The sequence below is a fragment of the Nicotiana tabacum genome, chromosome 9 (assembly GCF_000715075.1).
Source record: "Nicotiana tabacum cultivar K326 chromosome 9, ASM71507v2, whole genome shotgun sequence".
Classification (NCBI taxonomy): domain Eukaryota; kingdom Viridiplantae; phylum Streptophyta; class Magnoliopsida; order Solanales; family Solanaceae; genus Nicotiana; species Nicotiana tabacum.
The window spans coordinates 111438851-111510939 of NC_134088.1; the positions used below are offsets into that span (position 1 = coordinate 111438851).

Genomic DNA, 72089 nt, shown 5'->3' on the forward strand with positions numbered 1-72089 from the left:
ATTTATGTTTTATGGGGGCTAACAGAAGTAGTATAAGAGAAGGACGGTTATCAGGATCCGGCTGGGGTTAAGGTAACCCAAAATATTGGATGGATTGTTTGCGTTAGTTGACATTTCTGAAAGATATTGTAAATGTGCTAATATATCTGCTTGTGAGACACCCAGATAGTGGACTCTAGAATAGTACATCTAGATATGAGTACTACAAAGATAGGCATTGGAAGCCTTGATGTCACGACCCAATTTTACCTATAGGTCGTGATGGCGCCCAACACTATAGCTAGGCAAGCCAACTAATAAATTAAACTTATATCGATAAAATTTAATCCAAGTAAATTATAAACACCGAATTCTACCAATGTGTGTACCAAGACCTGGTATCACAAGTGTATGAGCATCTAGTAGATTATATAAAACCTCTAATACTATTTGAAATAAAAATAGACAGAATGAAAAATACAAGGAGAGACACTAGTAGCTGCAGAACGGCTAAGAAAGGCAGCTCACCACTATGCCCCTGGATGACATGGGTGTAAGACGATAGGTCCCCCACTAGTACTTGCCTCAGGTCCTGCACAAAAAGTACAGCAAGTGTAGTATGAGTACGTAAATAACATGTACCCAGTAAGTATTAAGCCTAATCTCGAAGTGGTAGAGACGGGATGGCTGATTTTGACACTCACTATGGGTCAATAATAATAATTGAAATACAAGTAGAATATCTAAATCAGTATGACACTCACTATGAGTCAATAATAATAATTGAAATACAAGTAGAATATCTAATTTGTTTAACCAACAGAAATAATCAAATTCCTTCAAATGCAACAATTCTCAATATATTAATTAAATTCTTTCAATTCAATAAATTTTCCAATTTATCAATTAATCTCATTTACAGGAGTAACAATTAATTCCTTAACAAGCAGGAATAATAATTCATTAAATTCCAAGGATTCTCCAATTTATCAATTAACTTCGCAAGCTGAAATAAACAATTAAGGCATCGTGTAATTATCATTATTAAGGACGATTTCTGCCGAGGACGTACGGCCCGATCCAGAGTGTCGTGTACACTGTCGAGGGACGTGCGGCACGATCCATAGATGCATCTATCATGCCGAGGCGTTCGTCCCGTTCCACAAGAAAGGAGGACATTCTTCTTATGTACCTCCGAGAATGAGAGTATGTTTATTAGAAGATAAATTTTAAGAGGATGAACAATTTATTTTAAAAGTTTATTTAATCTAAACAAAAATTAAGCATATGAAAATTTCTATCTTTTACTACCTTTCATAACAATTCACAATATACACATCAAATAATGTAATTAATAAATACTATAATTTATACAAGTAATTCATGCTTTGAGTCCTAAACTACCCGAACTTTAGTATTAATAGTAGCTACGCACGGACTCTCGTCACCTCATGCGTACGTAGCCCCCATAATTAGGAACAATTATTTAATTTAATCCCTATGGAGTAATTTTCCCCTCACAAGATTAGACAAGAGACTTACCTTGTCTCAAAGTTCACTTTCCGATTACTGCATCGCGTAAAATTCTCGATTCGACGCCAAAAAATCCGAAACTATCCAAATATTATACAAAATAATTAATATATGCTCAATAATTCGAAATTCATCTATTAACTAAATTATCCTATCCAAAATGGTAAAAATTCTAAAATTTCCCGAGCCCACGTGCCCGGATTCCAAAAATATTTGGATGGAAACGTTACCCATAATCTCAAGAACTCAAATATATAATTTCTATCCAATTCCATAACCATTTTCGTGGTTAAAATCTCATTTTTTATAAAAATCTAGATTTTTCATCTAAACCCTTGATTTCTAAGATTTACTAGTTATAATATACCCATAATCTATGTATTTAACTCAAAGGGTGTAGAATTAACTTACCTCCAAGTAGTTAGTTGAAAACTCCTCACAAAGAGCTCTGAAATCGTGCCAACATGGAGGAAAAATGAACAAAAATGGACTGAGCTTCGTCCATTTTAAGGTTCTGCCCAAGCAGATTTTTCGCACATGCGGAAGGTATTCGCACCTGTGGCTTTTGCACCTGCGGAAAAGCCTCGAAGGTGCGAGATTTTTCCTCTTGGACTGGCTCTGCACCTGCGGACGAGCTGCTCGCTTCTGCGCAAGCGCAAGTGCGTCCATTCCTTCGCACCTGCGCATTCCTCCGCTTCTGCGCACAGGGCCTTCGCACCTGCGCGTTCGCAGGTGCGCCAAATGTTTCGCATCTGCGATGACTGGGCAGGCTCCTCTCGTTCGCACCTATGATTGGTGGCTCGCACCTGCGGCTGTTGCGATTATGACAGTAGATGGGAGCTTCAGTCCTTGCTCAATTTCCCAAAATTGGTCCGAGCCTCCTCTGGTTAACACTCAGGACCCCCGGGGCCCCGCCCGAACATACCAACAGGTTTGAAATGATAAAACAGACTCGCTCGAACTCTCAGAATGCGTAAAACAACATCAAATCTAAGAATCAGACCCTAAACCAAACTGATTCAAACTTAAGGATTTCAAGTTGTTCAATTTACTTCCAATGCGCCGAAATATACTTAAACTACTCGGAATGACATGAAATTTTGCGTGCAAGTCTTAAATCACTATACGGTACTATTCCCAAACTCGGAATTCCAAACGGACTTCAATTACTCAAAAACCTACTCTAAACCAAATTTAAAGAATTTTAAACCTTCAAATAGTTGATTTATACCATGAAGCATCAAAACACTCCCGGGTTATCCAAAAACCCCGATTCGGACATACGCCAAAGTCCAAAATCATCATACGAACCTATTGGAACCGTCAAATCCTGATTCCGGAGTCGCTTTCTCAAAATGTTGACCGAAGTCAAACTTGGCCATTTAAAGCCAACTTAAGGAACCAAGTGTTCCGATTTCAACCCAAACACTTCCAAATCCCGAACCAACTATCCCCGCGAGTCATAAATTTTGGAGAGTTCTATTTTAGGGAACGGATTTCTAAAGGTTAAAATGAGTGGTTGGGTCATTACATTCTCCACCTCTTAAACAAACGTTCGTCCTCGAACGGGTTTGGAATAATACTTGGAGTTCTAAATAAGTGTGGATATTTGCTCCGTATGTCCTCCTCGGCCTCCCAAGTTGCTTCCTCGACTGGTTGGCCCCTCCACTGGACCTTTATTGCAGAAATCCTCTTGGACCTCAGCTGGTGAACTTGTTTATCAACAATGGCAAATGGTTCTTCTTCATAACCCAAACTCTTATCTAGCTGAACTGTGCTGAAGTCCAACACATGTGACATGTCAGCATGATACTTCCGGAGCATAGATACATGGAAAACGGGATGAACTCCCGATAGACTGGAAGGCAATGCAAGCTCATAAGCAACCTCCCCAACTCATCTCAACACCTCAAATGGGCCTATAAACCTTGGGCTCAACTTGCCCTTCTTCCCGAATCTCATAATTCCCTTCATCGGCGAAACCTTCAAGAGAACTTTTTCACCTACCATAAATGATAAATCACGTGCTTTCTGATCCGCGTAACTCTTCTGTCTGGACTGTGCTGTATGAAGTCGCTCCTGAATCGACGGCCATTTCCAAGGCATCCTTCACCAAATCAGTACCATATAACTTAGCCTCACCGGGCTCAAACCATCCGATAGGTGAACGACATCGACGGCCATATAAAGCCTCAAATGGAGCCATCTCGATGCTGGATTGGCAACTGTTATTGTAAGCAAACTCGGGCTAAGGCAGGAAACGATCCCACTGACCTCCAAAGTCAATCACACATGCCCTGAGCATATCCTTCAAAATCTGAACTGTCCGCTCTGAATGCCCCTCGGTCTGTGCTGAGCTCTACACGGGTCCCTAATTCACTCTGTACAGCTCCCAGAAATGTGAAGTAAATTGAGGGCCTCTATCTGATATGATAGAAATTGGCACACCGTGCAACCGAACTATCTCCTGAATATAAATTTGGGCCAACCACTCTGAAGTATACGTAGTCAAAACAGGAATAAAGTGTGCCGACTTGGTCAACCTGTCAACAATGACCCAAACTGCATCAAACTTCCTCAAGGTTTGCGGCAAATCCGACTACAAAGTCCATAGTAATGTGTTCTCATTTCCACTCCGGTATAGTCATCTGCTGGAGTAGGCCACCTGGCCTCTAGTGCTCATATTTAACCTGCTGAAAATTCAGACACCTAGCTACATGCTTAACTATGTCCTTTTTCATTCTTCGCCACCAATAATGCTGCCTCAAATCACGATTCATCTTCGTAGCACCTGGATGAATAGAATACCAAGAATTGTGTGCCTCCTCTAGGATCTTTTTCCTCAGTTCATCCAAATTAGGTACAACAAGCGATCCTGAAGTCGCAGAACACCATCCGCTCCAATTGTAACTTCCTTGGCACCACCCCGTAGTACCATTTCTCGAAGAACCATTAAGTGTGGATCATCATACTAGCGAGCCTTGATCTGCTCAAATAGTGAAGACTGAGCTACAACATATGCAAGAACTCGGTTGGGCTCTAAAATATCTAGCCGCATAAGTCTGTTGGCCAAGGACTGGATATCTAAATCTAATGGCCTCTCTTCTGCTGAAGTGAAAGCCAAACTACCCATACTCTCCGCCTTTCTACTCAAGGCATCTGCAACCACATTTGCTTTACCTGGATGATATAGGATAGTAATATCATAATCTTTCGGTAATTCCAGCCATCTGCACTGCCTCAAATTTAGGTCCTTATGCTTGAACAAATGCTGCAAACTGTGATAATTAGTATAAACTTCACAGGACACCCCATAAAGATAATGCCTCCAAATCTTAAGAGCGTGAACAATTGCAGCTAACTCCAAATCATGTACTGGATAATTCTTCTCGTGGGGCTTCAGCTGACGTGAAGCATATGCAATAACTCGCTTTTCCTGCATTAATACACAACCCAAACCAACACGTGAAGCGTCACTATACACTGTATACATCCCCGAACCGGAAGGCAACACTAACATTGGTGATGTAGTCAATGCTGTCTTGAGCTTCTGAAAGCTCACCTTACAATCATCGGACCATCGGAACTGAGCACCCTTCTGGGTTAATTTGGTCAAAGGCGCTGCAATAGATGAAAAACCTTCCACGAATCGACGATAATAACCTGCTAAACCCAAAAAACTCCTGATCTCGGTCGCCGAAGTAGGACGATGCCAATTATGAACTGCCTCAATCTTTTTAGGATCAACCTTAATACCCTCACCCGATACAATATGCCCCAAAAATGCTACAGATTCTAGCCAAAACTCACATTTGGAGAACTTAGCATATAGCTTTTGTTCCCGCAATGTCTGAAGCACTACTCTCATATGCTGCTCGTGTTCCTCCTTGCTGCGCGAGTAGATCAAAATGTCATCAATGAAGGCAATGACAAATGAATCAATATATGGCCTGAATACCCTGTTCATCAAATCCATAAACGTTGTCGGGGCATTAGTTAAACCGAAAGAGATTACCAGAAACTCATAATGACCATATCTAGTACGGAAAGCAGTTTTCGGAACATCCGAATCTCGAATCTTCAACTGATGATACCCCGACCTCAAGTCGACCTTAGAGAACACCCTAACACCCTGCAACTGGTCAAATAGGTCATCAATACGCGACAACGGGTACTTGTTATTAATAGTAACTTTGTTTAATTGGCGATAATCAATGCACATCCGCATTGTTCCATCCTTCTTCTTCACAAATAATACCGGTGTACCCCAAGGCAATACACTCGGTCTGACGAAACCTTTGGCTAGTAACTCCTCAAGTTGTTCTTTCCACTCTTTCAATTCTTTCGGAGCCATGCGATACGGTGGAATAGATATAGGCTGAGTATCTGGAGCCAAGTCAATACAGAAATCAATATCACGATCAGGTGGCATACCTGGAAGATCTGAAGGAAATACATCGGAAAACTCCCGAACTACAGGCACTGAATCAATAGCCGGAGTCTTTGCAGTGGTATCCCGAACATAAGCTAGATAAGCTAAACAACCCTTCTCAACCATGTGTTGAGCCTTTATAAAAGAAATAACCCGATTAAATGAACTAACAGACTAACCCTTCCACTCCAGCCTAGGCAAAGATAGAATAGCCAAGGTAACAGTTTTGGCATGACAATCTAGAATAGCATGATATGGAGATAACCAGTCCATACCTAAAATAATTTCAAAATCGGTCATCTCGAGCAATAAGAGATCTGCTCTAGTTTCATAACCACATAATGTAATAATACAAGACCGGTAGATCCGGTTCACAATAATAGAATCGCTTACAGAAGTGGATACATAAACAGGAGTACTCAATGACTCACGAGAAACACCCAGGAATAGAGCAAATAGAGATGACACACATGAATACATGGATCCTGGATCAAATAATACTGAGTCATCCTTGCCGCAAACAGAAATAATACTTGTAATCACAGCATTTGAGGCCTCTGCATCTGGTCTGGCCGGAAAAGCATAGAATCGAGTTGGAGCGCCAACTGGCTGGCCTCCACCTGGCTGGCCTCCACCTCTAGGATGACCTCTACCCACCTGTCCTCTACCTCTAGGTGGTCGAACGACTGGTGGAGCAACTGGGGCGGTAATCATAGGCTGCTGACCTTGCTGTACTGGTCTACCCCGCAACCTAGGGCAGAATCTCCGCATGTGACTGGGATCCCTGCACTCGTAATAACTTTTCGGTGCGATAAGCTGCTGACTAGAAGTCTGGCCCTGGTGACCTGAATACCCACTAGAAGAACCTTGAATAGCTGGTGGGCGATAAGAACTCTCTGGTATAGCATTGAGATAGGGTCGCACTGGAATACCTCGAGGAGGTGGTGGTGCTGGATATGGGGGTCTGCTGGACTACCCTCTCACGAACTGACCTCTACCCCCAGACGGAGTACCTCTGAACTCTCCAGAATACCTGAACCGCGTATCTCTCGTAACCTTTACTCAGCTCTGCTGACGTACACCCTCAATCCTCCGGGCTATCTCCACAACTAGCTCATAAGAAGTACCCATCTCAACCTCTCGAGCCATAGTGGCCTGAATGCCAGTATGTAAACGAACTACAAACCTCTGCACTCTCTCCGCCTCAGTAGGGAGTATCATTAGTGCATGGCGAGATAATTTAGAGAACGTCACCTCATAATCGGTCACTGACATTTGACCCTACTGGAGCTGCTCAAACTGAAACCACAACTCTTCCCTCTATGGGGGTGGAATATACCTGTCCAGGAAGATACGGGTGAACCTGTCCCAAGTCATGGGAGGAGAATCTGCTGGTCTGCCAAGAACATAAGACTGCCACCATCTACATGCTTTGCCCTCTAGCTGAAAAGTAGCAAAGTCTACCCCATAAGACTCCATTATCCTCATGTTGTACAGTCTATCCTTGCACCGATCAATGAAATCCCAAGGATCCTCATGTCGCTCACCCCCAAAGACAGGAGGATGTTGTCTAGTCCATCTGTCCAATAGTTTCTGAGGGTCAGCGACTATAGCTGGCCTGTGCTCAAGTGTAGCTACTGCCACTGGCTGGGCTTCACCCACGGGTAGTGCACCCTGGGTCTGATATACAGTAGCTGCCTGTCCATGAGCCTGCGCGATAGGGGTCTGTGCTCCCTCGCCCACTTGGGATGTGGCTGGGTCTGCCGGAAATAAACCGGCCTGAGTCATATTGTCCATGAACCATAACATACGACCCATGACATCCAAAAATCTTGGTGCAGAAGTGAAATCCACCGGAGCTGGATCTGCAGCAGGCACCTCATCTTGTTCCTCAACAATGGGATTCTCTGCTGGACCCACTGGTGGTATAACTGGAATAGTCCTGGGACGTCCTCATCCTCACCCTCTACCACGGGCTGGAGCCCTCCTTCGGCCTCTGCCTCGATCTCTAGCAACTGGGGCAGTAGCTTTTCCCTGGTCCGGAACCTCATTAGAGCGCGTTCTCACCATCTGTGAGTGAATAAAAAAGGGATATTTAGTACTACATTAATTGCACGATGAAATATGAAGAGAGGTAGTTTCCTAACACTCTATAGCCTCTCGAAGATAAATACATACGTCTTCGAACCGATTCGCAAGACTCTATTAGGTCTGCTCATAACTTATGAGACCTACGTGAACCTAGTGCTCTGATACCATGTTATCACGACCCAATTTCACCTATAGGTCGTGATGGCGTCCAACACTATAGCTAGGCAAGCCAACTAATAAATTAAACATATATCGATAAAATTTAAATACAAGAAAAATGTAAACACCGAATTCTACTAATGTGTGTGCCAAGACTTGATGTCACAAGTGTATGAGCATCTAGTAGATTATACAAAACCTCTAATATTGTCTGAAATAAAAATAGACAGAATGAAAAATACAAGTAGAGACACTAGTAGCTGTAGAACGGCTCAGAAAGGCAGCTCACCACTATGCCCCTGGATAACGTGGGTGTAAGACGATAGGTCCCCCACTAGTACTTGCCTCAGGTCCTGCATAAAAAGTGCAGCAAGTGTAGTATGAGTACGTAAACAACGTGTGCCCAGTAAGTATCAAGCCTAATCTCGAAGTGGTAGAGACGAGATGACTGATTTTGACACTCACTATGGGTCAATAATAATAATTGAAATACAACTAGAATATCTAAATCAGCATAATTCACAGAATTTACAATAATTTGTTTAACCAGCAGAAATAATCAAATTCCTTCAAATGCAACAATTCTCAATATATTAATTAAATTCTTTCAATTCAAATAATTTTTCAATTTATCAATTAATCTCATTTACAGGAGTAACAATTAATTCCTTAACAAGCAGGAATAATAATTCATTAAATTCCAAGGATTCTCCAATTTATCAATTAACTCGGCAAGTTGAAATAAACTATTAAGGCATCGTGTAATTATCATTATTAAGCACGATTTCTGCCGAGTACGTACGATCCGATCCAGAGTGTCATGTACACTGCCGAGGGACATGCGGCATGGTCCATAGATGCATCTATCCTGCCGAGGCGTTCGGCCCGTTCCACAAGAAAGGAGGACATTCTTCTTATGTACCTCCGGGAATGAGAGTATGTTTATTATAAGATAAATTCGAGAGGATGAACAATTTCTTTTAACAATTTATTTAATCTAAACAAAAATTAAGCATATAAAAATTTTATCTTTTACTACCTTTCATAACAATTCACAATATACACATCAAATAATTTAATTAATAAAGAATATAATTTACACAAGTAATTCATGCTTTGAGTCCTAAACTACCCGGACTTTAGCATTAATAGTAGCTACGTACGGACTCTCATCACCTCGTACATACGTAGCTCCCGCAATTAGCAACAATTATTTAATTTAATCCCCATGGGATAATTTCCTCCTCTCAAGACTAGACAAGTGACATACCTTGTCTCAAAGTCTACTTTCCGATTACTGCGTCGCGTAAAATTCTCGATTCGACACCGAAAAATTCAAAACTATCCAAATATTATACAAAATAATTAATATATGCTCAATAATTCAAAATTCATCTATTAACTAAATTATCCTATCCAAAATGGTAAAATTCCTAAAATTCACACCGGGCCCACGTGCCCGAATTCCAGAAATATTTGGATGAAAACGTTACCCATAATCTCAAGAACTCAAATATATAATTTTTATCCAATTCCATAACCATTTTCGTGGTTAAAATCTCATTTTTATAAAAATTTAGGTTTTTCATCTAAACCCTTGATTTCTAAACTTTACTAGTTATAATCTACCCATAATCTATATATTTAACTCAAAGGTGTAGAATTAACCTACCTCCAAGTTGTTAGTTGAAAACTCCTCACAAAGAGCTCTGCAATCGCGCCAACATGGAGGAAAAATGAACAAAAATGAACTGAGCTTCGTCCATTTTAAGGTTCTGCCCAAGCAGATTTTTCGCACATGCGGAAGGTATTCGTACCTGCGGCTTTCGCACCTACGGAAAAGCCTCGCAGGTACGAGATTTTTCCTCTTGGACTGGCTCCGCACCTGCGGACGAGCTGCTCGCTTCTGCGCAAGCGCAGGTGCGCCCATTCCTTCGCACCTGCGCATTCCTCCCCTTCTGCGCACAGGGCCTTCACACCTGCGCATTCATAGGTGCGCCAAATGCTTCGCATCTGCGATGGCAGGCTCCTCTCGTTCGCACCCGCGAGCTCGCACCTACGGCTGTCCAAGCGCAGGTGCGATTATGACAGTAGCTGGGAGCTTCAGTCCTTGCTCAATTTCCCAAAATTGGTCCTAGCCTCGTCCGGTTAACACTCGGGATCCCCGGGGCCCTGCCCGAACATACCAACAGGTTTGAAATCATAAAACGGACTCGCTCGAACTCTCGAAATGCATAAAACAACATAAAATCTAAGAATTAGACCCTAAACCAAATTGATTCAAACATAAGAATTTAAAGTTGTTCAATTTACTTCCAATGCGCCGAAATATACTTAAACTACTCGAAATGACACAAAATTTTGCGTGCAAGTCTTAAATCACTATACGGAACTATTCCCAAACACGGAATTCCAAACGGACTTCAATTACTCAAAAACCTACTCCAAACCAAATTTAAAGAATTTTAAACCTTCAAATAATTGATTTTTACTATTAAGCGTCAAAACGCTCCCGGGTTATCCAAAAACTCGGATTTGGACATACGGCCAAGTCCAAAATCATCATACAAACCTATTGGAACCGTCAAATCTCGATTTCGGGGTCGTTTTCTCAAAATGTTGACCGAGGTCAAACTTGGCCATTTAAAGCCAACTTAAGAAACCAAGTGTTCCGATTTCATCCCAAATACTTCCAAATCTCGAACCAACCATCCCCGCGAGTCATAAATTAATAAAAGCATGTTCAGGGAGTTTTATTTTAGAGAACGGGTTTCTAAAAGTTAAAATGACCGGTTGGGTCATTACACTTGAAGGGATAAATATTACCTTAGTGTAGCTCCCGTCCCAAGTAGAGAAAGAATGTTAGGCAACCTAATGGGCCGGTAGATGCAGCAAGGGGAGCTAAAAGCAAAAGAATGTCTTGTTCATGTTTTTAGAATAAAGTGATAGACATAGATATTAGCGGGAAATAAGAAGAGGGTTAATGAAGCATTATGAGTAAGATGTAATACATGGATGACAACGGTAGATTAAGAAGATGACAGTATTACAGAGTCTATAGTCAAGTGAAGGAAAAGACAAGAGGTGACAGACATTGAGACAACAAAAGAGTATAGGCCATAAAGTCATATTCTCATTTCGAGAAATAAGTTCGTGACTCCAACGCGACTACCAGAAGAAAAAGTTAGACCCCAGAATAATAGAAATAAGTATTGGCTGGTGAACAAGATAAACTAAATATGAATTAGGGACTGAGTGATTGGATAATAGTCGGCATCATGAGAATTTCAGATTTTGTTCCGACGATAATAGAATGGACAACAGAAGAAGATTCATGAGAAATTCAGAGAATGGTCATTCAGGAAGACGCTTTCCTAAAGCAAGCAATGTGAGCAAAGTTAAGCTTAAGGGACTGTATGTGCTAGTTATACTAAGTGTCACCTTCGTGAGTAAGAAATTTTGTTATCCTTGGTACAAAAGGATTACCGCGAGTCGAGTAAGGATCATCAATGATGTGGAAATACGCCAAAGAGGAAGAGGTAAAAAAAACATCTATACGTAGATTATCGTAGCACTAAAGCTTAGTACTCCCCTAAAGGGAGGGAATATAGAGTGATGTGGCATTAAGTCAGAATTAAGTGGTTCTAGTAACTATGGAATGGTAAAGGAAGAATGCGATAAAAATGAAAAAAGGGATGAGATTGAACTGATTCAAATCCTACCGATATGCTTCGATTCCAGAACATTATGCAAACACGATGTCAAGGAAAGGAAGTAAGGGTTCCTACCCGAGATGTTATTGATAAATAAGGAGCCAGTGCGAGACGTAAGTTAAGACAAAGGGAATAACCCAAGAGAGATTACGCATAATATTGATATGAGAATGGGCCAACGAGTAGTTAGTAGTTGATTCAGAAAGAGCCTAGTTATGTCTAGACAAGAGGTTGCAGACAAATCAGCAGATCGTGCAAGATAAACATAGTAAAACCCAATATAGTAAATTCAGCCTCGTAGTTATGACATTATAATACTTGAGATATATTCAGATAGGAGTTGAGGAAGTTAGAGGTACCGTATGAGTGTTACAAAAAAAAAAGAATGCCACTAGAAGGACAGTCAAAATATTAGTTCAGAAGCAACCGTACAAGCACAAGGGCGTGGAAATAAGTAACTACGGATAATTATAAGCGAGGAAGGACATCAAAAATTCCATCGAGTATACGATGTAATAAGCTCACAGCTTTACAAGAGTCAAAGGGTTCTCCCTAAGTTCTACAATGAAAGACTAGCTGAGGAAATAAGGAAGAAGGCTTCAACCTAAGCACAGTGACCTAAAGAGGAAATTGTCTTGTAACAACAGTCTCACAACAACATTGTATGCACTCCATAAGAAAGTGGCACCTACAGTGGTTAATGAACGGGAAGTAAAAATCAAAAGTAATATTCGAGATCGTATGAGTTGTACGAAAACTCTGGCATGCGTGGGAACTAAGATAAGCTAAGTATGCACGCAACAAGGGGGCAGAAATATCAGGAAAAGTAATAGCTTACGTTTAAAGAAAGCTGAGAAGGAACGAAAAGAATTATTCGATTAATGATCCAGAGTTAGTTACGTAATGAACGCACTTAAGAGCTCAGAGTATTATCCATGCAGTATATATGTTGACAATCATACACGTGTAGAAGACTCTGGTATAAGTTAAAAGAAAGAATGGAGTCCAGGTCATAGACCAGGGATTGAATTGTTAAAAGATTGTATCATGGATATTTCATAGCGCCCATGAAAGGATAAAGTAATAACTAATACCATGAACCGCATATCGAAAGATAACTTAAGCCTACATAAAGGTTGATCAGAAGGAAGAGGAAACTAAAGAGTTACATCAACGAAGTAAATCAGGATTCTGATTATTGGACCCAGAAAATTATAGACATCATGATTGAGAACATTGCAAAATCACTCTTAATATCAAAGGTACAAGAGAGAGTGTACAACAACCATATTCTATAATGGCTCTACGATAAAGCCAGTTACAAGAGTACCAACCTTATAAGAAGTCAATATGAAGCTCCCACCGGATTGTGTATGCACCAGAGGTGCAAGTATTATAATAGAGCTTCAAATTATGGATGTGAATGATACATATGTATAAGGGAGGTCATGAAAGAGATAGAAGATGTGATGCGAGACTTTAAGGTAAAGAAAGTTAAATGTGGACAACGTACGATATACTCAAATGCAGAAGGTTATGAATAGTCCATACTTCGGATAGAAGGCTAGAAGCACTGGGATTCAGAATCCAGGAATGATAGTGGCGTCGTCAGTGGCATATTTTTTAGCCTATGGTTTCTAGGTATCGAGAGGTCTAGTTAAAAGAGTAAAGAAGAGTTTGAAACGATGCGATGTCTCGCTTGAGTTCCAGAATAACATAAGAAAATCTATGGTGTAAGCAAGTTGAAGGAAGGTTGCGAGTAGTATAAATGGATATGTGTAGGTTGCAAGCTAAAGTATGGTAGAGCGACAAGGTTTAAGGAAGACATGAGTAAGGATAAGGAAAGGGCAAGTAAGAAGGTGACGAGAATGGATAAGTCCTCGGGGATTAAGCCCATGAAACCAAGAGAGCTAATGGTTTCTCTAAGTTATAGAAAGTTCAGTATAGCCTGAATGAACTCTAAGGAGTTTAAGACTAATAACATTTAGAAGAGATGAAATGTTGCCCTGGTAGTAGAATAAGGGTGTAATTGTGACAGATAAAGGATTACATTTGGGCTTTCGATTGAGTAAGGATTTGAAGGGAAAAAAGAAAAGAAAAAAGAAAAGAAAAAGGGGATTCCATGAATTGTACAAGATTAAAATACCCATATCAGGTGAATCACATTGGGATGCTATGAAATATGATTATGGAAGTATAGTATTGTATCGCCCCCAGGTGGATCAGAAAAATCACTTCAAATGTTCCATGATACAACGTGAGCCCTAGTGATTACGTAAGAGGTTTCAAGTTATCAGTGGTAGATTGTAGATCAATATTGAGGTGAATCAATAACGGATGGATAAACGGATCTATGAAATAAGGTATAACAATATTCGTAAGTTCGACAAAGTACCTAGCGAAGAACTTCAGTGTACTTATAGATGCCCAGAGGGACATCTTATCAAGCTCTGTATATATGTTTACAAAGTGAGGCCTAGAGATTGGTCAAAAGATGGAGGAAAAAGAAAAGAAGAGTCGCATATGCACATTTACAAGGTCAGAATCGTACAGGCTGCATGATAAAAGGTAACAACATTTACGAGATTGAAAGGATTCCGACCACAAGTCATGGTGTGAGAAAGGGGCCTAAAGGGGGGAATGCCCTAGCCTTTGGATTTATTCATAGAATAGTTGCCTAGATGGCAAGGAGAGTACTAAAGTATTCGCAAGAGCTATAGGTTATGATAATGATAAGTGCATCAGCCAACATTCAAGGACAAACGTTCCAAATGGGGGAATGATGTTACATCCCCTATTTTCGTATGTTAAAGTTTCCTCGTAAGTTAATCGACGTAAGTTCGGGAATGAGATTATTTTGAGATTTATAAGCATTATGCTATTTCAAAACAAGTGATGAGTAAATTCGTGAAGGTGAGAGGGTAAGCAAATCGAAGAAAATGAATTTTGCCGAAATTTGACAATTTGGGATAAAATATGATCCAAGCTATAATACTCGGTATTTATGGACTAGTACCATACAAGTTACCATATGACCATGATAGTAAGGTGTATAAAGTGTGTTAAAAGTGAGTAGCATTTTAAGTAATTTGAGATAATTCTTAATTATGTGGTAATTGATTAATTATTGGGTAATGTGATATTACCTAATTAATTAAGATATTTGGTGGATAAGATTAAGGGGGGACATCACCCCTTAACGTGTCAGCCCACAAGTCTTGATCAAATCACAAAATATGAGTCTTATTTCATAAATCAAGATGACACATTAAGAGAGATTGGTGGCTTAGTCATCACATATGTGGGGCCCCCACAAATCTCAAAGATAAGAGATTATTATACATAAGTTAAGAGGGAAAATACATAAGCTTTCTAAGCTTACAGTTGAAGGTCACAATTTCAAGGACCTCTTTTACTTCACTAAGGTATAAGACCTTTAATTCACAAAGAGAACAACGAGAGTTCTTGGATTTGCAAAGGAAGAATTCACCTTATATCAAATTCACAAGTAATGATCTTCAGCAAAGGAATTCATACGAAGTTATACTACGCAATAGCAACGGGATTTACAATTCTAAGGGAGCCCGGTATAATCTTTCTCAAGAATATCATACGAATTTTTCCCTACTTCGATCCGCCGTTACGTGTTTTCACAAAAGACGTGTGTTAGAGAGGGAGGTTGTTAAGAGAATCAACTCAAGTATGTTAAGGCTATCCCTTCCTTCTTTTGGCATGATCCATACGATACAAACGAAATGAGTAAATGCACAATTTTCATAAATGACTCTATTCATAGAAGTACTAGGGGTGTCTATATTCTTGATTCCCCATGTGAATTATTATTATATCTTCTGTTCATGGGTCTGAGAAAAATACGTATTTGATAAAGTTTATCCGAAAGGCATATTGATTTTTTGACATTCCGAGAAATCTTATTAACGTATTTCTTATGCATTTCATGCATTTATACATGTACATTGACCCATGACTAGATGGCGTTATATATGCGTATATTATATGTATATGGGATGTGGGCGTTACATACGCACCACCACCTGATCAGCTGGTATACGTTGATGATTTGCCCACAGTGGCCGAGATGATATGATGGGATGCCCTCAAAGGCTTGATGATGTTATGAACGCATATACCTAAGCATGGTATGATATTTATATACGCATACGCATGACATTGTAAATATTAATGATTCACAGAGTAGTTCAGACTTGCATGTTGAGTCTTTTACTCCATGTTTCTCTCATGTCTATTATTTACTGATTTTCATTCCTTACATACTCGGTACATTATTTTTTCTGACGTCCCTTTTGCCTGGGGATGCTGCGTTTTATGCCCGCATGTCCCGATAGACAGATCGAGAGTTCTCCAAGTAGGCTATCAGCTCAGCGGAAGGTGTTGGTGTGCTCCATTTTCTCTGGAGTTGCTATTTGGTCAGTATGATTAGGACATGTATTGATTGGTATGGCGGGGCTCTATCCCGACCTTTATGACATTTTTGTATCCTTAGAGGCTTGGAGACATATGTCGTATACGTGAAAGATTGTACGGCCTTATCGGCCTATGTTCAGTGTAATTTTGGTCTTATAGGCCCTATGTCACATGTATAAGTTTTTATGTCAGATTGGGTCGTCTTATATTGAGTATTCTCTTATGTTTATTCTGGTTAGCCCATGACGGCCCGTTTGGCCCATTTGCCAATGACAATACGATAAGAATGATAAGTAACGTTGATACTCGATTGAGTAAGGCACCGGGTGCCCGTCGCGGCCCATCGGTTTGGATCGTAACAAAATGAGTAGGCAATATGGAGAGCGAACTATTCGTCGCCGACTAAAGACATTACAAGAGAGTTCTCCGGACTATTGCTGGTTTATGATTTTCTTGCAGGTCTCAATTGTGGTGGGGAGAAAAGAAAGAAAGAAATAGGTTAAAGTTTTGACAAATTGGAATTAAAAAGGTGGGACCTACAAATTACACATGTCAAAATATGAAAGGTTAAGCATATGACATGTCATTTGTGTCATAGCAATTGAGGAACACGCTCAAACCTATATGTTTATTACTCCTCATACTGTGAAGTAGATGTGCTAAATTGAAAAATTTGTAAGTTTGTTTATCGGATTGACAATCCGATACAAGTTTAAATGGCCAGAAGACCATTTTACTTTTAATTAATATTGACAGTGCATCGCGCGCGTAGTGATTAATAACGCCACACGTTAATTGGCATGCTTAAGAAAGAGAAAAACACCAAGATTCCACGAAAGGAGAAGTTCCTAAAGTTGGACGGGCTTTAAAGACCAACGTTAGATCTTTTGATTATTTATTCAATGCTTTCCACTACACGGCGCTTTAATATAACGACTTTAACTAATTCTTTTCTTTTAATTTGTAAAAAGAACAATGGAATGAAAAAAAATATTACCTTTTTAAAATGTTTTGTTGTCATAATAGCTTACCTAATTCCCACTTTGCTTCATGTTTCCAATAAGCTTAGGCAAAGATATTCCATACTTGTGCTTGTGAACGATAACTATCAATAAAATAGTCAAAATGTGCGTAAGTTGACCTAGATTACCAAATAACATAAAAAGGTTGAAGTTTAATGTGCATAATTGCATATTAATTTTAACAATTTTATTGGATCTATCTCTATCGTCTTATATCAGCACATGTATTTAATTACAAATTGTGTCCGTTAAAGTTTTAATAAATAAAAACAAAGTACCTAACATTTTTTATTGAGATAATCCTCGTTTTTTAGCTTATTAAAATACCGGTAATGTTCCTTGCAAGGATTTACGAATTTAACATTTAGTATAAGTGTAATTTCAAATTAGCATCTGCTTGATCATATTTAAGAAATATACAAGTGAAAATAAGAAAACAAGATGAATGCTGACGAAATAACTTAAAATAATCGATATAGAAATAAACAATAAAAATGACTATGAAATTGCTATGAAATACTATGTTGTTTTTTTGTCTTGGAACTTGGGTCCTTGACCGATACCACCGCTATCCTTAAACCGTTCAACCCCAAAAATAAAAATGTGTAAAAGTCATATTTGGAAAAAAGATTTAAAATAGTCCCTTAAGTTTGGACTTTGGATCAGAATAATCTTGAACTTTTAACCTTAAGCACTGATAGTCCTCCAACTCTATAAAATCAGTGTAGAATTCATCCAACTCTAACTAGACTGCTAAAAATGAATGTGTGACACACACAAAGAATATCTAACTTAATATTACGAAAATACCACATACTTCTAATATATATAAAAATAGTTTTGTGGAAGTAACTTGTTAAAAGTCAATATATTTTTTTAATTTTAAAGCAAATCATCCTTTAATTTAATCATCTTTTAAAGACGTCTTAGCATATTTTTGGAAATGAAACATGCTTTGTACATGGGTGACACGTTGTTTCTTACGATTATATATGTTAATATTAAAATTTCATAATTTTACGTAGTTAGAACGCTGATAATATTCAAACAAGAATAAGAACGATTCGAATTAGGACATAATATATTCGACGATCAAGCCTTTTTGTTTTGTTATGGGAATGAGATATTCTTGGCAAGTGAACAACTAATATGTTAATCTTTACCCCTCAGTTAAAGCTAAAGCAATTCAATTTAATATGGTTGAAACACTAAAAAACTTCCAAGAATAAAGACAATTGGATCATGACAATAGCGAATTCGATGACCAAACCTATTTTGTCGGAATGAAAACATTCTTTACACGTCGGCAACACGTTAATTTTAACGATTTAATGAAAATAAATTATAAAATATAAATATAAATTTTTAAAAAGTGTTATCGACTCGTATCTAGAAAAATTAATATTTCAATACAAAGCCGCATTTAAAGTTTGTCAATTTCTTTTAAAGATGTCGTATTGCATTTCTTAAATTAGGATAGAAGTATACGAAGAGTTGAAGATTCACCTTTTCCTTTTTTGTTATAAGCATGAAATATTATATTTGCATGTGGACGATTTCCGCTAGCTTTTAAGACCCTTAGTAAAAATCTATCCATTTTTTGTTTGGTTTTAGGAATGAAACATACTTTGCAAGTAGACGATTTTCACAAACTTTTAAAGGTTAATTTAGAGTTGGATTAAAAGTTCTCCAATTTTTCATAATTGATGCACTATTAATCTTTCTCAAGATAAATGACAGATAATTTTAAATCCAAACTCAAACTTAAGGGGCTATTTTGGGTCCTTTCTCCCCATAATATTTATATTTACAAGTCCTTTTCATTTTTCCCTTTACTTTGTTTCATTTTCAAATGTCTTTTTTGTTCAATCCTCAATCCGCAAATTGACAATTACCCCCCAATTCAAGGACAAAAGTTGTTACTCATATTCAGATCTACTTTTGTCTTTTCCCATAATTACAACATACTTCTGTGCCCTCCCACGTGTAATAAACACCCAATCCTCGGTGCCCCGAAACCGACCCGAAAAGAACCGGCTGGGGATTTTTAATTTACTATAAATAGACACCAGAAGGGAACTCGTGTATGTAATGCACTCGTGGTTGGATTCGTGGGAAAAAGCAGCAAAAGCAAAGGCGTGTAATGTAATGGCGAGATCGCGTTGGAAATTGCTCTCTTCTTCCTCATCAATTTCCTCTCTCTAGTAATCTCACCGCTTCCTAACCCTAAACCACAGCCTCCGCTGCCGCCCATCGCCGCCGCCGACCAAATAACTCCAAAAGGTTTAATTTCGATATTCCGTTTATTGCAGTAATAACTGGCATTGTAATATTGTTATAATGTGTGTGATTTGTAGATTTTTTTCGTCATAAGGTGGAATTGATGATCGATTATGTTACGGAGACAATTAACAATTTAGTATGCATGTTGATCTTATAGATTGCTTAATTTATTTGCTTGGAGATCAAGTTTTTTGGTTTTTTGTTTTTACTGTTGTTGCAGAAAATGGCTAATACAGAGGTGACAAAGCTATTGTATATAGTGGTAGGAGAGCCAGAGAAAGACTCTTTTAGATATACGCGTTCTGTTCTGCAGAGTACTCTTCAACTTATGGGATGTAAACCTCGACATGCCTTTAAGGTACTACTAATTATTTTTCTCGTTTTGATGATTTATTATATGGATAACTCAATATTTGAAAAAAATACCTCATTTTGGGAAAAAAGTGCCAGTTTTTATGATCCGATTACTGTTGAACAAGCTCATTGATAATTGTTGCTGAGAATTGTGCATATGGTAAAAGCATAGTTGGAATGTTAACAGTTTTTTTCCCTTAGTTCTGTGGCTGCCAATAACTCACTGATCAGTTATGATTAGAAAGTCTGACGAAGAGGTATTTCTGGTTTATCTGTTGTTTATCTTCAAGATTGAAGTTTGACAGTTAGATTAATCAAGTTTGACAGTTAGATTAATGAAGTATGGCAGTTAGATTATGAAGTATGGCAGTTAGATTATGAAGTATGACTGTTAGATTAACGACCAACAACATTAATCCGTTGTCTTCTTAAAGTTGACTTTTTTTCATTAGCTAGATAGTGAAGTATGACAGATTAACAACCGGCAATTTTTCTTTGTCGTCTTCGTAAAGTTGAACTTTTGCACCGAGTTATATTAATGAAGTATGACAGTTAGATTAACGACCGACAAGATTTTTTCGTCGTCTTTGAAAAGCTGATTTCTTTTTCCCTTAAGATTGTGTTTTGGTAGAGAATTAAATTAATGCCCTCTTGTTTTAAGCTCACACGCAATGTGTTCCTGATTATATGCTCTAGGAAGTCATTTTAACTTTTTTCTATCTGCTTAAAAAGACAATGAGTCTCATGTAAGATTCTTCTTTTAAGGATTGGCAAGAATGAAAGTCCTCACCCTGCTGATGAGACTATCCCTTAAGATTCCAAAAGTCCATTATCTGCTGTTCTTTAGATGATCTTTTGCATTTGTGACTTCCAATTTTTTCTTAAAGCATATAAAATTTAGGCACTTCTATTACTGAATCTTATTTTGCATGAACAGATTAGCAGGACAGTTTTTGATAAGATGAGAAGTGAATGCATGGGCGATAAGTTGGTATCAGCAGATAGAGTGCAGGCGGGACAGGATAACTTGAAAGGCCTTCATCATAAAGAGTCTAGTGCCTTTAACGATGCATTCTTGGATAAAGGGGACAATCGAAGTGAGAGTAGACCATTTGAGTTGTACAAAAGGCGCACAACAGTGGTTGTCAAGAGAGAAATTTTTTTAGATGTTGTTTGTGATGCTCTAACCGAATACAAGTATATGGGCCCCAACCAGAGGGCTGACTTAATTTTAGCTTGCAGGTAAGTTCCTGCAGTCTGTTAATATTACTAGGTGTATTTTGCTATGCCCCCCCCCCCCCCCCCCCAAACACACACACACACACACAAAAAAAAAAGTTCCTGTGAGGCATTTTAATCACAGTTATATACGGAGACGGGATGGGTATGAGAATTCTAGTTTTGTAGCCCAGTTACCAATTAACTACAAGTTCTGGGCTTCAAATCCTCCTTATCCCCTAAAGGATACCTAAAGGATATGGTGATGTCTTAAATAGTATATGCAACTGTTTAAAAACACAAAAAGATCTTTTCTCAGATGTTGATCATTCTTTGGCCTAATCTAAAAAGAATATTTGCAGAAATCTCTAAGGTGTAAGATAAACAAAGTAAAAGTTTCCTTTTTGATGGTCTATATATTTGCATGGGTGACTAATATGATTTTTCTGTTTTTCTGTTAGCGGGCACCATGATGTACTTATTGGTTAATTTAACAAGTATGAGATTGAGTGCCATTCTCATCAGAGGTCACTGATAGACTTTGCTAGTAATTTTCTCATCTCCTCAAAATGAATTGATGTCTGAATTAGTAAAAATGTCACCGAAATGCAGGTTTACTGTCTATGATTTGCTAAGAAATGCATTAAGATCTACATCCCTGCTAGAAATACATCCTTCATTTACAAATTGTGGGAGTAATCGTTGCCTTTGAATGTTTCCCGAATCACTTTTTAATCATAATTCAATCAGCATACTCGTGGATTGTGTTAATCAACTTTATTCCTTAGTATTTTAAACTAACACGTGTTTCTCTGGCGCCAATGTCATTTGTCTTTATTTTTGCTGTTTCATGTATTTGTGGTTATTTATATTTTAGTGTCACTTGTTAAATTAGGGGAATAATGTCCCTATCCTTTTGTCGTTGATTGATATAGGAAGCTGATGATGTGCACATGTGCTGATATTTTTCTTCAGTGTACCTTGTTCTGTATTTTCTTCACAAATTCGTTGGTATGTTTCAGGATCCGAGAAAGAAAAGAATCTGTAACCGTGCTATTGTGTGGGACTAGTGGCTGTGGCAAATCTACCTTGTCTGCTTTGCTGGTATAGATTCTCTCATAGCCTTAGCTGATGTACTAACCTCCTAATTTGGCATGTCATTTACTCCCTCGGTCCCATTTATGTGACTTGATTTGAATTGATACATTGATATTGATCTGACTTATGTATTATACGAGCGGTAATGGAAGAAAATATTTAAGTAATAGCGGACTTTTTAGTTTGATAAGGAAAATATCACAAAAAGGATCAAATTTGATTTAGTTAAATGAACTTGAATTCTTGAAATTTGTGAAAGCTTGATAAAATAAGTACATATCTTTGGTGGAATGATGTTAAAACATTATAATATCTCCTGAAATGGAAGATTGTCATATATACTGGGACATGAGGTGTGTATGATTTCCTTCTCGAATCCTGTTTACAGGGAAGCAGGTTGGGCATAACAACTGTTGTGTCCACCGACTCCATTCGACATATGATGAGGAGTTTTGTAGATGAAAAGCAAAACCCTTTGCTTTGGGCCTCAACCTACCATGCTGGGGAATATTTGGATCAAGTAGCTGTTTCTGAAGCAAAAGTGAAAAAAAGGGCAAAGAAGTTAGCTGGCATTTCAACCCCTCCAACACAAAAAGGTGTAAATGGTCCGACTAATGGAAAATCTCCGCCTGTTGGGATTTCAAGTGCTGTTGATTTGATTAGTGCCAGAGAAATGGCAGTTGAAGGATTTAAGGCACAGAGTGAGATGGTAATTGATAGTCTTGATAGGCTAATCACTGCCTGGGAAGAGCGGAAAGAATCAGTCGTCGTGGAGGGTGTTCATTTGAGCCTTAATTTTGTGGTAAGGATCAAAATTTAAAGATTGTGAGCCAAGGGTCTATCGGAAACAACCCCTATGATTTTTTAAAGGCAGGGGTAAGGTCTGCTTACACTCTACCCTCTCCAGACCCCACTTGTGGGACTACACTGGGGTGGTTGTTGTTGTTGTTGTTGTTGTTGTTGTTGTTGTTGTGTGTATCGCTTTTTATCTGGAGTCTTTCCGGTGGTGATTAACTTGGTTCTAATGTTATCTTTTGCCTGCAGATGGGACTAATGAAGAAGCACCCCTCAGTCATACCTTTTATGGTTTACATTGCAAATGAGGAGAAACATTTAGAGAGGTTTGCAGTACGTGCAAAGTACATGACACTTGATCCTGCTAAAAACAAGTATGTTAAATATATTCGGAACATCCGGACAATACAAGAATATCTCTGTAATCGAGCTGACAAACATTTGGTGCCAAAGATTAACAACACCAATGTTGATAAGAGTGTAGCAGCCATTCATGCAACTGTCTTCAGCTGCTTAAGGAGGCGTGAGGCAGGAGAGCAATTGTATGATTCAATCACAAATACAGTTGCCCTCATTGATGAGGAATACAGGAACCAGTGTGCTGCCAATTGTGTGAGCTCTAAGGGAATGTTTCAACTGATTCAAAGACAAGGTTCTTCTAGGCACTTGATGGCTCTTCTGAATAATGATGGATCAGTAGCAAAAGCTTGGCCAGTTTACACATTGGGCGGTGATGGGAAGCCTAATATGAACCATTCCATTGCTAATGGAATAGGGACCCCTATGTATGGACCACTGCAGATTGGCAAGGCCGAACCTATAAATCTGCAATTTGGCCATTTCGGGATCAGTGCTTGGCCCAGTGATGTTGGTGGTACGAGTCATGCCAGTAGTGTTGATGAATCAAGAGGTGAGCTGACAGACAACGGCAGCAGGTACTATTCGTCTTGCTGCAGCTCACCAAGGTTTTCTGAAGGACATGCAAAGGAGGTATGCTTAGAAATCATGATGAGCTCTCATAAACTATTGTAGTCTGTCTTGGCCTTTGGTTGATGGAATTTGGAGTTTGTATATATTTCATTTTTTTGTATTGTCCATTTAGTTCCAGTAGTTCTTTGATGTATTCACGTTTTTCACCCTAATTACAGCTCAAAGAGGAACAGTCGGTGCATGGTAGTGATGAAGAGGTGGATGAACCACTTGAAAGAGACAGTGATGAGGATCTTAGTGATGATGGGTCCAAACAAGTTGACGATGAGGTATGTAGGAATGACTTGTATATTTAATGTCATTACGAAGCTGCTAGATGTAGTTGGTCGCATGTTATTTCTAGATGGGAGGAGGTCTAAACCAATTAATAAGATCACACATTTTGGTTTGCTTAGTGAATATGCGACTATGTTCAAATCCTCTTTTTTGCTGAACCATCATGCCTTTCAGTTTCATTTCTAAATAATGATATCAGCACCCAATTTTTTAATCAATTTCAGGTAGCACCTGGGGATTTAATTCTTTGTTTCTTGTTGAATAATCAACCTCTTTGTTGCTATGAACACAGGAAGGCTCAGTGGATGAGGAATCTACCAAATCAGATGAGGAGTATGATGATCTTGCCATGCAAGATATTCAAGAAGATGGTTATACGACCGATGTTAATGAAGAGCTACACAATAAGTTGGAGTTGAGTAATAAGGTCGTACCTGTTTCAGGGGAGCAGCTAACTGAAGGTATTGAGACATATAGGAAGAGCATCGATCAGTCCTTCAGAAGTAAGAGTGCTATAATTTTGGAGCCACCTCTCGGGAGCTATGCTTCTTTTCTCAAAGAGAAGAATGAGAAGAGAGTCTCAACTTCTGGAAACATTAGAATAAAGAAACGCTCTAACAGTATTCCAACCCTGGGAAAGCACGGGGCGTTGATAAATGGCTCCACCCTCCCAGAAGAAATGTCTAGGTAGCACCATAGTTTTTATTGTGTGGTTTTCTTTCATGCTCTTGATGTAGTTGCTTGTCACCGGTGTCCTTTGTGGCCTCTTTTCTTTCCTCTTTGACTTTACTAGCTTTGTCTTTTGTTTTTAGCTTTGTGGTTAAACGTTCGAAAGAGGTATTACCTCTGTGTATAGAAAGTGCATCTGCATTAATTATGCCAGAGAATGCCTGTTTATTGAGTGTGGTCTTCTTCCAAGCTCTTGACGCTGTTGAAGCCTTGCATCCCACCTCCCTCGTGGCCTCTGTGCTTTCCTCATTGCTAGCTTTTCTTCTATCTTTTGTGAACTTTCGAAAGAGGTATTACTGCTTAGTATATGAAGTGCATCTGATAAATTATGCGTGAGAATTAACCTCTCTTTGCATGCACCTTTTTATATTAAAGTTGTTAACTGTAATAATGCATCTTCAAGATGGAACCATTAATTAGCATTTCTTATATATGTATATGTACTCGTATTGCGCGTATATCCTATATCGATTAGTAAATAATTTAAAATATCACACAAATATTAATATAGAAATAAATATTTGAGTTATAAAATAAAACTTTAAAAAATATAAAGAAAGAAATCTTGCTCTACAAAAGTGCTTAGATGTTTTATTGCTTGAACTTCCATTAACGATGAACTTAGATTATTTTGCTGACGTTCCATTTAGCTATTTTAGACAGATCTAATCAGTCTCGATTTTGCATGCAGATAAATCAAAGCAGATTTTCATTTGTTATATATGAGGTAAAATTGCTACTTGGATTGTGCAATTAGCAAAAACAAAATAATAATGATACAAATTTCCTATAATCATGGCAAAATGGCTAAAAATAAACCATAGCTACTCGGCAGCTTGATCATGTGCAAAGTAAAGTTATTTCATATCAGAAGAAAAATCTATCAGATAACTGAATTAGCTAATCTTTAGGTGCAAGATTTCACCTTCAAATGATGTTAGAACTTAGGTCTCGGAATCCATATGTAAATCTCTTGAAGTTATAGGTAGAATCATAATCTCTTCTATAAATTGGACATATTCATCTAAGATAAGAAAATAATTTTGTCATTTAAAAAGGAAAAAAAATGTACTTTGAGATCAAACCAATAGAGTTATATCAAGATGACAAAAAAGGTAGAAGTATAGAGTGAGTTCAAACCTCTAAAGAAAAAAAGGCTCCAAAGCAGCTAAAACAAACGGTATATAGAAGATCTAAAAGAAATATATATATATATATATATAAAATCCTATTCTCGATCAAAGTGAATTCCTATTCTCGATCAAAGTGAATACATGTCGATCCAATAGCCATCATGTTAGCAATAATTTTAGTAGTATATATATTTACATAATCATATTCTCGATCAAAGCGAATACATGTCGACTCAATAGCCATCATGTTAGCAATAATTAAGAAGATAGCAGGTTGTTCCTTTAGTATCTGTCATGAAAAAAGCTGGCGAACAAAAGAAAATAAAACTTAATATATTCTCTTTCTTCCAAGCTTGACAATTAATTCAATTGGTACTCCTTCTGGTTATTTTTTTAGTTGTTTTCATACAGATTAAGAAATTTATCTTTTAATATTAATTAGCAATAAAATTGATCATATTAATTTTTACTATCTCTTCACATAAACATTCCTAACACATACTCCAACACTATTTACTCCAAGGATAATGTAGGAAAAAAATAATTAATTCATTCTTGAAATCTATAAAAATTACTTATTTTGAATTACAAAAAAAAGGGTCAAAAAATCATTTATTATGGACCGAAGGGAGTAGTGACTAAAATATAAAAGCTAATGCAAGTGTGTGATAGACGATGAAAGAATGTGAGAAGAGACATGTCAAAATGGTTAATACAAATCTTAAAGTTGATGAATAGTTTCGACTCCCGCAACGTATATTAAAGTTTTAATGGACTTTAAGTATCACCAAATTTGAGTTGGTCCTAATACGACGCATCTACTTTATTTGTTTTCAAAGGGATAATTTACTATTTTGTATTATGTTTTAATTGAAATTATTCATTTGTATAGGAACTCTTGTAGGAATTAGATTGAGTTTAAAGGGTAAAATGGTCGTTTAGTTTTTGATGGGTATTTTGGTAATTCAATTCTCAACTTTGGGTTTCACACTTGTAATATAGTATGATATGATAATATGATATGATTATGATGCTAATGGTGTTGACTTTTCAATTGCAGATTTTAAGGTGAATTTACATCTCTTCTTTCCAACCTTAGATTATGTATCAAGATTATGTAAAGCTATTGACTCAAAACTCAATTCTAAATCATCATTTGGGTCTTGAGCATCTTGATAATCTTGATAATTTAGATTATTATCTTCTCCCGAGCTCTGAGATATTTCTGGAGTGAGATTTTTAATCATATGTTTGTTTTGCTTCTCCTTGTCTTGAAAGATTTTTTCTAATGTTTGTTTAACTATATCTTATATTTTCTCTTTTTTATATTTATTTTTTGAGATTATTCCTTTCTTTTTCAATGCTTCTCCTTGTACCAATGTTTTAGGTAGTCTTCGTCTTGTTTGGCTTGATGAACCTTCATCTTCACTTTGTGGCAAAGTGGAAGCCATAAGCGGATTTGATAAGTCTTTATCGGTTATCGTTTGAACCGGACTAGATGTATCTATATCCGATATAGTGGATTTTATTGCATTCATTGGGGAATGCATACCCTTCTCATCTATTTTATTTTGAGATTGAGATGGAGAACTCAATTGTTGTGGACTACACCTTTGCTGAGAGACAACTTGAGTCTGGGATTGCACTAGATCTAAGGTTGGAGAGAAGAGATGAACAAAGTGAGAAAAAAATGGATGAAGGATATAGTTGAGTATGTGGCGAGGTGCCTAAATTGCCAGAAGGTGAAGTATGAGCATCAGAGGCCAGGTGGCCTACTCCAACAGATGGTTATACCTGAGTAGAAATGGGAGCACATTACTATGGACTTCGTAGTTGTTGCCGCAGACCTTTAGGAAGTTTGATGCAGTTTGGGTCATTGTCGAAAGGTTGACCAAGTCGACACACTTCATTCCGGTTGTGACCACATATTCTTTAGAGAGATTGGCCCAGATTTACATTCAAGAGATTGTTTGGTTGCATGGTGTGCCTATTTCCATTATATTAGATAGATGCCTTCAGTTTACTTCGTATTTCTTGAGGGCAGTACAAAGTGAGTTGGGGACCCCGGTAGAGCTCAACACAACCTTTCATCCGCAGACCGACGGGCAGTCGGAGCGAACGATTCAGATCTTAGAGGATATGCTCAGAGCATGTGTGATTGATTTTGGAGGGCGGTGGGATCGATTCTTGCCTTTGGCCGAGTTTGCTTACAACACCAGTTATCAGTCCATCATCGAGATGGCTCTATTTGAGGCTTTATATGGTCGGTGATATCGTTCACCCATCGGATAGTTTGAGCCCGACGAGGCTAAGTTATATGGTATGGATTTGGTAAAGGATGCCTTGAAAAAGGTAAAGTTGATTCAGGAGCGACTTCGCACAGCACAGTCCAGACAGAAGAGTTATGCAGATCAGAAGGCGCGTGATTTATCATTTATGGTAGGCGAGAAGGTTCTCTTGAAAGTCTCGCTAATGAAGGGAATCATGAGGTTCGGGAAGAAGGGCAAGTTGAGCCCAAGGTTTATAGGTCCATTTGAGGTGTTGAGACGAGTTGGGGAGGTTGCTTATGATATTGCTTTGCCTCCCAGTCTATTGGGCGTTCATCCGGTCTTCCATGTGTCTATGCTCCGGAAGTATCATGCTGACATGTCGCATGTGTTAGACTATATCACGGTTCAGCTAAATGAGAGCCTGGGTTACGAGGAGGAGCCAGTTGCCATTGTTGACAGGCAGGTTTGTCAGTTGAGGTCCAAGAAGATTTCTACGGCAAAAGTTTAGTAGAGGGGTCAACCAGTCTAGGAGGCGACTTGGGAGACCGAGGAAGACATGCGAAGTATATATCTACACTTATTCGGCACTCCAAGTACAATTCTAGACCCGTTCGAGGATGAACGTTTGTTTAAGAGGTGGAGAATGTAACGACCCGACCGATCATTTTGCTTTCTAGAACCCGGTACCCCTAAATAAAACTCCATGTATGTGTATTTACTATTTTATAACTTGCGGGGATGGTTAGTTAGGGTTTGGAAGGGTTCGGGCTGAAATCAAAACACTTAGTTCCTTATTATTGGCTTAAAAGCGGTAAGTTTGTGTCATGACCCCAAATTCCCTCCGTAGGATATCGTGATGGCACCTAGTCTCTAAGACTAGGTAAGACTATCATGCGGAATAACAATAGAAATCTGTAATAAATAAATCTGCAATTCACATAATTTCAACTCCCAAAACCCGATAGGAATAAGTCACAAACTTCTAAGAATTTATCCTCAGTGTCTATATACATTAGAGTCTAAAGAAAATAAGGAAACAACATAATAATGATAGAAGGGGACTCCAGAGTCTGCGGACACTGGCAGATATACCTCGAAGTCTCCGTACACAGGTAGCTCACTGATATATGGGCTGGTAAAGAGTACCTGGATCTGCACAAAAAGATGTGCAGAAGCGTAGTATGAGTACACCACAATGGTACCCAGTAAGTGCCAAGCCTAACCTCGGTAGAGTAGTGACGAGGTCAGGTCAGGCCCTACTGGAATAATAAAAGACATGGAGAAAAGTTTAACAATATAATAACAATAATGACAATAGGGATAAATCAAGTAAGTAGTATGTCACAATTTAACTATACAGAATAAAGGCAATTAACACCTCGCGGAAGGAAAACATAAATTTACAACTTTAAGAAAAACACCAAAAATAATCAAAGGCAATGCAGCCATAAAGAAATATCAACAAGGGAACTCCCGAGGTACCGGCTCGTAGTCCCGAATCATAAATAATTTCAAAATATCTCATTTTCTTATATCACCGCAGGAGCCTTCACATTAAATTTTAAAGAAAATATTTTCCCGAAATAGCATCCCGCGTTTTAGCCACCCTTATCACACCGCATGACTTCTAGTAGTTCCCCTACTACCCACGCGTATCAAGCCACCCTTATCTCACCGCATGCATTTCAATACCCAGACCTTATACCACCGCATGCGTATCAATATCACAATATATCACAATTTGCACCTCAAGTGCCCAAATATTTTAACTTGCCAAAATAAATCAACAACGATATTTTTTCACAATAAAGAGCTCACGGCTCCATCACAATGAGTACGAAAATCTCACAAAATATTCATCAAAAAAAATAATATTTCACAGATTTAACACCTTGTCTAAATATCAAAATTTTAAATGTAAAACACTTTATTTTTAATGATATTTAAATTTTAAAAATTTATCCTTCAAATAATGCACAGAACAAAAGAAACAGAGTTTCAACTAAACAGGTAACACACTTAGCAGGAACATGTTGGGCAAATTTAAGATACAAAAATATATTAAGGATGATGAATATAACATAATAAAATAATTTAATTAATATGCAATAGTGCTCTACACAATTTAAAGACATAATCTTCCACATTTAGTCTGTGTACACACTCGTCACCTCGTGTACACGACTTTCAACACATCAACATTTTCATATCAATACCAATCCTAAGGAGAATTTCCCCCATACAAGATTAGACAAGTCACTTACCTCAAACCACGCTCAATCAGTCAAGTAGTATGCATTTTTCTCGATTTTTCGACTCCGATCGGTTCGAATCTAGTCATAATTAATTCGATTCAATCAATACAAATTATAGGAATAAATTTCATATGAAAATACAAATTTCCTAACAAAATCCGAAATATAATCCAAAAATACCAGTGGGGCCCACGTCTCGGAATTTGACGAAACTCACAAAATCCGATAACCCATTCCATTATGAGTCCAACCATACTAGTTTCACTCAAATCCGACTCCGAATCGACACCTAAATTTTAAAAATTCGTTTTATGAGATTTCTGAAATTTTCCCCAAATATCCATCTCAAAACACTAATTAAATGATAAAAATAATGATATATTCGTGTATATTGACCAAATCCGAGTTAGAATCACTTACCCCAATATTTTTCCTTGAAAATCTCTCAAACATCGCCTCTCCCAAAGCTCCAATTTGTCAAAAATAAAAAATGAGACGAAGCCCCCGTTTTATAACTTAAAGTCTCTGTCCAAGCGCTGCCCTCGATTTCCTTACCTCGATTTCCTGACCTTGATTCTCTGACCTCAATTCCCCGACCTCGATTTCCTGACCTCGATTTTCCTGACCTCGATTTTCCTGACCTCGATTTTGACCTCGATTTTTGACCTCGATGAAGGAAACCAGATCAGGCAAAAACCAGCAAACTCAACTTCAGCAGTCTCCCAACTTCAATTCTTGATCCGTTAACCATCGAAAACTCACCCGAGGCCCTCGGGACCTCAACCAAATATACCAACAAGTCCTAAAATTTCATACGAATTTAGTTGAAACCTCAAATCATACACAACAACGTAAAACCACGAATCATACCCCAATTCAAGCTTAAGGAACTTAAGAATTTCCAACTTCTACATTCGATGTCGAAACATATCAAATCAAGTCCGATTGACCTCAAATTTTGCACACAAGTCATTAATGATATAACGGAGCTATGAAAATTTTCAGAACTAGATTTTGACCCCGATATAAAAAAGTCAACTCCCCGGTCAAAATTCCCAAAAATTCAACTTTCGCCAATTCAAGCCAAATTCCACTACGGACTCAAAACAAAAAAAATATGGACACGCTCCTAAGTCCAAAATCACCATACAAAACTATTGGAATCATCAAAACTCTATTCCGGGGCCGTTTACACATATGTCGACATTCGGTCACTATTTTAACTTAAACTTTAAACCTTGGAACTAAGTGTTCCAGTTTATTCCTAAAACTTCACCGGACCCAAACTAATCACCCTGGCAAGTCACATAATAAATGTAAATTATAAATTGAGCAGTAAATGGGGGAATGGGGCTACAACTCTCAAAATGACCGGTCGAGTCGTTACAGTTTGACTTGAGTCAACATTTTGCGTAAACGACCTCGGAATCGGGATTTGATGGTCCCAATAGGTTCGTATGATTATTTTGAACTTGGACATATGTTCGTATTGGGTTTCGGATGACCCGGGAGTATTTCGACGCATAAAATTGAAAGTTGGCGCATTGAAGGTTTTAAAGTTCTTTAAATTTAGTTTGAAGTAGGTTTTTGGTGTTATCGAGGGCCGTTTGGGATTTTGAGCTTGGAATAGTTCCATATAGTGAATGTTAAATTGCACACAAAATTTGGTGTCATTCTGAGAGTTGTAGCCCCATTCACTATATGGAATAGTTCCATATAGTGAATTCTGGTTTCCTTCTTCTCGAACGCGGATGGACCCTCGCGTTCGCGATGAAGGATTTGGGGACTAGGAGCTTTTTCTCTTCACGTTCGCGAATATAGGGTCGCGTTCGTGGAAGCTTGGAAACATTGGCCTTCGCATTCACGTTTGGATGACCGTGTTCGTGTAGAAGCTTGGGCATGGGCGTGGGCGTGGGCAACCCGGTTGCCTTACGCGTTCGCGAGTTGGGCCTCGCGTTCGTGAGGAGTAAGCGGCCCAGTACACCACGTTCGCGTGTTCCCTCTCACGTTCGCGTAGTGTATTTCCATGGGTCCTTCATTTTAGCCTTCGCGATCGCGTGAGCTTGGCCGCGATCGCGATTAAGGAACACTGGGTAGAAACATTTTTAAAACGAGACTTAGGCCATTTTGGTTCATATATTTCACTTCTTGGGCGATTTTAGGAGCTTCTTATAGAGGAGTTTCCACCTCGCTATTAAAGGTAAGTAATTCCTACCCAATGTAAGTTAAATACATAGATTATGGGTAGATTTTAACATGTAAAGTTGTGAAAATTATGGGTTTAGTTGTAAAATGCGATTTAACTACGAAAATGATTATGGGATTGGGTGAAAATTATATATTTAAGTTCGTGAGGTTATGAGTAGCAATTGTCTTCGAATATTTCCAAAATCTGGGCACGTAGGCCAATGGGTGAATTTTAGGAATCTTCCAATTTGGATTGGGTAATCATTCTAATAGTTACATTATGAATTTTGACTTATTTATATAATATTTGGCTAGTTTTGGGTTGTTTGGCATCAAGTTGAGGATTTAAAGCGTATATGTGGACCGGAAGTGAGCTTGAGAATATGGTAAGTCTCTTGTCTAACCTTGTAAGAGGGAACCCATCCCCTTAGGTGTATTTTTGTCGTGAATTACTTGTGTGGGGAGCCACGTACGCACTAGGTGATGAGAGTCCGTGCGTAGCTATATTCCATGAGATGTCCAGGTAGTCTTAGGTTTACATCATGCTTTAATTGTACTATCATGTTTGTTATGTATATTAATTATCTTGAATAGAGCTGAAACTAGAGATTTTAAAGTTAAAAACTTCCAAGTTAGATTTCTTATATTGGGGAAAGAATTGAAGAATATTTAATAACTCTGAGAAATCCATGTCCTCTCGCGTCGCACATACGTCCGCGAGCGAGGTAAACTTCTCTATTCTCATAGGAGCAGGCCGTTTACCTCGGCAGTTAATAGATGCATCTATGGTTCGTGTCGTTTGACCCTCGGCAGTGCACATAATATATTTTTGGATCGGGTCGTACGATCTCGGCATAAATCGTGCGTGATAATACTCGGAGCCTGATTACACTTGATATTATTTTATGGCTTGAGAGGTTATTATTTATTTAATGACAAAAATTGATTTGGGGTTAGTATGCGTTGGCTAGAGATTTTGGAATGTATTATCAATTAAGGAGTCATTTATTCATTGCTTGTTATTGTGTTATTGTTATTATTATTATTTTCATGTCCCATACATGTTTAGAGTTTCTGTATTTTGTTGTTGGCCCATAGTAAGTGTCGATGTCGACCCTTCATCACTACTTCTTATAGGTTATATTGGATACTTACTGGGTACATGTTATTTATGTACTAACGCTACACTTCTGCACTAATCGTGCAGGATCTAAGGCAGGTGCATCTGGTAGTCATCCCGGCGCACACCCCTGATACCCCGTGGCTTAGTGGTGAGATGCTTTCCGAGCCGTTCTGCAGCTCCCTGATTCTCTTTTTTGCATTTATTTTCCATCTACTCTATTTCAGATAATAGTTTCGCATTTTGTATATTCTACTAGTAGCTCATACACTTGTGACACCAGGTCTTGGAATTATGCTAGTAGACATTCGATGGCTTTTGAGTATCTATTTCACCACACTTGTTCTTATATTAGATTACACTTCATTTTATTAAAAGTGTTTTCCTATTACTTACTTCATAAATTTTTTTAACTATTTCGAAATTGTTAAAAGGAATAAATACATGGCTAGTTCACCGTTGGCTTGCCTAGCGACGCCATTGGGCGCCATCGCGGCCTATAGGTGAAATTGGGTCGTGACAACATGGTATCAGAGCACTAGGTTCACGTAAGTCTCACAAGTTATGAGCAGGCCTAATAAAGTCATGCAGATTGGTGCGGAGATGTCCGTACCTATCTTCCAGAGGCTATAGGGTGTTAGGAAACTATTCTTTCTTCATCTCCTATCGTGCAGTTGATGTTATGCTAAGTATCTTTCTCTTATTCTCTCACAGATAGTGAGAATGCGTGCAACGTAGGTACCCGATCATGGAGGAGATCCTCCTCCTCGAGTTGCTCCAGTTGTGACACCAGTGGATCCAGTAGAGGACCCTATTATTGAGGAGCAGGACGAAGTTCCTACAGCAGTGCCGACCCCAGTGGATTTCATGTCTGCATCGGGATTCCAAGAGGTCATAGGCCGTATGCTGCGGTTCATGTATTGTATAACTCGGGATGGTTTATTTCCAGTGGACCCAACCACATCTCAGGTGGGAGGGGGAGCACATACCCCTTCCGCTCAGGCTCCAAGGCATGCAACTGCCGTATATCAGACCCCGGGCGCACTACCCGTAGGCGGAGCTCAGCAGTTGCAGCAACTATACCTGAGCCCAGACCAGCTGTGACCGGCGAGCCGCAGACGCTATTGGGCAAATGGACCGGGATACACCCTCCTGTCCTTGGAGTTGAGCGACATAAGGACCCCAGGGCTTTATTGATCGTTGCAGGGACGGACTGCACAATATGAGGATATTGGAGTCCCACGGGGTGGACTTTACCACCTTTCAGATGAAGGGCAGGGCCCATAGATAGTGGCAGTCCTATCTCTTCGGTATACTAGCAGGTTCTCATCCCATGACTTGAGACCAGTTCACATGCCTCTTCCTGGATAGATATATTCCACCATCTCAGAGGGAAGAGTTACGATTTAAGTTCGAGCAGCTCTAGCAGGGTCAGATATTAGTGACCGACTATGATATGAGATTCTTTGAGTTGTCTCGCCATACACTTATGATACTTCCTACCGATGCAGAGAGAGTGCCGAGGTTCATTATGGGATTACACTCTGGTATCCAGGCCACTATGATTTGAGAGGTTGAGATGGGGACCTCGTACGAGCTAGTCGTGGAGATAGCTCGGAGGATCGAGGGTGTTTTTCAGTGGAGCCGAGAGAAGATGACGAGGGACAAGCAGTTTCGGTATTCTAGAGGTTCAGTGGTGCTCTGTCTGGGGGCAGAGGTCAGTTTGTGAGGAGTCAGTCTAGCAGGCCCACCTATCCAGCACCGCCGCCTTCTTGGGGTGCTCCATCCAGCTCCTATTTTAGTGCCATGCTAGAGAGTTCCTACCTCCCACCAGCTATTCAGGGTTCTTCCAGTGGGTATTCAGGCCATCAGGGTCAGACTTCAGGTCAGTAGTCCACCGTTACGAGGGGTTGTTAAGAGTGCGGGGATCCTGGCCACATGAAGAAGTTTTGTCCCAGAATTTGGGGCAAGGCAGTACAACTGGGTCATTGATCTCGTCCATTTTCACTCCTCTATTTGAGGATATGAAAACTATCGATGCAATAATAATACCCAACAAAGTGGGGGTCAAATTCCACTGGGATTTATGCGAATGGGTGCTAGTAGTATATATCTTAGTGCGTGAAATTATATATCTTGATTTACACTTCAAAAATATTGGGTTTTGGTTGCAAATCTAACTTAAACTACTATTGCGATTTTAAGAACGAAACTAGGAAATTGTTTTTGGTTGTTTTTCAAAAGATAAAAAAGCCTAGGGCTATGACCTTCACCTAGGTGTTCGCTTAATGGGTTTTAAGCCTTAAAGCTTGTTTTATTGGTCGGGGTGAATTATAGCTATCAACACTCAAGTGCCCACTCAGTACCTCTCGGTTAGAGAGTGATTTTGCCCAATTTGGCTTTCTCAAGTCCAAATGGGTATTGAACAAAGAAGTTGATAATCAGCTCAAGTTGGGTTTTACTACCTCTAGGTTCAACCCTTTAATCGGGATTATCACAATTGAACCAATATCTTGTTAGCCAAGTTTTCCTAGACTAAGTCTTTCTTTCTCAAGTAGAGACCGAGTCAAATAGGCATGAAATAATGTTTGCAACCATTAATTCTTCAAATAAAAGCAAGAACAATGCTAGATAATCAACACCCAACCATAAACAAGTAAAAAATCATACACCCATTAAGTTTACACATTAGGATTGGGTTACAACCCTAGTGAAAATCTAGCTACTCATGCTTAAATTAGAAGAAAAAGAAGAAGAAGTGATAATTAAACCCATAATAATAATTAAGATAATAAAAGTAATATTCAAAAAGCTCAAAATAGCAAAAACTACTAAAAGGAGCAAAGTAAAACGTCTAGAGTGGCTGCTGATGTCAAAAGTTGACCTAAAATAAGTGAATCTCTTCTATTTATACAATGCTAGAATTTTCGGACAAAAATGCCCTTTTGGAGGTTCTGTGGCCGCACAATTTCATGTGCGGTCCGCACTTTGCTTCAGCCTGCCAAGAATGGAAACCTGCGGCCGCACTTCACTCTTTCTACGGTCCGCACATTTCATAGTGCGGCCACACATTGCTCTTCTGCGGACCGCACAAATATGACTGCAGCCACGTAGCTAATCTTCTGCGCCCGCGCAATAGTTGTGTAATCCACACTTCTGTTGAACTTGAATGCAGGTTTTCTGAACTTTTGCTCTTCCTAGATTTTGTGGCCGCACATTTCATGCGCGGACTGCACTTTGCACTTGTCTTTGTTGGGATTAGCTTCAAAATCTGAGGTCCGCACTTTTAAGCTTCTGTGCCTATTTTCTTCCTTGAGTTCAAATCACTCCTTCGTGAGTTGGATTTCATCTTTGGGGCTCATTTTCCACTATTCTTGCAATTAAGCATATTTCATCAATTTTTGGAAACACAATTAAACGCTTTTGGACTAAAACGAAAGCAAAAAGGTGCTAATAAGTAGTCAAAATCCCCACTTATCAACTCCCCCAAACTTAAGCTTTTGCTTGTCCTCAAGAAAATAGGGTAATTTCCACCTCCACAAGTTGAGAGCTATTCCAGCTAATCCAAAATGCATCAATCACACATCAATTTGGACCAACAATTACCCACAACACTTATGAATTATTAACAAGGCAATCGGTTGAACTTTTAAGCACAAATAGTTCTAATGTGACACTTGAGCATCAAGAGTTGACTTATTTCATCAAGGAAGCTCGATCTTTCATGTAGGTCATTGTGGATCCAAAACTCCCCCTCCTCTACTCTTTGTTTGCATACCTCACTTACGAATGTAACACTCAATTCAAAGATTTGTGAAAGGTTCGCTCATCTCTCTCAAAAGAATGTCACAAGTACGGCTTTAAGTACCATAGGCTTGCCCCTCATGCAAATCACCACTAATGTAAGCTCACTCAGCTTGAAATCACGTAGGGCTTTTTCAGAATACAATGAAGCCTTTTGGACTAAGGTTGGATATGCTATGATAGAACAGGTTCATCTTTCCTTAAGCACTCCATTGTTTTCTTATCGGCTCATGCTTTGCCAATATTTTGAGGCATTTTCTTTTCCATAAGGGGATTAGAGAGACTTAGCATCACTTTTTCTTGGTCATGATATTCATTTTCTCCTTCTTTGTTTTCTCCATGCTTTGCATCATTACTATTCTTTGAAATCCCTTCAACTCTTCAACTTATTCACTTTCTTTTTTTTGCATCTTTCTTTTTGTTCTTATTTCTTTTTCTTGCCTTTTCTTCTCTTCATTTCTTTTCTCTTTTTGTGCCTTGATACCTTTTTCAAACTCCTCGTCTCTCCCCTAAACTTACGTTTTTAGCCAATTGTTTCACAAGAGTGTTAAGGAATATTCGGGTGCCAAGAGAGTGTCACGACATAACGGGTAAAGGCTTGTAACATGGTGATCAAATGAGAAAAGTTTGAGGCTCAAATGGGTTGACTAGTATAACAACATTAGTGGGCCATGGAAAATTTCAAGCGGGTCAAGGAGAGCCTACAATTACTTCTAAAGCCAAGCAAAACTTAAAATTTCTCCTAGAAACACATTCGGGGTAAGTTCTAGACCATTTGCACGGGTACTTGGACTTGCAACAAAAATATCTCACCTCTCACGCAACTGGATTGTTAAAAAGGATAGAGTCGAGGGCCCACAACGACCATATTCAAGATTGAAAATCACTATGGCTCGACTAAACCACTCGATGATTGCCTAAGTCAACACAAGAGGGACAAGGTCACTAATTACAGCTATTCCTTTCCAAAAAACTTATTTTTAACCATAAGCACGTAGTTAAGTGTGTTGGTACCAAGTGAAGCATGTTTTACTCTTTGATCTTGACTCAATTTGGTCTTTTTATTCATTACTACTACTATTCTTACCTAAACATAAAAACAGACTCACTCCCTTAAGAAGGTTGTCATGCCATCCATCATTGGGAAAAGTCACCCGGTTCACACAATAATTACCTTTGAAAAGAACCGTGGCATTAAGAAAACCAAAGGCTTATTGGTCACTAAAAACATAAAAAAAAAGTTACAAAATTAAAATAAGCTACTAGATTAAGCATAGACTAATAAGAAAACAGAATAAAGAAGCTAAAAATCAAACTACTGAAAGCATAACAAATATACATAATGAGAGAGGAAAAAAGAGAATATATACATACAAAATAAAGAGAAAGAAGAAAATATTGTCAGTTATTACAAACCAAATGTCTAAAAGTCATCCAAATATCAAATAAACTCCACCCCCTCGAATAAGAATAAGCATTGTCCCCAATGCTTAACAAAATAAGAATAAAGAAGGGTAAGAGTGAAAAAGGACTCCCTATGTGGCCTTGGACATATCTGTGTCCGTAGCAGCGTCACCGCCCTCAATCTCCTCTAACTGGATCTCATCATCATCGTCTCTGGGAGTACCTGGGTTGATGAACATCTGGCGCACTGCCTCAGCAGTGTCGGCAACCAGGTCTGGCTCCTCAGACTGGCCAGCTGGTGCCACTGGAACATATGGTGCTGCTGGAGATGCTGGTGCTGGTGGGTCTGACCCTATGAGCAAATCGAATGGAAGATCACCAACTACTGTTATCTTGGTCACCTGTCTCCTCAACTTGTCAATTGATTTCTTGGACGCCTGGGATTTACTCATTTTCTTTACCTACTTCCCCAACTCCTCAATCACTGCTCCATTTGCTACCAAGGTGTTCATGATGGTGGTTTGGTTTTCCAAGATCTTCTTCAATGTGTCCTCGACTGTCAGAGGAATCTGGGGTGGGTGGATGACTATGCTGCTACAACACTGGATATGTCAGTCAGCTTTGTTGTGGCTATCTGTATCCAGTTATTGAGGCTTTCCAGTGTCTGGGAGACTCGCAGCGCAAATAGTGGATGAGTGGGCATGGGCACCGGCTTCAAAACCGATGTGGATGGCACTGATGCTGAAGGACCTGAAGAAGGAGGTGGAGGCATAGCTGTTGCACCATCAGAAGGCTCTGCTGAAGTAGATGGCATGTCAACTGTCTCAGCAGCTACCCCGGCGGGCTCATCAGATTGGACTACAGTAGTAGAGGGTTGACCATTTTTCAAGGCTTCTTCGCCCGCACCTTAGAGTCAAAATCCCTTGGTTCCACCCCTGCATCTGTGAGGTACTCAGTGATGGTGTTGGGATACGGGTATAAGGTATCACCTTGCCTGGCGACCACAAACATGTTTGCCGACATCACGACACCCACATTGATTGGATACCCAGCCATGATAGAAGCGACTAACACTGCCCTCGGAATCAGAAGATTTGATTCATTTTGGCATGGATCTAGTCTACTACATACAAATGTCTTCCATCCCTTTGCCTCAAAATTTAGGGTGTTCCGCTGAATAGGAACCCCTGTTGTGATCCAAACTGGAGGCGGCCCCGGAGTTGCAAAAATCTCAGCTAGCCACTGGCGAGCTGCATCTCCCATTGCAAACTTTTCTAGGTATTGCACAGGCTCCACATCCTCAAACCCTAAGTAAGAATTCAGGGCTCTTTGGTCGAATCTTACCTTCAGGTTTTTCACTTTTGTTACCTTGGTCCCTTTTTTTATATGTGCCACATTGGAGTAAAATTCCGGGACCAGGTATTCCATGGAATCTGTCACACTCTAGGTGAACCACATCCACTCCTTTCTCTCTCCGAATTGTCTCAACACTGTTGGGTTGTACTTCTCCAAGTCTTTCAAATTGAATTGACACTCAAGAGTGAGCGATCTTGCCGGCCACCACTCTCGGAAGCTCATGAAGGCAGCTAGACTTACAAATCTATCTTTCCAAATTCTTTCTTTTTTGACCTCTAAAGGCCGGTTACTCTGGTATCCCCCCCTCATCCATCATCTGGGATATAATCCACATCCACTATGGTAGCAGGTGCATTGGGGACCAGAAGTGCTCTCAGAAGACTTCGAAGCCTGACTATTACCTTCCAAACCCTTAGAAGTGCTCTCAGAAGAGGTAGGCTCATTTCTAAGTTAGTATCTGTCCTGAGGAAATTGTGGATGTGATTTCACAATAGGCGTCTCTTGCACTAAGTTGCCCTCCGATGCTTCCCTAGATGGGGCATAAGAACTTGATTCGGAGGGTTCCGGTTGTCTACTTTAGCCTATTGTGGCTTTCTTACTGATTACTCTCTACCTCTGGAAGGTTCACCCCTCCCCTTTAATGTATCACCACGACCACGAGATATAACAATTTTCTGCAACAAACAACAGTAAGAGTCAGTTCTAATTCAAGGGCAGATAATTAGAAGTTCACAGAACAAAACAGGTTGCATGGTATGGAAGTGCGGTCCGCACAATTGCAAGTGCGGCCGCAGGTCTAGTTATACGGACCGCACAATTCTAAAGTGCGGCCGCAGCAAAGAAACTGTGGTCCACATAATTTTTGAGTACGACCGCAGAGTTGAAGTGCGGTCCGCACTTTTCTGAGTGTGGCCGCACAATGGGCACCTGAAAATGGCAACTCTCTGAAGACAGAGAATGCCCCGATTTGCGGCCGCACACACTTTTCTGCGGCCACGATTGAATATCTGCGGACCGCACAATCTTGCCTAATCAAATGCCCTAAGCTACACTTCTGTGGACCGCACAATTCCTTGTGCGGCCGCGCATTTTAAAATTCAATCGGGCAGTGTCCTGTAGGGTTTTGATTTTATGCACAAATTAGACATGGTAGTAGCAATTAAACATGATAAACAAGATACCCATTCCCCAAATAACAAGTAAGAGTTTACCCAACACAAATTATACCCTACATGGATATGAAACTGACAATTGGTCTAAAATAACTAACAATTTCTAAACTAGCTTAGAAAATTAAAAAATCTTAGAAATGATTTGAACATACCAGTGATGAAATGATGCTAAAGAATGATCACAGATGCTTAATTAGATGGTAGATGATTGAATTAGTTGTGTGCAAGATTTTAGCCCTTTGTTTTGATTGCTCAGAGATTGGAAAGTTTCAACAGTAGCATTCTGTTTCCTCATGATGATCTGCGGTCCGCAGATTTAGGTGTGCGGTCGCAAAATTTGGTGCAGACCACATAATTCACTGTGCGGCCGCACTTTGGCTGTTTCTCTGACAAACAAACTTCAGAGAGTTGCAATTTTCCATCTCAAGTTGTGCGGTCCGCACATGAATTGTGCGGCTATATTTTCCTTCTGTTGCAACATCAAGAATTGTGCGGTCCACATTTCTTTATTCATACTTAGCCAATTTTTCTGAACCCAGTTAATGTAAAACACACACATTCCTGCAACATACTTCAAATCGATTTACCACAAAATAAGACCTATCTAAAAAGAAACATGGGCTGCCTCTCAAGAAGCACCTGATTTAACATCGCTGCACGATGCAAATTTCCATCACTTCAAACGAATCACTTCCACTATGTGGCCATCATCAGCTTGCCCCAAATAATACTTCACCCGGTGACCATTGACTTGGAATACCTCATCATTTTTGTTCTTCAAGTCCAATGCACCAAAAGGTGTCACACCCATAATTTCAAAGGGACCACTCCATTTGGATTTCAGCTTTCCGGGAAACATCTTCAATAGTGAATTGAACAACAAAACAAGATCGCCCACCTTGAATTACCTGTTTTGGATGTATTTGTCATGAAGGTACTTCATTCTTTCTTTGTACAAGGACGAACTTGCATAAGCATGGTACCAGAATTCATCTAACTCATTCAAATGTGCAACCCGCAAGGTAGAAGCTGCATACCAATCAAGATTTAACTTCTTCAAAGCCCACATGGCCTTGTGCTCAAGTTCCACCGGAAGATGACAAGCTTTACCAAACACCAACTGGTATGGAGACATCCTGATAGGAGTTTTGAAACCAGTCCGATAAGACCATAGTGCATCATCAAGCTTCTTTGGCCAATCCGTCCGGTTAGCATTCACTGTTTTGGACAAAATGCTCTTTAATCTCCTGGTTAGAGACTTCCACTTGGCCACTTGCTTGAGGGTGATAGGGAGTCATAACTTTATGAGTGACACCATAGTTGCTAATCAAGGTGTCAAAAGCTTTGTTGCAAAAATACGATCCCTCATCGCTTATGATAGCCCGCGGAGTACCAAACCTTATGAAGATGTTCTTCTTCAAAAATGCCACCACACTTCTTGCTTCATTGTTGGGTAGAGCAACGACCTCAACCCATTTTGACACATAATCAACCGCGACCACGATGTAGGTGTTTCCACAAGAACTCACAAAACATCCTATGAAGTCAATACCACACACATCAAAAATATCAATCTCCAAAATGGTGGTGAGGGGCATTTCATTTTTCTTTGAGATTCCACTGGCCCTTTGACATTCATCACAACGCTTGACTAGATCACTTGCATCCTTGTAGAGAGTGGACCAATAAAAACCGAAACTTAGCACTTTGGTCGCCGTTCTTAATCCACCATGGTGACCACCATACGGTGAAGAATGACAAGCCTCAAGAATTTCAATTTGTTCCTCCTCTGGTACACATCTTCTAATCACTCCATCCGTACAAATTCAAAAAAGGTACGGTTCATCCCAATAATAGTCTTGACAATCTCGTTTGAGTTTCTTTCTTTGGTTTAAAGAGAACTCATCCAAGATGATACCACTCACAAGAAAATTTCCTAGATCCGCAAACCATGACACCCGTTTTATTAAAATGGCTAAGAGTTGCTCATCGGGGAAGGTGTCATTGATTTCAAGGCCATCATGCGGCCTCCCCTCCTCCTCCAAACGAGACAAGTGGTCCGCCACTTAGTTTTCACTTCCTTTTCAGTCTTTGATGTCTATAACGAACTCTTGCAACAAAAGCACCCATCTCATCAACCGAACTTTGGAATCTTTCTTGCTCATAAGGTAACGAAGTGCCAGATAATCCGTGTGGACAATCACTTTTGCACCCATCAAGTACGGGCGGAACTTTTCAATAGCAAACACAATGGCAATGAGCTTTTTTTCGGTTACAATGTAATTGACTTGGACGTCAATCATGGTCTTTCTAGAATAGTAGACCAGATGAAAGATCTTGTTGATACATTGCCCAAAAATTGCTCCAACCGCCACATCACTAGCATCACATATGAGCTCAAAAGGAATGCTCCAATTCGGGGCAGTGATAATGGGAGTAGTTGTCAACTTGAACTTGAGAAATTCAAATGCTCTCATGCAATCATCATTGAAGTGAAATTTAGCATCTTTCTCCAAAATCTTGCCCAAGGGGTTCACCACTTTGGAAAAATCTTTTATGAAGCGCCTGTAGAACCCCGCATGACCCAAGAAACTTCTCACACCCTTCACGGATGTTGGAGGTGGAAGTTTAGAAATCACCTCTATTTTTGCCTTATCGACCTCTATCCCTTTCTTTGAAATCTTGTGGCTAAGGACAATACCCTCCTCGACCATGAAATGGCATTTCTCCCAATTCAACACCAAGTTCGTTTCTTCACACCTTGCAAATACCTTATCCAAATTTTCCAAGCAATCATCAAAAGAATCCCCGACTACCGAAAAGTCATCCATGAAGACTTCAAGGTAGTCCTCTACCATATCCATAAAGATCGCCATCATATACCATTGAAAAGTTGTCGGTGCATTGCATAAGCCAAATGGCATCCGCTTGAAAGCGAAAGTGCCATAGGGACAAGTGAAAATTGTTTTCTCTTGATCTTCCGGGTGAATAAGGATTTGATTGTAGCCTAAATATCCATCCAAAAAGCAATTGAACGCTCGGTCGGCCAACCGATCAAGCATTTGGTCAAGAAAGGGTAGTGGGAAATGGTCTTTCCTTGGGACTTTGTTTAGCTTCCGATAGTCCATGCACACTCTCCATCCGGTCACCGTTCTTGTTGGAATCAACTTGTTCTTTTCATTGGTGACCACAGTTATGCCCCCTTCTTCAGAACACATTGCACCGGAGAAGTCCACGAACTGTCAGAAATGGGGTAGACAACCCCGACATCCAACCACTTTATGATCTCTTTTTTGACCACCTCTTGCATTGCTTCATTGAGTCTCCTTTGATATTCAATAGAGGGTTTGGAATCTTCCTCTAAATTAATCTTGTGCATGAAAAATGCGGGGCTTATTGCCGGAATATCCGCCAAAGTCCACCCAATAGCTTTCTTCCTCTTGTGGAGCACCGCCAATATAGAGTCAACCTGCACATTGGTCAAATAAGAGGAAAGAATAACCGGTAAAGTAGAGCAAGGGACAAGGAATTCATACCTGAGATGTGGAGGCAATGACTTCAACTCCAAGATAGGAGGCTCTTCAATTGAAGGCTTTGTAGGAGGAGTTTTCCTATTCTCGAGATCCAAGGAAAGTTTCTGAGGTGCATAATTGTATGACCTCATCCCTTGCAAAGAATTGACACATTCCACGAAGCCATCCATTTCATCATCATCATCAAAATTGAGCAAAACGGCCTCCAACATGTCACCCACATTAATCGTGGCACTAGTATCATCAATAACCATATCGGTCACCAAGTCCACAAACGAACACACTTTATTGCTATTCGGTTGCCTCATAGATTTGCACACGTGGAACACAACCTTTTCATCACTCATCCGGAAAGTGAGTTCACCGGCTTCTACATCAACAAGAGCCTTCCCCGTAGCAAGGAAAGGTCTACCCAGAATAATCGACACCTCATAGTCTACTTCACAATCAAGAATCACAAAATCTACCGAGAGAATGAACTTGTCAACTCAAACCAATACATCCTCAATCACCCCCAACGGTCTCTTCATTGTACGATCCCATTTGTAATTTTATAGATGTGGGTCTTGGTTGCCCAATTCCCAATGTTTTCAAAACTGAATAGGGTATCAAGTTGATACTCGCCCCAAGGTCAGAGAGAGCTTTTGCAAATTCACCAAATACTGGCCCCAACCAGTGAAGAACCCTCGTTGCTCGAGCAAAGTGAGACTCACGTTAGTTATTTAAAAGTTGCCCTCCCTAATACGAGGTGGGACTATATCACTTGCATACCTTTTATTCGACAACACCCGGTGTGGTGCCGCTCGTGGTGGAGGTGGGGGTGGAACGGGAACATTGTCGTGAGGCGGTCGGCCTCGTCTATTGGCTTGAGGTTCAAGAGGAACCTCATCCATTGCATCATCAACAACATCCACATCCCCCACGACTATGTTTCCGAGCTCATTTTTTGCCATGATTGCACCTATAATACTCACACGTTAGTAACAAGGAAGGAAAAAAAGATATTCCAAAAACACACCTAAATATATAGCTAACATCGACTTTTAGCTCCCCGGCAACGACCCCAAAAATTGATCTCGTCCAATTTCACTCCTCTATTTGAGGATATGAAAATGGTCAATGCAATAATAACACCCAATAGAGTCGGGGTCGAATTCCACTGGAAGATATGCAAATGGGTGCTAGTAGTATATATCTTAGTGTGTGAAATTGTATATCTTGATTTACACTTCCGGAATATTGGGTTTTTGTTGCAAATCTAACTTAAACTACTATTGCGATTTTAAGAACGAAACTAGGAAATTGTTTTTGGTTGTTTTTCAAAAGATAAAAAAGCCTAGGGCTATGACCTTCACCTAGGTGTTCGCTTAATGGGTTATAATCCTTAAAGCTTGTTTTATTGGTCGGGGTGTATTATAGCTATCAACGCTCAAGTACCCACTCAGTACCTCTAGGTCAGAGAGTGATTTTTCCTAATTTGGCTTTCTCAAGTCCAAATGGGTATTGAACAAAGCAGTTGATAATCAGCTCAAGTCGGGTTTTACTACCTCTAGGTTCAACCCTTTAATCGGGCTTATCAATCTCTCGATTGACCTAATTTCCTGCTAGCCAAGTGTTTCTAGACTAAGCCTCTCTTTCTCAAGTAGAGACCCAGTCAAATAGGCATTAAATAATATTTACAACCATTAATTCTTCAAATAAACGCAATAACAAGGCTAGATAATTAACACCCAACTATAAACAAGCAATAAATCAAAAACCCATTAAGTTTACACACTAGGGTTGGGTCACAACCCTAGTAAAAATCTAGATACTCATGCTTAAATTAGAAGAAAAAGAAGAAGAAGTGATAATTAAACCCATAATAATAATTAAGCTGATAAAAGTAATATTGAAAAAGCTCAAAATAGCAAAAGCTAATAAAATGAGCAAAGTCAAACGTCTAGAGTGGCTGCTGAAATCAAAAGTTGACCTAAAAAAAGTGAATCTCTTCTATTTATACAATGCTGGAATTTTCGGACAAAAATGCCCTTTCGAAAGTTCTGCGGCCGCACAATTCCATGTGTGGTCCGCACTTTGCTTCCGCTTGGCAGGAATGTAAACATGCGGCTGCATAATTCCGAACTGCGGCCGCACTTCACTTTTTCTACGATCCACACATTTCATAGTGCAGTCGCACATTGCTCTTCTGCGGACCGCAGAAATATGATTGCGGTCGCGTAGCTGATCTTCTGCGGCCGCACAATAGTTGTGCGGTCCGCACTTCTATTGAACTTGAATGCAGGTTCTCTGAATTTTTGCTCTTACCCAGATTCTGTGGCGCACATTTCATGTGCGGACTGCACTTTACACTTGTCTCTGATGGGATTTGCTTCACAATCTGCGGTCCGCACTTTTGAGCTTCTGTGCCAGTTTTCTTTCTTGAGTTCAGATCACTCTTTCTTGAGTTGGATTTCATCTTTAGGGCTCATATTCCAATATTCATGTAATTAAGCATATTTCATTAGTTTTTGGGAACACAATTAAACGTTTTTGGACTAAAACGTAAGCAAAAAGGTGCTAATAAGTAGTCAAAATCACCACTTATCAGTCATCAGCCTGTGATTACAACACCAGCTTCCACACCAGCCGTCCGTCCACCTAGAGGCGGAGGGTAGGTGGGTAGGGGCCATCCTAGAGGTTGAGACTAGTTAGGTGGTGTTCTAGCTAGGTTCTATGCTTTTCTATCCACACCAAATGCAGTGGCTTTAGATGCCGTGATCACAGTTATTAGTTTTTATCTGCAGTAGGGATACTTCGATACTATTTGATACATGGTCTACATATTCACATATTTCATCTCTGTTTGTTCATTTCCTGGGTGTTTCTCGCGAGTCCTTGGGTAATTTGTATATGTGTCCACACCAGTGGGCAATTCTATTGTGGTAGATCGGATCCACCGGTCCTGTATCGTGACTTTCTGTGGTTATGAGACTAGAGCGTATCTTCTATTGCTTGATATGACCGACTTTAAGGTCATCTTGGGCATGGATTCATTGTCTCCATATCACTCCATCCTTGATTGCCATGCCAAAACTGTTACCTTGGCGATGCTAGAGTTGCCTAGATTATAGTGGAAGGGTTCGTCCGTCAATACATCTAGTCAGGTTATCTTTTTCCTAAAGGCTCGACATATGATCGAGAAGGGTTTTTTGGCTTATCTAGCTTATGTTTGGGACACTACTACAGAGACTCCTGCAATTGATTCGGTGCTCATGGTTTGGGAGTTCTCTGATGTATTTCCTTCTGATCTTCCAGGCATGCCACCAGATCGTGATATCGATTTCTGTATTGTTTTGGCTCCAAGTACCCAACCTATCTATATTCCAACGTACTGCATGGCTTTGAAAGAGTTAAAGGAGTTGAAAGAACAACTTTAAGAGTTTCTAGCAAAGGGGTTCGTCCGACCGAGTGTGTTGCCTTGGGGTGCATCGGTGTTATTCGTGAAGAAGAAAAATGGGACTATGCGGATGTGTATTGATTACCGCCAGTTGAACAAAGTTACCATTAAGAACAAGTACCCGTTGTCGCGTATTGATGATTTGTTTGACCAATTGTAGGTGTCATGACCCAATTTCCCCTCCGTGTAATATCGTGACGGCACCTAGTCTCTACAACTAGGTAAGCCTAACATTTTTGCGGAATAATGAAATAAAAATATAAATCTAACCAACTATTCAAAATACATAACAAATCCCAAAACTCGGAACATCGTGAATCACAAACTATAGAAGGAAAATCTAGTGTCTTTATACATCACAGTCTAACAAAGGAAAAATACAGAAGATAATGGACATGAGAAAGAGTAGAAGGGGACTCCGAGGTCTGTGGACGCGACAAATATACCTTGAAGTCTCCAAAGTTGTTCCGGCTCACTGATAGTGCGGCTGATAAGGAGTACCTGGATCTTTACACGAAAAACATGTGCAAAGAGTAGCATAAGTACACCACAATCGGTACCCAGTAAGTGCCAAGCCTAACCTCGGTCGAGTAGTGACGAGGTCAGGTCAGGGCTCTACTGGTAAATATATAATAAAATAATATAGAGTGTAATATCGTAATAAAATAAATGCTGAAATTGAACAACAATAAAATCACAGAAGGTAACAACTCAGTACACAGAAACAGAACAGGGGATCTCACGAGATACCGTCTCGTAGTCCCAAACGTAAGTGTGCAGGGGGATCTCCCTGAATACCGTTTCGTAGTCCCAAAGTAAATATGCAAGACAGGGGGATCTCCCGGAATACCGTTGCGTAGTCCCAAAGTAAATATGCAGTACATGGGGATCTCCCGGAATACCGTTCCGTAGTCCCAAAGTAAATATGCAGCGCAAACAATAGAAATTCAACTACATCACGAAATGTTACGATTTAGACTAAGTACCAGTCAAGTAAGAAGCAAAAAATTCACTAAGCATGCTGCACAGAGTTCACATAAGCAATTAAGATACGTAGATATATTGTATTAGACTAAACATATATTGGAATAATTCAATTAAGAATGAAAATAGATTACTACTCATTAAAATGGTATAACTCAAAATAAAAGGAAAACAGGTTGTTGCGCAGTAAGAAAATTGGGTTTTTCTACAACTAGAACGTGTACGTACTTGTCACCTCACATACACGGCACTCACATATCACAATAGTTCCAAATCTTAAGGGGATTTCCCCCACACAAAGTTAGGCAAGCCACTTACCTCGAACCAAGCTCAATCAATCGGTAAGATTGCCTTTCCCACGAATATTCGGCTCCGAGTGGCCCATATCTAGCCAAAAGAAATTACATATCATAAATACAACCATAATAGACTCATCTTATTAATTAAATCAATACTTTAACAAAAATTCAGAAATTCGCCCTAAAAGGTCGACCCAGGCCCACATCTCAGAATCGGGTAAAGGTCACAAAATCAGAAATCCCATTCACTCACGAATCTAACTATATCAAATTTACTAAAATCCAACACCAAATGTTCCTTCAAATCGACAATTCAAACTTTCTAAATCCCTAGCCTCCAACTCCTAATTTCCACCTTAAATACACACTAACTAGGTAAAAAAATAAATGGGGAAGCAAGATTATTGATTAAAAATAAGCACAGGGGATTTACCTCAAGAAGTCTCTCGAAAATGCTCTAAAACATCGCCCTAAATCGAGTTTGCCAAGTCCAAAATGATAAAACTCGCGAAGCCCTTCGGTTTTAACCACTGCCCAGGTATTTCCGCACCTGCGGAGCTTGGGCTCGCACCTGCCGGTGTACTTGTGCAGAAAATTGTGCGCATCTGCGTAAATCACTTACCTTTGCTCCCTCTGCACCTGCGATGAAAGGGTCGCACCTGCGGAAATCCCTTCCGCTTCTACGGACCTTGCGCACCTTCGATGACCCTAACGCATCTGCGGGCATCGCAGATGCAGAATTCACCTCGCACCTGAGACCCTTGACACTCCTCCACTTTTCCGCTTCTGCGCTTGCCTCTCTGTACGTGCGATCCCGCACCCACGGTCTCTCCACCGCAGGTGCAAAAATACCAGATGCCTGAAGACTTCAGCATCAACATAAATCCAACTTTTTAATCCGTTAAGCACTCGAAACTCACCCGAGGCCCCCGGGACCTCAACCAAACATACCAACCAATCCTAAAATACAGTACGAACTTAGTTGAGCCCTCAAATCACATCAACTAACGCTAAAATCACAATTCATCCTCCGATTCAAACTTAAAGAACTTGAAACTTCCAAATTTGACAACCGATGCCGAAACCAACCAAACCATGCCCGATTGACCCCAAATTTTGTACACAAGTCATATTCAACATTATGGACCTACTCCAATTTCCGTAATCGGAAACTGACCCCGATATCAAAAATTCCACTACCGGCCCAATACTCCGAATATTTGACTTTCGCCATTTCAAGCCTAAATGAGGTACGGACCTCCAAAACACAATCCAGACACGCTCATAAGTCCAAAATCACCCAACGGGGCTTACGGAATCGACGAAACTCCATTCCGGAGTCGTATTCATACAGTTCCGACTACAGTCAAAATTCTAAGACTTAAGCTTTCGTTTAGGGACTAAGTGTCCCAAATCACTCCAAAAACCAAAACGAAAACTCTCGGCAAGTCACAATAGCAGAAATAGATATGAGAGAAGCAGTAAATAGGGGAGCAGGGCTATTACTCTCAAAACGGCTGACCGGGTCGTTACATCCTCCCCCTCTTAAAACAATCGTTCATCCTCAAACGAGCATAGAGACATACCTGAAGTGGTGAAAAGATGAGGATAACGGATGAGCATATCCAGCTCGGTCGCCCAACTCGCCTCCTCGACCGGCTGTCTCCTCCAATGAAACTTCACGCAAGCAATGTTCTTTTATCTTAGATTTCTGACTTGCCTGTCTAAAATAGCCACTGGCTCCTTAATATAAGATACATCCGTGTCCAATTGGACTGAGCTAAAATCCAACACATGGGACGGATCGCCGTGAAACTTTCGGACCATAGAAAGATAGAATACCGGATGAACTCCTGCTAGACTGGGAGGCAAGGCAAGCTCATAAGCAACCTCCCCAACTCGCCACAACACCTCAAATGGACCACTGAACCTTGGGCTCAGCTTGCCATTCTTTCCAAACCTCATATCGCCCTTCATAGGCGAAACCCGGAGCAAGACTCGCTCTCCAACCATGAATGTCACATCGCGAATCTTCCGATCCGCATAACTCTTCTGTCTGGACTGGGCTGTGCGAAGTCTATCCTGAATCACCTTAACCTTTTCCAAGGCATCCTGAACCAAGTCCGTACCCAATAATCTGGCCTCGCCGGGCTCGAACCAACCTACTGGGGACAGACACTGTCTACCATAAAGAGCCTCATACGGTGCCATCTAAATGCTGAACTAATAACTTATGCTATAAGCAAACTCCGCAAGTGGCAAGAATTGGTCCCAAGCACCCCAAAATCTATCACACAAGTGCGGAGCATATTCTATAGTATCTGAATAGTGCGCTCAGACTACCCATCCGTCTGAGGGTGAAATGCTCTGCTCAACTCAACCTGAGTACCCAACTCCTGTTGTATAACTCTCCAGAACCGTGATATAGACTGCACACCCCAGTCAGAGATGATAGATATCGGTACGCCATGAAGTCTAACGATCTCACGGAAATAAATTCGAGCCAACTGCTCGGAAGAATAGGTAGCCATCATAGGAATGAAATGAGATGACTTGGTCAGCCTATCCACAATCACCCAAACTGCATCAAATCTCCGTTGAGTCCGTGGGAATCCAACAACGAAATCTATAGTGATCCGCTCCCATTTCCACTCCGGAATATCTAACTTCTGAAGTAATCCACCTGGTCGTTGATGCTCATATTTTACCCACTGGCAATTTAGACATTGAGCCACATAACTCTACTATGTTCTTCTTCATTCTCCTCCACCAGTAATGTTGTTTCAAGTCCTGATACATCTTTGCGGCACCCGGATGAATAGAGTACCACGAACTGTGAGCCTCCTGGAGAATCAACTAACGCAAACCATCTACATTAGGAACACATAGTCTGCCCTGCATCCTCAATGCACCATCGTCTCCAATAGTGACCTCCTTAGCATCACTGTGCTGGACCGTGTCCTTAAGGACAAGCAGATGGGGGTCATCATACTTACGCTCCCTGATACGATCATAAAGAGAAGACAGAGAGACCACACAAGCCAATACTCAACTCGGCTCAGAAATATCTAATCTCACAAACTGGTTGGCTAAGGCCTGAACATCCAATGCCATGGGCCTCTCTACTGCTGGTAGATGTGCTAAGCTCCCCAAACTCTCTGCCCGACAACTCAAAGGATCGGCCACCATATTGGCCTTCCCAGGGTGGTACAAAATAGTGATATCATAATCCTTAAGTAGCTCCAACCACCTTCGCTGACGAAAGTTAAGATCTTTCTGCTTAAACAGATGCTGCAAACTCCGATGATCGATGTAAATCTCACAAGGAACACCGTACAAATAATGCCACCATATCTTCAAGGCATGAACAATAGCTGCTAACTCAAGGTCATGGACATGATAGTTCTTTTCGTGCACCTTCAGCTGTTTGGACGCGTAGGCAATCACCCTATCGTCCTGCATCAACACCGCGCCAATACCAATCCACAATGCATCATAATATACATTATAAGACCCTGAACCTGTAGGTAATACCAATACTGGGGTTGTAGTCAAAGCTGTCTTGAGCTTCTAAAAGCTCTCCTCACATTCCTCTGTCTACCTTAACGGAGCACCCTTCTGGGTCAGCCTGGTCATAGGTGCTGCAATATATGAGAATCCCTCTATAAAGCGACGGTAATACCCCGCCAAACCAAGAAAACTCTGAATCTTTGTAGCTGAGGATGGTCTGGGCCAACTCTGCAATGCTTCAATCTTCTTTGGATCCACCTGGATCCCCTCACTCGATACTATATGACCCAAGAGTGCCACTGAGTCTAGCCAAAACTCACACTTTGAAAAGTTTGCATATAACTTCTTTTATCTCAAGGTCTGAAGTACAGTCCTTAGGTGATGCTCATGGTCTTCCCGAGTCCGGGAGTACACCAGAATGTCGTCAATAAACACAATGAAGAATGAATCAAGATAAGGCCGGAACACAGTGTGCATCAAGTGCATAAAAGCTGTTAGGGCATTGGTCAGCCCAAAAGACATAACAAGAAACTCATATTGACCATATCTGGTCCTGAAAGCAGTCTTCGGGATATCTGGCTCCCAAATCTTCAACTGATGATATCCCGAATGTAAGTCAATCTTGGAAACACTCTGGCACCCTATAACTGATCAAATAAGTCATCAATACGAGGCAAAGGATACCGGTTCTTCAGTGTGACTTTGTTCAACTGGCGGTAATCAATACACATCCGTATAGAACTATCCTTCTTCTTCACAAATAAGATAGGAGCACCCTAAGGTGACACTAGGCCGAATGAAGCCCTTATCAAGAAATTCCTATAACTTCTCCTTCAACTCCTTCAATTCAGGAGGATCCATACGATATGGAGGAATAGAGATGGGCTGAGTGCCCGCCAACAAATCAATGCCAAAATCAATATCTCTGTCGGGCGGCATGCCCGTAAGATCAGCTGGGAACACATCTGGAAAGTCCCACACTACTGGAACTTACTCAACTGTAGGGGTATCAATATGGACATCTCTCACATAAGCTAGATACGCGTCACACCCCTTCTCAACCATTCGTTGAGCTTTAAGAAATGAAATAACTCCGCTGGGAGTATACTCTAAGGTACCTCTCCACTTTAATCGCGGAAATCCTGGCATAGACAGCGTCACAGTCTTAGCGTGACAATCAAGAATATCATAATGGGGAGACAACCAGTCTATGCCCAAAATAATATCAAAGTCCACCATGCTAAGCAATAATAAATTGGCTCTGGTCTTAAAACCACTAAGAGCAATCAAACACGATCGATACACGCGGTCCACAATAAGAGAATCTCTCACAGGAGTAGACACATAAATAGGGGAACTCAAAGAATCCCGAGATACGCTCAAATATGGGGCAAAATAAGAGGACACATAAGAGTATGTAGAGCCTGGGTCAAATAATACCGACACATCTCTATGACAGACCAAAACAATACCTGTAATGACAGAATCAGAAGCAACTGCCTCTGTACGAGCAGGAATGGCATAATATCTGGCCTGGCCTCCCCTTCTAGGGCGACCTCTACCTCCCCGACCTCCACCTCGAGCTGGCTGAGCACGTGGGGTGGAAGCTGGTGCTGTAATCATAACCTGAGGACCTGGTGGAGCACGTTGTGGATGAGAAGTCTGTGGAGGTGCACCCCTCATAATCCTGGGGAAATCCCTCCCCATATGGCGAGTGTCGCCACACTCAAAAGAAGCTCTGAAAGGGCGTGGCTGTTGTGACTGGCTCAGGCCAGGTCTACTGGACTGGCCACTAGGAACACCCCGTGCAGGAGGCACACTAGATACTGGCGGTGCATAATAAGGCTCCTGGGTCTAGAGGGAATTGGAACACCGTTGGCGGATGGAAGAGCTGAATGAACGGGGCGGCTCACATAACCCCTACCATGGCGAGCTGCTGGGATACGAGCTCCAGAATAATAACCAGTATCTCGGGACCTCTTGGACTCCCTCTCCTCTCTATCCAGTGCAAACATGCCCTCAAATCTCTTGGCAATACTCACAATCTGCTGATAAGAAATATCCATCTCCAACTCCCTGGCCATACTACTCCGGATGCTGGGATGGAGTCCCTCAATAAACTGTCGAACCCTCTCTCGAACTGTGGTAACTAAGGCCGGTGCATGTCGGGCCAAATCACTGAAGCGAACTGTATACTCTGACACAGTCATAGCACCCTGGCGCAGGTGCTCAAACTCCACGTGCCATGAGTCACTGAGGCTCTGAGGGACATACTCTCTCAAAAACATGTCCGAGAACTGAGTCCATGTAAGTGAAGCTACCTCGGCCGGACTACTCAACTCATAAGCATGCCTCCACTGATAGGCTGCTCCTCTAAGCTATAATGTAGTAAAAGAAACCCTGCCCGTCTCCGCTATGCCCATAGTACGGAGAATATGATGACACTCCTCCAGAAAAACCTGAGCATCATCTGTAGCCAATCCACTGAAGGTAGGTGGGTGGTACTTCTTGTACCTCTCAAGTCTGAGCTGCTCTACCTCAGAAGCTGCTTCCCTAACCTCAGGCTAGGCTGGAGCTACCGGCTGCATTGGTAAAATCTCTAGAACCTGGTTGACCTGAACCCGCTGCTTTGTAGTACCGGCGATGGGAGTCTGTTCTCCTCCCCTAGCCTAATATGTGGCAGGAGAAAGTGGAATCAATCCAGCCTGAGCTAAAGTGCTGAACATGCTTAGAAACTGGGCTAGAGTCTCCTGGAGGGCTAGTGCAGCAACAGGTATCTCAGGTGTCTGCCCTCCAGCTTGAGATATTGGGGGCTCCTCTGTAGCAGCTCGTGCGGGTTCTATGGCTACACCACGTGGACGTCATCAGCCTCTACCCCGGCCCCAGCCTCTCGCGGCTCTAGCAGGGGGCACGGGTGCCTGTCATCAGATCCGCTTGTACATGTCCTCACCATATGTGAGAGAATAGAATACAGAAGTTTAGAACTTTTTTGAAGTCAACAATTTTTGCACGACAAGGAATCAAAGTAGTGCAATTTTCCTAACAGTCCCACAGCCTCCCCAAGATAAATACAGACGTCTCCGTACCGATCCACGAGACTCTACTAAACCGTTTGTGACTCACGACACCTATGAACCTAGAGCTCTGATACCAACTTGTCACGACCCAATTTCCCTTCCGTGTGACGTCGTGACGGCACTTAGTCTCTACAACTAGGTAAGCCTAACATTTTTGCGGAATAATGAAATAAAAATATAAATTTATCCAACTATTCAAAATACACAACAAATCCCAAAACCTGAAACATCGTGAATCACAAACTACAGAAGGAAAATCTAGTGTCTCTATACATCAGAGTCTAACAAAGAAAAAATACATAAGATAATGGACATGAGAAAGAGTAGAAGGGGACTTCGAGGTCTGCGGATGCGAAAGATATACCTTGAAGTCTCCAAAGCTGTTCCGACTCACTGATAGTGCAGCTGGTAAGGAGTACCTGGATCTGCACACAAAATACATGTGCTAAGAGTAGCATGAGTACACCACAATCGGTACCCAGTAAGTGCGAAGCCTAACCTCGGTCGAGTAGTGACGAGGTCAGGTCAGGGCCCTACTGGTAAATATATAATAAAACAATATAGAGTGTAATACCGTAATAAATTAAAGGTTGAAATTTAACAACAATGAAATCATAGAAGGTAACAACTCAGTACACAGAAACACAACAGGGGATCTCCCGAGATACCGTCTCGTAGTTCCAAACGTAAATGTGCAGGGGGATCTCCCAGAATACCGTTCCGTAGTCCCAAAGTAAATATGCAAGATAGGGGAATCTCCTGGAATACCGTTCCGTAAGTCCCAAAGTAAATATGCAGTACAGGGGGATCTCCCGAAATGTCATTCTGTGGTCCCAAAGTAAATATACAACACAAATAATAGAAATGCAACTACATCACGAAATCTTACGATTTAGACTTAGTACCAGTCATGGAAGAAGCAGAAAATTCACTAAGCATGCCGCACATAGTTCACATAAGCAATTAAGACACATAGACATGTTGTATTAGACTACACAGGATGCTACACATATTGGAATAACTCAATTAAGAATGAAAATAGATTACTACTCATTAAAATAGTATAACACAAAATAAAAGGAAAACTAGTTGTTGCTCAGTAAGAAACTTGGGTTTTTCCACAACTAGCATGTGTACGTACTCGTCACCTAACGTACACGGCACTCACATATCACAATAGTTCCAAAAAGGGGATTTTCCCCACACAAAGTTAGGCAAGATACTTACCTCGAACCAAGCTCAATCAATCGGTAAGAATACCTTTTCCACGAATATACGGCTCCAAATGGCCCAAATCTAGCCAAAATAAATTACATATCATAAATACAACCATAATAGACTCATCTTATTAATTAAATCAATACTTTAACAAAAATTCCGAAATTCACCCTAAAATGTCGACCCGGGCCCACGTCTCGAAATCGGGTAAAGGTCACAAAATCCGAAATCCCATTAACTCACGAGTCTAACCATATAAAATTTACTAAAATCCGACACCAAATGGACCTTCAAATCCACAATTCAAACTTTTCAAATCCCTAGCCTCCACCTCCCAATTTTCACCTTAAATACACACAAACTAGGTGGGAAAATAAATGGGGAAGCAAGATTATTGATACAAAAATAAGCATAAGGTACTTACCTCAAGAAATCTCTCGAAAATTCTCTCAAAAATCACCCTAAACCGAGTTTGCCAAGTCCAAAATGACAAAAATCGCGAAGCCCTTCGGTTTTAACCACTACCCAGGTATTTCCGCACCTGCGGAGCCTGGGCTTGCACCTGCAGGTGCGCTTGTGAGGAAAAATGTGCACATCTGCTCAAATCACTTACCTCCTCTGCCTCCGCACCCGTGATGAAAGGGCCGCACCTGCGCGTGCGTGCCTGCGGAAATCCCTTCTGCTTCTGCGGACCTTGCGCACCTGCGATGACCCTAACACATTTGCGGGCATCGCAGATGCGGAATTCACCTCGTACCTGTAACCCCTGGCACTCATCCACTTTTCAACTTCTGCGTTTGCCTTTCCGCATGTGCGATCTCGCACCTGCGGTTTCTCCACCGCATGTGCGAAAATACCAGATGCCTGAAGACTTCAGCAGCAATATAAATCCAACTTTTTGATCCGTTAAGTATTCGAAACTCACCCGAGCCCCCCGGGACCTCAAACAAACATACCAACCAATCCTAAAACACCATACAAACTTAGTCGAGCCCTCAAATCACATCAACTAATGCTAAAATCACAATTCATCCTCCTATTCAAAGTTAAAGAACTTGAAACTTCCAAATTCGACAACCGATGCCGAAACCAACCAAACCATGTTCGATTGACCCCAAATTTTTCACACAAGTCATATTCAATATTACAGACCTACTCCAACTTCCGGAATCGGAAACCAACCCTGATATCAAAAATTTCACTAGTAGCCCATAACTCCAAAAATTCGACTTTCGTCATTTCAAGCCTAAATGAGCTACGGACCTCCAAAACATAATCCGAACATGCTCCTAAGTCCAAAATTACCCAACAGAGCTAACAGAACCAAAAAAACTCCATTCTGGAGTCATCTTCATACAGCACCGACTACAGTCAAAATCTTAAGACTTAAGCTTTTGTTTAGGGACTAAGTATCCCAAATCACTCCAAAAACCAAAACAAAACCTCCCGGCACGTCACAATAGCAGAAATAGATATGGGAGAAGCAGTAAATAGGGGGTCAGGGCTATTACTCTAAAAATGACTGGCCTGGTCATTACGGTAAGGTGCTAGGGTGTTCTATAAGATAGACTTGAGGTCGGGGTATCATCAGCTGAAAATTCGTGATTCGGATGTTCCGAAAACGGCTTTCCAAACTAGATATGGCTACTATGAGTTTCTAGTGATGTACTTCGGTTTGACTAACCCGAGGCATTCTTAGGGCGTGTTATATCAGGTGAGGGTATTAAGGTAGATCCCAAGAAGATCGAGCCACTTCATAGTTGACCACGTCTTACTACAACGACCGAGATCAGGAACTTCTTGGGGTTAGCAGGTTATTATCATTGGTTAGTGGAGGACTTCTCATCTATTGCATCACCTTTGAATAGATTGACCTAGAAGGGTGCTCCGTTCCGATAGTTCGACGATTGCAAGGCGAGCTTTAAGAAGCTCAAGACCGTCTTGACTTCAACACCGGTGCTAGTGTTGCCTTCCAGTTCAGGGATGTATACTGTGTATTGTGACGCTTCACGCGTTGGCCTGGGTTGTGTATTGATGTAGGAAGGGCGAGTTATTGCATATGTTTCACGTCAGCTGAAGACCCACGAGAAAAATTAACTCGTACATGATTTGGAGTTGTCCGCGATAGTTCATGCTCTTAAGATCTCGAGGCATTATCTTTATGGGGTATTATGGGAGGTTTACATCGATCATCGCAGCTTGCGATATTTGTTCAAGCAGAGGGATCTCAATTTGAGGCAGCACAAGTGGCTTGAGTTACTGAAAGATTATGCTATTACCATCATTTATCATCCGGGTAAGGCGAATGTAGTTGCGGATGCCTTGAGCAAAAAGGCAGAGAGTATGAGTAGTTTGGCACTCATTTCAGCAGAGGAGAGGCCATTATCTTTGTACATTCAGTCCTTGACTAACAGACTGCTGAGGTTGGATATTTCGGAGCCCAGTCGAGTTATTGCATGCGTCGTCGCTTAGTCTTTACTCTTCGAGCAGATCAAGGCTCGCCAGTATGACGATTTATACTTATTGGTTCTCAGAGACACGGTACTACAGGGTGGTGCCAAGGAGGTCACTATCAGTGAGGATGGTATTCTGCGACTCCAGGGTCGTCTATGTTCCCTAATGTTGATGGATTGAAGGAAAAGATTCTAGATGAGGCACATAGTTCTCGGTATTTTATTCATCCAGGTGCTACGAAGATGTATTGCGACTTTAGGCAGCATTATTGGTGATGGCGGATGAAGAAGGACATAGTTGAGTATGTGGCGAGGTGCCTAAATTTCCAGCAGGTGAAGTATGAGCATCAAAAATCAGGTGGCCTACTCCAGCAGATGGTTATATCTGAGTGGAAATGAGAGCGCATTACTAGGGACTTCGTAGTTGGGTTGTCGCGGACCTTGAGGAAGTTTGATGCAGTTTGGGTCATTGTCGACAGGTTTACCAAGTCGGCACACTTCATTCCGGTTGTGACCAAGTATTCTTCAGAGAGATTTGGGGAGGTTTCTTATGAGCTTGCTTTACCTCTCAGTCTATCGGGATTTCATCCAGTCTTCCACATGTCTATTTTCCGAAAGTATCATGCCGACATGTCGCATGTGTTAGACTACGACACGGTTCAGCTAGATGATAGCCTGGGTTACGTGGAGGAGCCAATTGCTATTGTTGACAAGCAGGTTCGCCAGTTGAGGTCCAAGAAGATTTCTGTGGTAAAAGTTCAGTGGAGAGGTCGACCAGTCGAGGGAGTGACTTGGGAGACCGAGGAAGACATGCGTAGTAGATATCCGCACTTATTTGGCACTCCATGTACAATTATAGACCCGTTCGAGGAAGAACGTTTATTTAAGAGGTGAAAAATATAAGGACCCGACCGATCATTTTTGCTTTCTAGAATCCTGTTCCCCTAAATAAGACTCCCCGTATGCAAATTTATTGTTTTATGACTTGCGGGGATGGTTAGTTCGAGTTTGGAAGGGTTCAGGTTGAAATCGGAACACTTAGTTCCTTATTATTGTCTTAAAAGGTGTAAGTTTGACTTGAGTCAACATTTTGAGTAAATAACCTCGGAACCGAGATTTGATGGTCCCAATAGGTTCGTATGATGATTTTGGACTTGGGCGTATGTTTGGATCGGGTTTGGGATGACCCGGGAGTAAGCTTAAGAACGAGGTAATTCTCTTGCCTAACCTTGTAAGAGGGAACTCATCCCCTTAGGTGCATTTTTGTCGTGAATTACTTGTGTGGGGATCCATGTACGCACTAGGTAACGAGAATCCGTGCGTAGCTATATTTCATGAGAGTTCGGGTAGTCTTAGGTTTACATCATGCTTTAATTGTGCTATCATGTTTGTTATGCATAATTATCTTGAATAGAGCTGAGACTAGAGATTTTAAAGTTGAAAACTTCCAAGTTAGATTTCTTATATTGGGGACAGAATTGAAGAATATTTAATAACTTTGAGAAATCTATGTCATCTCACGTCGCAAGTACTTCCGCGAGCAAGGTAAACTTCTCTATTCTCATGGGAGCGGGCCGTTCGCCTCTGCAGTTAATAGATGCATCTATGGTTCGTGTCATTCGACCCTCGCCAATGCACACAATATATTTTTGGATCGGGCCGTACGATCTCGGCATAAATCGTGCGTGATAATACTCGAAGCCTGATTACACTTGATATTATTTTATGGCTTGAGAGGTTATTATTTATTTAATGACAAAAATTGATTTGGGGTTAGTATGCGTTGGCTAGAGATTTTGGAATGTATTATCAATTAAGGAGTCATTTATTCATTGCTTGTTATTGTGTTATTGTTATTATTATTATTTTCATGTCCCATACATGTTTAGAGTTTCTGTATTTTGTTGTTGGCCCATAGTAAGTGTCGATGTCGACCCTTCATCACTACTTCTTATAGATTAGACTGGATACTTACTGGGTACATATTATTTATGTACTCACACTACACTTCTGTACTAATCGTGTATGATCTGAGGCAGGTGCATCTGGCAGTCATCCCGGCGCACACCCCTGATACCCCGAGGCTTAATGGTGAGCTGCTTTCTGAGCCGTTCTGCATCACCCTGATTCTCTCTTTTGCATTTATTTTCTGTCTACTCTATTTCAGATAATAGTTTAGCATTTTATATATTCTACTAGTAGCTTATACACTTGTGACACCGGATCTTGGGATTATGGTAGTAGACATTCGATGGCTTTTGAGTATCTATTTCACCACACTTGTTCTTATATTAGATTACACTTTATTTTATTAAATGTTTTTCTCTTACTTACTTAATAAATAAAAATTAACTATTTTGAAATTGTTAAAAGGAATAAATAGATGGCTAGTTCACCGTTGGCTTGCCTAGCGGCGACGTTAGGTACCATCACGGCCTATAGATGATATTGGGTCGTGACAAACATCTATCAAGGTGTAATCATTTTCTAATATATCTTGATTTTCATCATCTTCTAATAGCAAAACTTTAGACTCTTCCTTTGTCTTACAACATGTATTTTTATTTTTACATTCTTTACAACATTCGCTTTTGTTTTTCTTGCAGGTCTTTCTGGTATGATTTTAGGAGTGTTCTTATTCTGGTTTCAGTATTTATTATTTGTACTGGTGTATGAGTAATATTCTTAAAAATTATTACTCCATATCTACTGAGTAAACAACTGCCAATATTATATAATATAAAACTTAATCCTAATACAAAATTTACATTTATATTTAAGTCTCTTACCCATATTTTATTTATCTTGTAGCTAGGCTTGTAAAAATCTAAACACGTGTTTACAAAGCTAATTTTTAATTTATCTACATAATTTCTATATATATTATGTGTTCCGTCCATTTACATTGTTGTTACTGATTTATCTAGGGTTTTAATTAAATTTTGTAGAAATATCCTTTTATTTATTATACACTTTGTACATTCAGAATCCACTAAGGCCAATGTCTTTATTTTGTAATCCTCTATTTTGATTCTCACAAATATTTTTATTGTACTTAATTTTTTTTTTTTATCTTCATTACATACTAGTGCATCATAATTTTCTATGCTCATTTATTCTTTATCGTGTAGGGGTTCTGATGTATTTTCTTCACTTTCTTCCAATTTTGTTTTCCTTTTTTTAATTTTTGTATTCTCTTTTCTAATTCATTTATTCTTATTTCTAATGTCATTACTCTTGAATTGAGGGTAGAATCATTTATCCCTTTGTATTTTTCTTCCTCATTTACTTTTATTTCAAATTCTTTTTCTATGCATAAAATACATCCTTCTAAATAACATATTTTACACTTGGCTCTTTTATCTCTACTAGGATACCATTTGCATATAAAACAGTGATTACTATCTAATCCCTTATTTCTCTCAAACTCATGATTACAATCTTCAGATATATTTACTAATGTGTTTGCTTGTATTTCTTCTAAATCCAACTTTTCTAATTCTATCTCATTTATTAGTTCTTCTTCCTCTATTTCTGATGAATCTATTTGAATTTTTTCTTCTATATCTACGCTTATCATTGAGTATATACTTTCGTTATCCGACATATATTCGTCTATATTTATTAGTGTTTCTTAGAAATCTTCTATTAATTGTGAATTTCTTGTTTTGCTATCAATCCTTTTTGGACAAGTATTTGCTAGATGTTCTATTATTCCGCAAGTAAAATATTCTAATTTATTTTTATAATTTCTTTCTATCATATATTTTCTAAAATGTCTATTTCTATCTAATTAAGGTTTTTTAGCTGATGATTTTCTAAGATAATAATTCTTTCTAGTATAACCTCTATTATATTGAGGCTTATATTTTTTATATTTTTTCTTCTTATATTTATCCTTGTCATAACTTTGGGTTGTTTATACTATATTCTTACAAAAACGCATATCATTTTGTTTTAGTTGTTTTTGTATTTGTATATGTGTATATTTTTCTTGTAATATCTCCATTATGTGCTGTATTTTGTGTCCTATAGATCATTTTGTATTTGGATTTTGTATTACTACTTCTCTTTTGTACCATCTTTCTTCAATTTCTCTACCTAAAACTCCTGATAATTTATTAAATAATTTTTTACCGAACTCTTGGTCAAACGCATTTTTACTAATAGTAAAATAATAGAAATAATTGTTTAGAAACTTCTTTATGTGAAACCAACTAATTATACTTAATTGTTCTAATTTTATTAATGCATTTTTCTGTAATATAATTAATCCACTATTTGGGTGTTCTCCTGTTATTAAACTATGTATTTTATTTATAAAATTATAAGGATTTGGTCCCATTGCTATTAAGGATTGAAATTCTTGTGGGAATTCAGACTTGTAAGCTTCCCATAGTCCTTTTGTTGATTCTCCTAAGAAGATTTTCATATATTTATACATTATTTCTGCATTTGTATCGTGATAGGTTTATATATAATCTGCTACTACTATCCCTTTCCAAAGGTCTATTACTGAGTTTCACTTTTGTGGATCATGGGTAGCTATATTTAATATTTTGCCTTTATTACCTCCTTCTTGTAACCTAATAGGTTCCTCTGCATTCTTTTTCCTGCAGGTTTTATATTTTCTGTTTATATTTCTTGTCCTATTCTATAAACCCTTCTTCTAGGTACATTTCTTGTACTAGTATCTACTATATTTTGTTGGGTCGTCCTCTGAAATGGACTAGAATTAGCTGACTCTATTAATTCTTGTTGGCTTATTAAGGAATTTATTTCTATTTATTCATAACTATCTTGCATTTCTCCTAAACTTTTATCAAAACTTTCTAATTTTCTTTGTGAAATAATTTCTGATCTATATTCTTAATTATCTGTCCTTAATTCACATTTCTTAAAATGTTCTTCTGTTTCTCATAAGGTTAATCTCCCTAGTTTATATCCTTTACTGTCACGATCCAAAATCTACTATAGGTCGTGATGGCGCCTAACACCGCCGTCAGGCAAGCCAACATAGATTCATCAATTTAATTACTCATTTTAGTATTTTGAAATCATAATTTTCCTTAACTGAACAGTATAAAATAAAATTTACAGAGTAAATGAAAATATTTACACAAACCACAATAATGAATAGCCTGAAGGAACCCCCAAAACCCGATGTCACAAGTGCATGAGCATTTTCTAAAGAGTACAATAATAATACAATATATGTCCCGAATGTAATAAGACATAATAAAATAAATGGTACAATGGAGACTCGGTGGACTGCGAAGTGTATCCTGGAATGCAGCTCACGTGAAGTCTCCTCAACAGGTGCGCTACGCGCCAAGGCGATCATCAATGAACCTATCAGATCCTGCACATTTAGTGCAGAAGCGCAGCATGAGTACGTAAATCAACGCGTACCCAGTAAGTATCTACCCTAAATCCGGAGAAGTAGTGACGAGCGGTCAACATCGACACTTACTAGAGGTACAAGCAAATAATATAATAATCCATTACAGGTATGAAGTGCACAACAATAATGAAGTAAATAGAGAGGTTAACTCGTGAATATGAATTTCTCAATCTTGTATTCTATCTTGATATCTTCGAAAGTTGTCAAGTGTCATCATCAAATAAACCCAGAGTACCATATAAAATGCCGGGCATCAATAGAGAGGTTAACTCGTGAATATTCGGGCTACAAGCGAAATAACGCATGATTCTACCGAGGTCGTTCGGCCCGATCCGGAAAAATATATACATTGCTGAGGGTCGAGTGGCACGAACCATAGATGCACCTATATACTGCCGAGGCGTTCGGCCCGCTCTACAAGAAGAGGAAGAAAGTTACCGAATTATGAGATACGTGTAATATTTACCTTTTCTCAAATAACTTGCTCACAACTCAAAGTGTTAAGGCTTGGCCTAGTATACATATAATTATTTCTAAACCAATTTTATTTATAAGTTCGATTAATTACTGTCAGCAACATGAGCTCAAATAATTCAAATATTACAGGATAAAATCCTAGGTCTACCCGAAACTAAACATGCTATAGCTACGTACGGACTCTCGTCACCTCGTGCGTACGTAGCACCCACAACTAGTTGCACATAACAATAAATATCACCTAGGGGTAGTTTCCTCCTCACAAGGTTAGACAGGAGACTTACCTTGCTCTGAAGTTCCATAACCGGCTCCAAGGCCTCTCTAACACCTCAACCCAATGCCCGTCGATCCAAAACTATTCAAACAGATGTGCAAACCAATCAAAATATACTCTAATACCCATAATTGATCAATTTATATTAATTCTCAACTCCGCTCGAAAAGTCTATAAAATCAACCCTCGGGCCCATGTGCCCGGATTCCAAAAAAGTTTCGAAGATAACTTTACCCATAACACCACGAACTAAAATATATAACTTATTCCAAATTCCATGTCATATTTCGTGGTCAAAATTCACAAATACCAATTTCTAGGTTTTTCTACCAAAATCATAAATTTTCCCTAAATTTTCCTCCTTAAATCCATATATAAACCTTACACTTAGCTCACAACAAGTGAAAAATTACTCACCTTGTGTTGCATGGAGAAACTCCTCAAAATCACTCAAGAACCGAGCTCCAAAAATCCCAAACGAAAATGATGAAATGACCAACTTCAATCCCTTATGTTCTGCCCATTTTCCGCTTCGGCAGACAAAGTTGTCGTATCTGCGGCCTCTCTTTTGCGAGTAAAAACTCGCTTCTGCTAACGTCCCTCACCTAGGACATCTTCTCTTTTGCGTGCCAAAATGTGCTTCTACGCACAAACTGTCGCTTCTGTGGCCTTTCCCCTCAGCCCAGCTCCCACTTCTATGCTCCTCCGCCCGTATCTGCGAGCCCGCGGGTGCAAAAATTTCTTCGCACCTGCAAATCCATCAACCCTCACTCCACTCTGCATCTGCGACCCCTGGGCCGCTTCTGCAGTCTCGCACCTACGACCCTTTTTCGCAGGTACGATTGCACCAGACACCAGCTGCCCCGGCTTTCCCCGAAGCCCAAACTCGATCAGTTAAACCTCCGGAATCCACCCGAGGCCCTTAGGACCTTAACCAATTATACCAACGCGTTTCAAAACACATTACGAACTTAGTCGAGGCCTCAAATCACGCCAAATAATATCAAAACTACGAATCGAAGATCGAAATCCTTCTTTGACTTTCAAACTTCGACGAACGCGTCCGAATCATATCAAATCATGTCTGATTGACCTCAAATTCTGCACACAAGTCATAATTGACATTACAGACTTACTCTCACTTTCGGAATTGAAATCCGGCCCCGATATCAAAAAGTCCATTCCCGGGCAAACTTCCCAAAATCATCCAAATCTCCAACTTTCGCCAAATGACGTCGAAATGACCCACAAACCTCCAAATCGACATCCAGACACACTCCTAAGACCAATATCATCATACGAACTTGTTGGAACTTTCAAATTCCGATGCCGAGGTCGTTTACTCAAAAGTCAGACCTTAGTCAATTCTTCCAACTTAAGGCTTCCGAAATTTAGAATTTTCCTTTCAAATCAACTCCGAACTTCCCGAAATTCAATTCTGACCACATGTAAGAGTCATAATACCTGAAGTGAAGCTACTCAAGACCTCAAACCGCTGAACAATGCGATAAAGCTTAAAACGACCGATCGGATCGTTACATTTACATTGGAAAGTCCTATTTTTATTTCCTTTAGTAAGTTTTCGTGCTTGTGCTAAGACTATGTCTACTTCAAAGTCATCTCGTATTATTTTAATATTTATAAATTCTGTATTTTCCAATATACTTTCAGTCTCATCATCCATTTCTCTCTGAGTGGTATAGTTATAATTAGTAAACCTAATTGAGATTTCTCCCTTAGAATTCGTATACATTAAATGAGATTCTGGTTTTAGTATTTTTTGTTTTGCAAAGTCTTCTAAATTTCATTCTAATTTCGCATATTCTTCTAGGTTTATCAATGGGTTTTATTAATTTTATCCCTTTATTTCTCATTACTTCTACTATATCATCGACCTTAATTTTAAATTTCAGGTTACTATTAGTTGCCATTTTTTTTATAAATCCTACACATATTAATAAATTATTTTCATTGTTCATTTCTTCATATTCTTTAGTTTGTATCCCTATTTTAATATTTTTTCCAAATTCTGTCAGGTTTATCATAAAGTCTGGGCTTATATAGAATATTCCTCTATTATTTGTCATGTCTACTTCCGTTAAACCTATTATAGATTTCTTTAAATCTGACGATTTGTCGTCATATATTACAACCAATATTTTAGCTCCTAAATTCTTTCTAGTTAGTCCTTTTAATCCTATTACTATTAATCCCATATGCATTAAATTCTTTTTATAATTTCTTATTTGTCTTACTGATTCAGGATTAATCAAGTTTATTGTTGCAACCTTACTTCCTATGGCTGATAACTGTTCTTCTCGGTAATGTCTATATAATTGTGAGCTATTCGAAAAATATCCTATATCATATAATGTTTTTGGGTTGAATACTCTTAGTTGACTTTGTTAAAAAATCTGTATATCTTTGTCTATATCTATTTCTTCATATGTGATGGCACTGTGCAGGAAACTTAAAAGTCTGCAGGCCTATATCCTTTCTTCTCTATTAAGTCCTGTAGACTAAGTTTCCTGCACAGTGCCAGCCCTGAAATAGTCTAAATGATTTTTACATTGTCATGGTCAGTTGTCTATTTTATTTTTGGGTAATCAGATCAAAATTATTATAAATAGTTCATATGTTATTGTTAGTTTTATTGTGTAAAAAATATTATTTATAATATCGATGCATATAAATTAAACTCGTCAATTAAGATGTTATACATTGAAGTTCAACTCAATTCTGGATCTACATGTCATCAAAAAGCTCCATTACTGCACCAATATGTCTAACCTTGCAATTACCTTTTACCAAACTACTATATGTATCAATAAATATTTGGGAAAATGTCCCTTTCAAGCATCTACCGAGATAATTACAGATTAACAATGCTATTTGCTATATCCTCTAACCAGATATTCCTATTAATTAATGACCATTATATAAATTCCTATTAATGACCAGATTATACAAATATATATATGAACTCTTAGTTAACACGTAAATCGAAGCTCCTTTTATGACATGCCAAATGTTACTTACAACTAGGGGTGTCAATTTGAGCTCAAACTCATCCAACCCACCCAACCTGCCCAGAGATTAATGGGTTGAGCTATAATATTTTAGCTGATGGTCTATTTGGGCTGAGGCCAAGTTAACCCATTATTTTTATAACTTATTCTGACCCATGGAATAGCCCAAAATTCAAATACAACCCATGAAACTCACCCCAAAACAAAAGTATCTCAACCCAACTTATCTAGAAATTTACTTAGTTGCTACATCATTAGTTTTTGTATCTAAGTTTAAAAATGAGAATCAAGGTATTTAAGTTTTAAGTGGTGTTTGTTATGACTTTCTCATTTTTCACTTTTTGGTTGCACAAAATAGTTTGTAAAATATTTTTTGCACAACCCACCCTCCCCCCACCCCTCACCCCCCGCAATTTATTTTGTTTTTACTTTATTTTTATTTTTTTTGTATTTTTAATTTTCTGTTTTTTTGTTTTTCTGCACCACTCACCTCGTAAAAAAAATTTACCTTTTTTTTTGTATTTCAATTTTCTGTTTTTAGTTTTTTCGTTTTTCTACACCACCACCCCACCCTCCGCAATTTTTTTTTTCTTTTTTTTTTTGTATTTTCAATTTTCTGTTTTTTCATATTACACCACAAGTTCAAAAATCTTCTGTCTTCTCTTAAACTCTGTGCCCAGTCAAATGGGTTCACATAAATTGAAACGGAGTATTTATTTACCTTTTACACATAGGTGTATAAAAGGTAAAAGGCTTTGTTTATGCAAGATGAGCATGGTTCTAAATCATGGGTCAAGTTGGGCGGGTTGGGCGGGTTGGGCCATGACCCATTGTTTAGCCCATCTTGACCTAGCCCATCTTAGCCAAAGTACACTTTGGGCTGGGTTGGGCAATGACTCATTTATTGACCTAACCCATATTGACCCGCCCAAATTCAGTCCAACCCGCCCATTTGACACCCCTGCTTACAACTTGGGAATTGTTAATTATGATTTTTCCCCCAAAAAACTACTACCGAGGACACACTGAGCTGTGGTTTTGGGGGTTAGATATAGACCCCTACCATGTATATTAAAACCAAAAAAGATTACAAGATGGAGGGTACATAAACTTTGCCTCCTTAGATAGTGAAAACTGAGTACATTCAGTTTTTAGAATCATTGCGCTAATTATGATTGATTAATCAACAAAACCAGAATTACAATTTTATATGGTCAAAGATAGCCAAGATTGTAAGAGATGGATCCCAAGACCTTTATATTTTGGCACCAAATAATTCAAGATTTGGACTTCCATTGGTTAAGCCATCTCCGTCACAAAGTTTAATTCAAACGCAGCGTCCCAAGTTCATCAAATCCTAAAATTGATAAATCATACTACATGCAACGGTTGTCAAATGGGACATACTTAATCCAATACTAATCCTTTTAATTTAGCAAGGTTTCTCCCTTTCAATAGCTGCAGAGTAATATCCTTATATTAAGTGAGACGCTTAAGAGACAAAATGGTGGAATGTACAATAACCTTTTATAAAGACAGATAAGATGGACCAAAGGTCGTATAATAAACTCTATCAAAAAAAGAATATTTAATACAATTAATTTTCTACTTCCTAATACTGATCACTATACTTAATGCAAGTAAATTTCTACTTCTTAATATTGATCTCTACAATTATATATAAGTTAGTAGCCTCTATAATTGTAATTGACCCACTACCAATTAGCCCACTATATTGTGGTGTTAGTGTGGTCATGAGTTACTTAAAAAGGAGTTGGTGGTGAAATAATTAATAGGTTATAAATATGGCTAATGGCTATACTCTTCTATTCTATTCTTAAAAATTAGGGAGCATTTTACCCCACTTTGAAATGGCTATAGTTGAGGAAGTTGAAATTTATTAATGGAAGTACTTGAGTTTATTCCTAATTAGAGCATTTCGAGCTGACTTTGAAAAGCTCACTTTGAAAAGGCTAAATAGACTACTAATGCTATTCCTATCCTATTTTTAACCTTCATCAAATTGTTGGCATCTTCTAATATATTGATAGAGACCCCTAACTCTATCCATTTTCACTTACTCAAACCTTAGCTCCGCCTCTGATCTCGTGAAACAAGTCTGACTTGATTCAGATGCAGTTAAGATTTGTCGTATATTGATTCTAAATTTGTCATCAAACTCATAATTCATTTTAGTTACGGGTTCGCAATTGAATACTTATATATATTTTATAAATATTTAAATACAAATATAAGGTCTAAGCAAAAGTTATCGATTCGTTCGAACTCATAACTAATGTGCTAGTTCCGCCCTTGCTTGTCAGTGTCTCAATAAGATCGTCCTACTTCTCAACTTGTTTGAGACCTGAGGTCAACCAAAAAGTAATTTCAACTCAGGGGCGGACCTAGAGCATTGACTTCGGGTTTCCGAGAACCCAGTAACTTTTGCGTAGACCCTGTATTTATATTAAAAAATTCACTAAATATTTATGAATTTCTAAATGTGAACTCAGATATTATTATATATTAATTTAAAATTACGGTAGGAACCCATAAGTTTCAAATCCTGAATC

At 39.5% G+C, this 72089-nt stretch overlaps 1 protein-coding gene across 1 annotated transcript; it reads left to right on the top strand.

The window, feature by feature from the left end:
• Window positions 1–19457: 19457 nt before the first annotated feature.
• Window positions 19458–25290, top strand: LOC107826861 (P-loop NTPase domain-containing protein LPA1 homolog 2). The gene is made up of 8 exons (XM_016653894.2): window positions 19458–19658; window positions 19879–20016; window positions 20950–21254; window positions 22253–22334; window positions 22717–23130; window positions 23373–24113; window positions 24272–24382; window positions 24682–25290. The coding sequence occupies exons 2-8, from the start codon at window positions 19882–19884 to the stop codon at window positions 25078–25080; spliced, it is 2187 nt and encodes a 728-aa protein (XP_016509380.2). The 5' UTR covers window positions 19458–19658; window positions 19879–19881; the 3' UTR covers window positions 25081–25290.
• Window positions 25291–72089: the final 46799 nt, after the last annotated feature.

What these genes read in the sequence shown, in the direction of transcription:
- LOC107826861 (XM_016653894.2), top strand. Translation starts at nt 19,882, where the DNA reads ATGGCTAATACAGAGGTGACAAAGCTATTGTATATAGTGGTAGGAGAG. An exon ending in AACCTCGACATGCCTTTAAG is followed by an intron (nt 20,017 to 20,949) that starts GTACTACTAATT and finishes TTGCATGAACAG; the next exon opens with ATTAGCAGGACAGTTTTTGA. An exon ending in ATTTGAGCCTTAATTTTGTG is followed by an intron (nt 23,131 to 23,372) that starts GTAAGGATCAAA and finishes TTTTGCCTGCAG; the next exon opens with ATGGGACTAATGAAGAAGCA.